Source organism: Rhinolophus sinicus, linkage group LG05, assembly GCF_036562045.2.
Source record: "Rhinolophus sinicus isolate RSC01 linkage group LG05, ASM3656204v1, whole genome shotgun sequence".
In the NCBI taxonomy this organism is placed as follows: Eukaryota; Metazoa; Chordata; class Mammalia; order Chiroptera; family Rhinolophidae; genus Rhinolophus; species Rhinolophus sinicus.
The window spans coordinates 151249645-151321733 of NC_133755.1; the positions used below are offsets into that span (position 1 = coordinate 151249645).

The 72089-nt window shown below is 37.4% G+C and overlaps 1 protein-coding gene across 1 annotated transcript; it reads left to right on the forward strand.

Annotated features, from left to right (window-relative positions):
• The first annotated feature begins 406 nt into the window (after positions 1 to 406).
• TRMT11 (tRNA methyltransferase 11 homolog) lies at positions 407 to 47767 on the forward strand. Its single transcript, XM_019729477.2, has 13 exons — positions 407 to 558; positions 7831 to 7896; positions 9666 to 9739; positions 13293 to 13374; positions 13462 to 13554; positions 13788 to 13922; positions 14659 to 14815; positions 23418 to 23498; positions 25850 to 26014; positions 27338 to 27410; positions 27536 to 27667; positions 31987 to 32107; positions 47216 to 47767. The coding sequence occupies exons 1-13, from the start codon at positions 487 to 489 to the stop codon at positions 47345 to 47347; spliced, it is 1383 nt and encodes a 460-aa protein (XP_019585036.2). The 5' UTR covers positions 407 to 486; the 3' UTR covers positions 47348 to 47767.
• Positions 47768 to 72089: the final 24322 nt, after the last annotated feature.

Genomic DNA, 72089 nt, shown 5'->3' on the forward strand with positions numbered 1-72089 from the left:
GGCTTACAAGGCATGTATCCTTGAGAAGTTATTTCTCATATCCTTGAGAAAAATATGAAAAGTATACTAAATGTTAAACGAGCGCACCAGGTATGTCAGTCCGCACAGAACTGGAGTGGTTAGAGGGGACTGTACAGAAAAGGTGAACTCAGTCCAGTTTTGACGAACTAGGGTTTGAAGAGCAGTGGAGCAAGTTGGAAGGACATCCGAGGACCACTGGGAACGACACTGTCTTACCCCAACCTGCTCCTGAACTCACCGCGGCCCCTCGCACGAGCTACTCGCACTTGGAGACCTGCACCAGAAAACGCATAGCCCAGGGACGCCGGCATCTAAGCCCGCACCGAGGACCCGCGGGACAGCGTCCGTCCCGCCGCGCTTCCGTTTCCGGCCCTTCAGGCCCCGCCTCCGCGGAAGCGGCCTGTTAGGGAGAGAAGGGGCAGGACACCGTGCGGGCCGCCGCGCAGGCGCACCTTGACGGCTACAATGGCGCTGCCGGGACCTTTGAACAGGTATCTGCTGCTCATGGCGCAAGAGCACCTGGAGTTCCGCTTGCCGGTGAGTCCGCAGCGTCCTCCACAGCTTCTGACGGGAGGGGACGGCGCGGTGGGGGCTGGTGTGCAGGTGTAGACGAGCCGCGCAGCCTGCGCGCCCGGGGATCCCGGGAGGTGTGATGGTCCGGGATATCACGCGGCCCCAGCCCCTCGGCCCCTGGGACAGGTATTAGCTCGGCGGAGGGTGTGTGAGAGACGAGTCCGAGACAGACTTTCTCAGCTTTACTTAGCGTTTTTATTCATTCCTCTCCCTGTGTGCCAGGCACCGGAGTAAGGCAGGTGAATATGACCGGTCCTCTCCCTCCAGGAGCTGTTCTCTAGCGGAGAATAGACAGCGGACAGACATGCTCAGTGCAGTGTTTTAAGTGTCAGATATGCGAGTCAAACTCCGTGGGGGAGGGTGGGGAGGTAGTGGTGGGTGGTAGGCCTTAAATGATGGAGAAGTTGGGAAAAGCGTTTTATTTATTCATTCAAGAAACATTTTCAGAGTACCTGTAATTGAATGTGCTGGACATTGGGGATATAACGGTGCCAAAGACAGTTTCTGTCTTCCAGGAGCTTACTGTTCAGGCAAAGGGCAGAGCAGATGCATGAACATAGCATTATGAAATAACGTTGGTAAGTGCACTGATAGATGCGCAGGGAAATATGAGAACCTATACAAGGAGGGAATCTAATCACCCAAGGGGTGTGGGATGTTGGCCTTTCGGTCGGATTCCATGAACTGTAACTAAAGGATGAGTATGAATTAGCCAGGCCAAGGAGAGAAATAAGTAAATTAGAATTACAAGTGTGGGGATAGAGCCAGGAGTGCAGTTTCCAGGTTCTCGGCCTCATGTGGAAAGGTGCTGGCTCAGGTAGTAAATGGCCATCAACTGTGATTGGATGGCCATCAGCTGTGGCTAGTTGGCAGTCAGCTGTAACCAGGGAGCCATTGGCCACTAATATAACTGCCTTGGCTACGCTAGCAGAAAATGGGGGCTAGAAAGAAGGTGGTGGCTGAGCTAGCAAGAGCGGATTGCAGCTAGCAAGTGAGGTTGGTTGGCAGAGACAAGTGGACAGCGGGTTGCGGATCGTGTGGCTCCTGTTTCCTGTGTCTCCAACCCAGCTGCCGGTGAGAGTCTAGTGGTATGACTCCCCTATCTATGGCTCCGTGGGCGTTCCTTTTTGGCCTCACCATGTCCTGTGTTCTTATGTGGGGAGCGGGACAGGAGACCCCACATGAGAACAAGCTACTCTTACTACTGGATTACGAAATATTTAGCAGAGAGTGACAAGAAGAGCAGGAAATGTAGATATGGGTCAGAAAATGCAAACCTTGAAATGAACATCCTGGAGCTTGGAAGGAGGAATTTATTGAAGAGTTTTAAGCAAGAAAGTGACAGAATCAGATTTTTCTTTTAAAAGTACTTTGGTAGCAATACAGAGGATAGATTTGAGAGGAATAAGTCAGAATCAGACTAGTTAGGTGTCTGTTGGAATAGTCTTGTTAATAGCTTAAAAAAAGCTGAACTAGGGCAAGGGGTAACAGGATGGCATAGACTGGGAAAATAGGTGATAAAATCATCAGGGCTTGATGATTGATTGAATGTGGGAGGAAGTGGGATGAGTCAAGGATGAGTCCTGGAGTGGATATGAGTGTCTCCATTTAAAAAGAGCACAGGCAGATGTAAGATTTAAATTTTGGTTATGCTGAATTTGATGTGCTTGTGTAACATTAAGTGGAGATGACCAGGAAGCAATGAATATGAGTGTGCATATAGCGTGATGGTCTGGTAATAAATATTTGGGAATTATCTGCATATGAACACCAGGAGAGAAAATGAAATTATCCAGAGAAAGCATAGCGTCAGAAGAGTAGTGCGCCAAATACAGGTACTTGGAATTATTGTTATTAAGGGGAAGTGAGAAAAAAGGAGGACATGAGGAAGATAGGCAAGTGTCAGAATAGGAAGGGTGTGAGGCCACAGAAATCGGGATGGTAAATTCGCTAGAGCTGTTGTGTAGAGTTTTAGGGCGGGGAAGCTTTGTTTAGTGGTCACTGAAGAGGAAGGGGAGCTAGAGTAGACTGCTCTCAACTAGAGCATAAGGATGGAAAGTAAGAGATTGGTTAACAGTTTGAGGGAGACCTAGGGTCAAGGGAGGACCCCTCCCCGCCTTGGAGAGATTGGTAAATTTATAGGCTGAAGAGAAGGGGTGAATGGATATAAAGGCACAGGGAGGGGAGGTGTTGGTTTTTCAATAGAAAGGGAGAGTGCGCAAAGGAGTTAGGATGGATGTGGGAGCTGGGTTTGCTGCCTAAGGGCCTGTTTTCTGAGTAATGAATGAGTCAAGTTTATTTCTTGACAGATGGGGACCAAGCAGTTTTATGGAGAAATTGAGAAAAACAGTAAAATTTGAAATAGTCTTTGAGAGCAGCAGAGGGAGCTGACCAGTTAAACAATTGAGTAGGGAAGAACACAGGTGTTAGAACAATGCTGAAAACCCAGCTGAGGGTGAAGCTCATGTATTTGTAATTGTGCTAATCGATTCTGTGATTTTCTTCAGTTGTGTTCAACTCACTGGCCTGAGGCCTTATGAAGGAAGATTGTGGGACAGATTGAGGATTAGTGTTTTGCTAGGCAGGTGCATTGGCAAGATAGGGCTGCAGAGACATAGAGTTTCATAGAGGAAATAATAGTTTAATTAGATCTTAATGGATAAAGAAGATGTTCTATGGGTGAAGAGAACTGGAAAACCCACTTCAGTGAGAAACAATAGCAAGTTTCTATTAGCAAGAGGCACAGGGAGATAGTTGATTATGGTGGTGTGGGGGTGGGGAGGGAGGATGAAGCTGTAGGCAGTGAGGGTAGAGATGTGGGTAGCATCCATAATTTGGAGTATTTTGAAACCATGGCAAGGAATTTGGATTTTATTTTAGATTTCATGGGGGAACCATTGACTCTATTTCCTTTTTAAGTGACAAAGTGGCAAGTGTTTTTTTCTTTTAAACCAGGAAGTGAGTAGTAATCATTTGTGTTATAGAAAGGTAACTGGAGTAGCAGAGAAAGGATGCCACTTAGAGGATGCTGGAGTGGAAGTAGAGGGAGGCCCAGGAGGGTGAGTGCCAATGGTTAGGAAGTGCAATGAGAAGGGCATAGTTAGGCTGCAGTCTTAAAAATAGCATCCGTGGTACTTGGTGATTTGACCTGTTTCTTCTGAAATTCTTCTTAGTCAATGTCTTACCCAGTTTAATGTCTTAAAAGCTCAGTTCTGTTTTATGTTCTTATTGTTCCGGGACTACAACCCCCTTAGTCTGGCATTCAAGGTCCATCATTGCATGGTTCTCTCCTCTGTCCTCATCTTCCCCACACCCCTCAATGCAGCCCACACTGATTCTCCATCATTCCTTGAATGATGCCCTCTGTTTTCCTGCTGAGGCTTGTACTCCCTTTTGTCTGGTTGGGTCTTTCCTATTTCACTCTTTAATCTACTGATTTTATTTGTTTAGATTTACCTACATAGTTGTTTATTTTATTTTCGGTTTATATATCTTATTTGATGATTTTTTCAAATCTGCAGTTTCCTTTTTTTATAGTTTTTCATCCTCTGTCAAAATTCTTGGTTTTGTCTATTCCCTTCAATATAGAAAGCATAGTTATGTTAAAGCATGTGACTGATGAAAGGGATTCTGTAGGTCTGTTTCTATTGTGTATTGTTTCTTTTGGTTCTTTTTCATATGTGTACTGGGTTATTTGTTAAATCAGTGCCAAATGTTGTATCTGAAATTTATTTGAAGAAGTAGGAGGCCCAGGATGATGTAAAACCTCTTGAAGACAGGAGCACACATGAGCTTTAACAATCACTTGAGCTCACTAAGATCACTTGAGCTCATTTTCTGGCATTAAATTCAGTTTCTGTTCTGATTCACACATACTCCTAGGATTTGTAGCTTTTTGGGATCCCAGTCTAAACTGGGTGGTTTATCAAGTCTCCTTTTCTCCCTATGGGTGGGTGGTCCTATACTCTTTTTGTCGCTCTAGCTTTATTAAGCCCTCAGAAGGGCTGTCTGCCCTCATAGCTGCTTTTGGAATTGGTAAATGTCCCTGTGAGCAAGTGGCTGCACCTTGGACTTTCTGTCCTTTCTTGGATCTTGATTTGGTAACTCTTGTAATCACTCCATGCCTTTAGCAGATGTCCGGTTTTTCTAGTTCTTCTCAGCAGGAGGCTTAATCTGAATTACCCAGTTTGCCATCCCTGGAAGTCAAAGTTCTCTCATCTATATAGATTCTCTCTGTGTTTCAGGGCTTAAGTCAGTTTCTATTGAAACTTTTCCTCTAAAACTGAAGTAATCTTTTCCTCCCTTGTACTCTAATATTATACTTTTTTGCTCTTGCTTCTTTAAGAGCACGGTGTTTTACATCTCTCATTTCAGTTACTAGGTTAAATGTTATGTTATTTCTACTAGACCTTAAGCTCCCTGAGGAGAAATATGAATTTATCTTTACCTAGCTCAGTGCCTTGCACATATTAGTTGTTTAATAAATACTGATTTGATTGAAATAGGATCCCTTTGGGGAAGGTGATCAAAAGGACATTCTACACTTCTAGCCCCATCAACTGTATTAGAACTGCTGCTCTGCAGGGAAGCTGTAATGAATAGCTAGCTGCCTTTATGATTTAAAATGAGAGATTAGGAATGCAAGTGTGGTCCAGTTTTACCTCTAGAGTTATACAGGGCCAGTTTTAGTTGGCAGCTGCCTTATTGTACTAAAGTAAATTTCAGACACCTGGGTTTTATTGCTGGTTCTGAAGCAAACTAAATGGATAAAAAGGTGGCGTAAAGAACTGAAAAGCTCATGTGAATTAATGCATCAGGAATGCTTTAGATCATGCCATATTTTTATAGCCAATGTCCTGTATAAATTTTTTTGTTCCTAATGTAGAAACATTCTCAACTGGAAAGTGAATTTGCCATAAGATGAATAAAAATTTTGTGTGTTGCTATTTCAATGTAGGTTGATGGAGTGGTTTAATACATGTTTTGCTTTCATATTTGAAACTTGGGTCATCACATTTATTCTCACTTTTAAGTCATTGCTTATGTTTTGTGTAGTAGAGCTTATACTGTGCCATAAGCTTCCAATAATTCTTCACTTTTTAAAAAATCTCTTAGAGCCTTTGTATTTTAGCCTCTTGCTGATTTTTGACAGTGTATTATACCAGAGCAGCAAACTGTTTTAAATGTAAAGTTGATTTCACAATATGCTTTAATATAGAACGAACAATAATCTATACTAGGTAGCTGAACCTATAATTTCAGTTTTTCTTTTAAGTACTATGACTCTGTCAGGCTTGCTCGATTTCTTGAGCCACTGGGCTTCAGGGACAGTGTTCTGGTTATCGTCATCTTGCTTCCTTTAATATCACCCCAGGTTCTGTGCTCCTCTCTACAATCCTACCTCACGAGGCAGCTATGATTCCTGTTTTACAGATGAGGGAATTGAGCGTCCAAGGAGTTAAGTTTCTTGTATAAAACCACATAGCTGTGATTTGGAAGAACTGGAAACCAAATTGCGGTCTGATGCCCAAGTCCAGTGATACCTCCTTTTCAAATTTGTGTCACCCATGTTGTGAAATGATTTGGGGATACCATCAGTGATTTACTGGTAGTCTAGGCTACACCTTGGTCCGGACATAAGATTCACCTGAATTCAGCTCCTTTTAATTCCGGGTATTAAAAGAAAAAGCTCTGTTTCATGGACAGAAGCAAAAACAGAAAAGGCACTAGTTGCTTAAACCTCCCATTCTTTTTGGTCTTGAGGTGGAGGACCTTCCTGGTCTGGGTATACTTTCTCTCATGGTGGTTGTGGCTCATGATGGGTTTGATGTTAAAGGCTCCTTCTCCTAGTTGAGAGGAAAGAAGATTGTAGGCACCCAGCAGTGGGGACACTTGTCTCTCATTAGGTTGCCTCTTCTGTAAGACCTACATGGAGGAGTGGGATTATACCTGCTTTGTATTATTTGAGGAGACAAAATTTGTGAGTAGTGCAAATCATAAAATTTGTATAGTCACCTTGCATTTATCAGTACAAAGTGATTACTTCATAGAATATACATACAACCTGAACACATTTCAACATTGGATATCTGATGTTTTTAAAGTAGCTCTTGTGTTCTGTTTCCAGTTCTGTAATTGATCTAGAAAGACGAGGAGGTTAACTTACCGTAACTTGTGCTTAATGAATTCACAGTGATGCTCCCTAGTTAATCACTTCTTTTTCTTTTTTTAATTCAACATATATTTATGTATCTAATTAACTGAACAAGACAGCAAAGTTAATTTCTAATGGGACTCTTCACTCTTGCCTGACATTTGGTAAAATTATTGGTCTTTTAATCATAAATTTATACATCACTAATGATTTTAGTTTCTAGAGCAAGAATGGTTCTAAATATGGCTTGTAAGTCAATATATTAAAAATACTGTGCTAGTAATAAAAAAATTTAAATAAATTTAAAGTACATTTTTTAAAATCAGTTGACAAAAACGGTACAACATCCATTTGAGCAGTAGTGAAGTGAAATTGATATTCTCTTGCATTAAAATTTAGGACAACCCTTTAAGAAAGTACTTTGGCCATATATACTGTAAGAAGCAATAAAAGTTTCATATCTCTGGATAAAGTAACCCTACTTATTGTGACTCTGTCCTAAAGAAATAATCCAAACTATGGAAAACAATATATTCATGAAATGTGTATTTTAGCCTTATTTGAAATTGATGAAATTGCAAACCACCTAAAATTTCAGCCTAAAGTATATTGTTTTCTATTGAAAATTTGCAATCCTGATGCCAAGGAGGAAAATGTTTATGATATTAAGATTCAGAGGGAGAAAAGAAAATCCTAAACGTGCTTTAAAAATGTTATTTCTTTTCTAAATATCCTCAAAATCATCTGTGTAATTATTCATTTTATTTTTATTGATCCGATATCAATCAGATTTACTAATCTATAGATTTTGTGATCTGTCTTTTTTTTTTTTTTTTTTTCCCCCCAAAATCAGGGCAATTTCTGGTCAAATCTTTTGGCAAATTTCTCAGAAATTATCATTTGTGACTGTAAAATTTTTTCAGAACCTGGAGTTGTAACCTGTCTGGCATTGAAATTTAAATGCCTTAGGTAGATCACCAACGCACTCTTTTTATTTTTTAATTGTATTACACCTGTATTTTTTACTAGACTTTGAGTGCTCTGTGTTAAAATGTATTCTCTCTATAATATTTTCAATATAGGAAATAAAGTCTTTGCTTTCACTTTTTGGAGGCCATTTCACCAGTAGTCAGGAAACTTATGGAAAGGTAAGTTAAAATTATTTTTCATTGGATTATATGTAATTCACTTATAAGTAAAACCTTGGATTTGAAGAGAAGGACTGAAAATCTTAAATTTATATTAGTACGGTTACTTGTAGCTGTTTCTAGGGGCAATTAAATAAAAAGCATATTTTGGAAAATGTTGTAGTTTTGGAAAATGTTATAGTTTTGGAAAGGAATTTAGATTTATTTCTAGTATTTACGTATTTTATTAGATTACAGACTTTAATACAACAGTTGTGCCAGAATTTGTATGTTTCTTCATTGAAAAAAGGGTGTCTTCCATTGATGAGGTATAATTAGAGTTAGAATTTAGAATTTAGCTAGATTTGAGGCTTATATTGGTATTCATTTTAAATTTGAAATTGTGCATGTGTAAGATTGTAAATTTATGAGCCTTATATTTTGTATTTGATAGTTTATCACTGTATTAGAAAAGTTTGGAAATGGGGGGAAAAATCATTCCCAATTCTTTCTTCTTGACATGACTTACCGTGTTGCCCTGAAAATAAGACCAGATTTTATATTAATTTTTGCTCCATAAGATGCATTAGGGCTTATTGACAGGGGATGTCATCCTGAAAAATCGCGCTAGGGCTTATTTTCCAGTTAGGTCTTATTTTTGGGGAAACATGGTGTTCCTTAGGGATACTACCTTCCAGTCTTTTTCCATAGACTTTCCCCCCCTCAGTTGTAATGCTACTTATAAACTTCTGCAGTCTCTTTTTCACTTGGTAATATTAATATAACCACATGTTGCTACATAACCTTCTATAACAGTATAATATTTTCCATTGATTAGCTTTACCATAATTTATCTAATGATTTCAATTAATTCAGGTTGCTTTAACTTTTTTTGAATAATAATACTAAGACGATCATCTTTTTTCCTATTTGCATTATTTTAAACTTTTTTGTAGGGTAGTGTAAATACTGGAAAAAGAAAGACTGGGTGTGGCAGGGAGGATTTTTTGGAAAAGATGAGAGGAAAGTTCCTGATGTTGAACTTGTACTCCTGAGGGACTTGCACTTACTGAGGACGGAGGAGAAGAGGGAGAGTGTGGGTATAATAGGGGGAGGATGATGAACTAAGATTAGGGTTCCTGCTGGGTTTTGCTGTGTTCTGGAAAAGTGCCTGTAATCTTGGGTGTTGAGACAGGGGATTGGGAAATCCCTCTGATACACCTGGAACTTTTTTTCTTTGATAAAAAAATACAAATTAATAATAATTTACCCTAAGATTTTCATCATAATTATTTCAGGGCTACCACCATCCCCCCTCAGGTGGCCACAACTACCTAGAAAAAGACGGATCATTCAAAGAACTACTTTACTTAGAAGTTAGAAATAAAATAACTGTATTATAAGGAATGATTAGCAACAATAAAAAAATTTCAAGATTATACTTTGGGGTATTATATGAATTAATTTTTTTGGTTAAACTACATAAGAGAGCAAATACAAAATTAATCTAAAGTTTTAATAACCTTAAGTTTGCTGATATTTTTCTTTATAGAATCACTTATAAGTATTCTGACATTATACTATATTATCCCAACAGGTTACCATTAATTGCTCTAATAGTAAGAAAGTAATTTACTTATTTACTATTAAAGCAATTTTAATTTTGGTTTGAATCAGATCATGTATTCTTACATAAAAGTAGGAAATAGGAATCTCTCCTTATTGACTTGAATAAAAGCATATGAGGTCATAAAACCGCTTAGAAGTAAGTTGTGTTTTGTTTCTTTCAGTCTCCTTTTTGGGTTCTTAATATTGCCTCTGAAGATATTGCCAGAAACTTAATGAAACGGACAGTGTGTGCCAAGTAAGAGAAACTTATGATATTCTCCTGCATGAGTATGTACCATACTTCTCATAACTACTCTCTCCTACTTTGTGCTATATTGGCACAAAGTAATAGAAGGGGTTGGTTGTTAGGGGGAGCTCAAGTTAGATTGCAATTACCTGCCTTTGCCACTGGATGGGGGTGGGGGAACAGAGGAAAGTTACCTGCTGAAACAGGGTAAGGGAATGTCATTGGTGAAATACAGAAACACTTCTTTTGGAATAATTTTTTAAAACTTCTATATTAACCAGCAGTATGGTGTAAGATGCTGATGTTATTACATAGGATAAATGGTCACATTTAATTATGACCAAAGTATTGAAAATCTAAAAATGTTTTTCTTATAAGTAGATGGTTTTTAGTTGAATGAGCAGAAAGGTGACAAAAACTGAGAACTGCCATCAAATATATTTTACTGTTTATGTAGAGGAATTCTGATTATCGTATCTTGGTATGGATTAATATAATGATGTTTCTCGTTTATCCTACTTGAGTGTTTTCTAGATTTTGTCATTGGCATATTCTCTTTTTTCCTTTCATTTCTTTTTTTGTGTGTTAATTATTGGAAAATTTTCTATCTTTGGGTTTGAAAATTAAACTAGTTTCAATCAGCATGTTAAAAAAATGAACAACTTATGCTATTTTTAGTTGCTTTTTTTCATGAACATTTTGGCAGATTGCTGAAAACCTTCCTTAGAAATCACAATATTTAATAATGCAGTACAAATAAGAGTTTACATGTGTCTAGTTTATTAACATGGTTAGCAATGCTTTATAGCATGGTATGTAATTGCTGTATTATAGAATAGACTATAATCCCACATTTAGTTAAATTCATCCTATTGAAAACTAGCCACAGTACTAAATCTAATCTCTTAAATTGAAGCTTGGTAATGGGTCTAAGTTATTCAATAAAAATGACTAGAAAAAGGAACATAATTAAAAAACACACCCTTGAGTAATTATTACTTTAGGTTAGAACATCAAAATTTATGGCCCTAAGAGGTGTTTGATTTCCAGAGATAAGGCTTATTAGGTTTAAATAGCTATTTGAGGACCCAGAACTTGTACACTTCCTTCAAAGCTCACATCTTCGGATGCATATGTTTGATGAATAGTACAATTAATAATTATGTAATGATTATATAATATATAATAATTTCTCACTGCTTTTTATTCTCTGTATATTTTGCATAACTGAAACTATACTTTAAGTGACAGCTAAGTAGGAATAGTATTACTGTAGAGGCCGTCTCTATAAATTTAATGGAAAGAAAAGGAGGAATTCATTTTCAAAGGATAACATTCACGATCCTAATTGTAGCATTAATTGTTCTGGAACTGAAATCGAATATTATAAGTGTAGATTCATAACTAACTTAAATTCGGTGTTGTTTTTTGTGTGTGTATGTGGTAGGATAAGGATTGAAAATTAATTTTGTTGACTTATTTTTAACGTGCAATAATTTGACCAGACCACAAGAAAAGTGAAAAATATAACAAACACTTAGTATCTACCTTGTTAGATCTCAACATTTTGAGTTATTTACCACAACCTTTTTTTCAAGAGAAAAAAAAAGTTTTCCAGAAACCTTTGATGCTCCCTGTGCACCTTTCCCAATTCCATGCCCTTCCTTCTCTCAAAGGATAGTTTCTTAAAGCATTTTTATTTGTCAGAAAGGTTTTATTATTACTGCTATAATCAGTGAAATACTTTCGATTATTGTTGATTTTATATTAATAAATTGACCATGCTTATTTATGTAACACCCGTGAGAAATGTGACAATCCGTGTAAACTTTATAATCTCTAAAATAGGGATCACAATAGTGCAATTTTATATATGAGAAGTGTTTATTCTGAAAATTTAAATCAGTAAAGCTATTACTATAAATTAATGTTCCTGTTATAACTGAAGCTTTTTATTTTGCCTAACTTTATTTTAAACATTTTAAATATAAATTTGTTAATATGTTATATAATTCTGTAAGAGGATATGAGTGTTATTTCATAAATTATTGGTTCTAGGTTGTTATTATAAACATTAGTTCCTATGTTATACTATGTAATAGTTCATTAGGGATAATTATGATCTGGAACTGTATGTACCTTTCCTGAATGGTCTGGGATTTCCAGTATTTTATTTTATTTTATTTATTTACTTATTTATTTATTTATTGCGTTTTTATTTTTAAGAAGCATTGTATGACAGTGGTAAGAGCATGGAGTCAGATGGATTGGATTTGAGTCCTAGTTTCAGTTGCTATATGACCTTCATTTTTCTGTGCGTCAGTTTCCTTATTGGTTAAATGGGTGATAAAACCAGCAGCTACCTCATAGAACTTCTTTGAGGAATAAGTGAGTTATTAATATTAAATGGCCGTAGAACAGTCCTTGTTCTTTGAGTTATATTAAGAGTTAGCTTTACTATTTTTCAGTATTTTTGCTTTTCAAGGTTTTTCCCTTTCCAGAAGTTGAGTTACCTATATATTCCCTCAGTTTATGCTTCCAGAAATCTTTCTTTTCCCTGAAGTTTCATGAAGACAGTGAACTTTGTTCTTTGTTGTGTCCTAGTGCATAGAACCATTCCTGTCATCCTTAATAAATACTTGTTGAATGAATGAATTGACCGAGCTTATTATAGTTTTTAAACATTAAGAAAAAAACTGAAAACTTAGACATCTGTTTTGAATAATTTTTTTTGTTCTTGTTTTTTATTCTCTGTGTGCTTTGTGTAGCTGAGGTCACTCCTTAAGTGATAGCTAAGTAAGAATAGAATTACTGTAGAGGCCCTCTTTCTATAAATTCAATACAAAGCAAAGGAGGAATTCATTTTCAAAGGAACATATTTTCAATTCTAATGGCAATTACAATAAATAAATTCAATTCTAATGTAATTAGTGTTAATTACAATAATAGTTTGAATTTAAATGCACAGAACTGCTAATATATAGATTGAGTTCCATTACAACCAATTCTAAGAACTATTTCACTAACTGCAATGAAATTTTACTTGTACTTATTTAAATGTTCCTTGAAATCAGTGGAAGCTTGAGAATATTTTTTATAGTAAGATTTTTTTTGTAATAGTTATAAAAGTAATTGTTTGTTACTAAATGTTACTAAATAATACCTAAATATTAATAGTAACATTTTTATCTGGTCATTTTTCTTTTGATTTTATGGAAAAACATTGGGAAAATTTGGATTTCCTGTAGCTTTTTACCTGTTTCAGTAAAATAACTTAAGTGATTTTACTGCATCATTTGTGTTGTAGTATAAAAATATAATGATGAAAACGGAAAAATTTGACTTATGTTAAATTTCCCCTTCTGTGTAAAGTTCAATCCTTATGTGTGATTCGGACTTATGATGTATTTGTTTCCGGGATACATGTTTCTCATTTATAGCTTAGAAAACATAGGCAATAATTGTTTTAGTGGCGTGCACATGAAGAATTAGTGAAATAATTGTTGCGTATTACTGTGTGAACAAATTTAACTGAGGTTAGTGCTAATCATTTATTTCCTAGGTCCATATTTGAACTATGGGGTCATGGAAAATCTCCAGAGGAGCTGTATAGTTCTCTTAAAAACTACCCTGTGGAGAAGATGGTACGTAGTGAAATGTGGTTTTATGTAGCATGTCTGTAGATATAGTAGAATTATTAAGCTTCAAGAATTTATCTGCTTTTCTTTTAGGTTCCATTTCTACATTCAGATTCTACGTATAAAATAAAGATTCACACATTTAATAAAACATTGACACAAGAAGAAAAAGTCAAACGAATAGATGTAAGTGAATTTAGCAAAAACCAAAAAACCTGTGCAATTAACGTAGTCTCTGTTGATATAGAATAATGCCCAGTGTCTGTTAAATGCTTATTTTGTAGCCCATTGTTGCTAAGTACTTTTCATGTTTTGTCTTATATAATGCGGATACCAAACTTAAAAGTGCATATTATTAGTTAAGCACTATTTTTCCTTTTAAATTTTTATAGGACATTAGAATCACTTTTATTTTTTAGGCCCTTGAGTTTCTGCCATTTGAAGGAAAAGTAAATTTAAAGAAGCCACAGCATATATTCTCTATTTTGGAGGATTATGGTTTGGACCCGAACTGTATCCCTGAGAATCCACATAATATTTATTTTGGTAGATGGGTAAGCAAGTGTTCTTTTTACCTATTTTATTTTGTTTTCTTTAAAAGTTAAATATTAGGCCTTTGTATTTGACTCTGTGTAGAACTTTGAAGGAGCTAAATAATCAGAACTGTACGAATTAAAGTCAGTGAAAAATATGGGGTTATGTGTTTTGTTAGTGTTTTCTATAAAGATTCCTATGAAGTGCAAGAGGTTTACTAGATAGAGGGCCTAGGTAGGAGGCGGTGTACATGGAAACATTAACAAGAGACTTGTCAGGAAGTCTGAACTGCATTTTTAATAAAGCAGAGAAAAGGCAGAGCTCTGTGATAGCTGAGGGATCTCATCTGTGGAGCTCTCAAGCCTAGGTCTCCATTCTGAAGAGAAATGAAATCACTGCGGCGCAGTCCTGCCCACTTCCTGCGGCTGTAAGTGGGTGAGTGGAAGCTGTGGCTTGTGTCACAAAATTGTTGTTTAGGAGAGAAAAGGTGAGGGAAGCTTACCCTTACCACCAACACCTGGAGGAATTGCATTCAAATTCAGTTCAGATTTGGTTTGAAAAGTTAAATGACAGCACACTAAGAAATAAAAGGTATTTGTTCATAACTTCCTCAATCACGTTTCTAAAGAACAAATTTTAGAGCACTAGTAAGTGGAAAGAAGTTCTCATCATCAAAATACTGTGGTTTCATTGGAAATGATTATCTTAAATCTGTTCTATAAAGTTACAATAACTTGAAAAATATCTCTGATCTAGATTGCAGATGGACAGAGAGAGCTTATTGAGTCATACAGTGTCAAAAAGAGGCACTTCATTGGAAATACAAGCATGGATGCTGGTTTGTCATTCATCATGGCCAACCATGGAAAAGTGAAAGAAAATGATATTGTCTTTGATCCATTTGTTGGAACAGGTATTTTTATTTAACTGTTAAGCTAGTGTAGAGATGTTGCTTGTTTATTTAAGTCAAGGTCATAATAATATTTTTGTTAAAAGATTAAATGAACAGAATAATTTTTAAATTATTAGTTAATGGCTAAGAGACAATGACGTGTTTGTGTAATAGCCAGTATTTTACACTTTTGGCACTTCAGAGATGATGCTGATAGGTATTTGTGGTTTTTTCCCCCCAAGTAAACAAACCACAGTGTGGCGCACACCGTACGTTGCAATACCATACATTGTGGAAATATTGTCAAGTTACATAGTTGATTTAAATAGGGAAACTCTTAGGGGGAAGAAAGACTTAGTGACAAAAATGTGTGTTCATCTTTTAGAATTGATAACCATATACTTAGATAGAGAAAAATAGTTAGTGTACCGTATTTTTAATTTGGTTTGTAGAGGTTTATAAGTATGTGTGAAAATAACAAAAGTGACTAAGTATCAATGGGCTAGAGTTTGGCTGCTGAGGCCACAGCCTAGGTTCTGTACACACTTGATTGGATGTCATCGTAATTAATTTTGTGTGGGAGTTCTACAATTCTAAGTTTACTTCATCTGACTCTGAAGATATGTTCTTGCCTCAACCCATTTTTGCTCAATCTTATTCGTAGGGAGTACTCATATTCAGGTTTGTCTGGCTAACCTCATTATGATTCAGGTTGTGTGGGAACAAATGCTTATGATTGGAGTTTCTCCCTGTAGCCATCTTGCCCCATCAGAAACTTTGTAAGCAGTAATGATGCAATTAGCTAACATTTGTTGAAGAGTAAAACATTAGGTACTAGACTCTACACTCTAATGTTATTATCTAATTTAATTCTTACAACAACTAACGTGAAGATATTTTTTTATATTTTCCTGAGGAGATTATTGCGCTGAGAGTTTAAATGACTTGGCTAGGGTTATACCATGTATAAATTTCATGAATTTCAAACTCAAGCAGTCTAAATCAAGAGCTCATGCTCTTAACTAGTGTCAGAGCTGCCTCTCTCTGCATTAGCATCTGTCAGCCAGCTATTAATTACACTGTAAATAACTTGAGAAATATGACCACAGGTGATTAGGAAGGAGGCATATCCAAGTCAAGAGGTATCTAACTGATGTAATGATTTGCTATATTTGTTGTTGAATTAATCCTCTAGTGAGTCTCTTCTCCCATTCCACCATTGTCTGCATATATCCCATCCCCAACATATTACCTGTTCCTTTCTTTCCTATCCTCATTATCCTAAGTGCTTCCCCCAACTTTTTGAACTTTTACTGGAAATAATACCAAACTTATAGAAAAGTTAGAAGAATAAAAATAGAACAAAGAACACCTACATATCCTTGACCCAGAATAAACTGTTGTTAATATTTGGCCTCATTTGCTTTATCATTTGTTGTTATGTTAATATACATAACTTCTTTTTTTCTGTACCATTTGAAAGTAAGTTGTATCCTCACACCCCTCAAATACTTCAGTATACATTTCTTAAGAATAAGGATGATCTCTTACATAACCACAATATAGTTTTCAATGTTGGTAAATGTACTATTAATACAATACTTTAATTTTTATATTCCATTTTTGTATAGCGTTTCTTTTTCTTTTATGAAATTTGCACTCTGAAGAATACCATCCGTCCTCCCTTTATTTTTTATCCAGAATGATCCTCCTTTTGAGTCATTTGATGGTTCCTCAATTTCAATTCAGGTTTTACATTCCTGGATAGACTACTAACTATATCAGTGATTTTGCGTCCTTCTCAGGCATCCACATGATGGCTGTCTGCCCCTCATTGGTAATGTTAGTTTCGATCAGCTGGTTAAGATGGTGTTTGATTGTTCCACTGTATGATTACTATATTTTCCCTCTTGCAGTTAATAGGAAATCTGTAGGGACACATTAAGACTATGTAAACCTGTTCTGCTTCTGAATTCCCCCTCACCTCTGTCAAGTTGTCAGATTTAACATCCACTGATGATTCTTGTCTGAACCAGCCTTGACTTCGATGGTTACAAAGGCAGGATTTTCCAACTCTATCACTTCCTTATTTACCTGGTGACACTGACTCTATTGTAAACACGAGCCCTTTCTTCTCTCCTATGTGTTTATTTATCTCTTACTAATATGAACTAGTGTATTACCTTTTTTCTCCCTTGTGGTCTATAATTTATTCCTTTATAAAATTGTTGCTCAAATTGTCTCAGATTTGCCTACTAAGAGCCCTTTTGCACTGGATTTGTCTTTGTGACATGTTTTTTGAGCACTTCCTTACTTTCTGGCTCATCTTCTACCTGCCCACACCCTGGAATCAGTCACTTCTCCAAGGAACCCTTGTTTCTTTTAGTGGGGAATGGTATTCGAAACCAAGATCTGGGTGCTAGGGATCTTTGTTTCTAGACTTTTTCATCAGAGAAGCTAGGAAATAGATGGGTGTATATACACACTATGCATGTAAATGCATATGTAAACATGCACATTCCTACATACATATTATCAGTGTGTATATATATGCATATATATGTGCATATATATATATATATATATGTGCAGACACATTTTAGAAATTGTGAATTTTCACATATACTTCAAATTCTTGTCCTCACAGATTTCTTTCTTGCCTATTCCCCATTGCATATGTACTTCTTCCACATAAGAATCCTGGTTCCTATCAACATCAACACATTTACTCTTTTGTTCATTCCTGTAATGCATCTGAAATAGTTTCAAAATTGCTTTGCCTGTACCACTAAAAACAATCTTACTAAAAAGGTAAGTTTTCAGGACACGTATTCAGTTCTTGGTACTCCACCTAAGTGTCAATAAAGTCAAATACGGTGCTTTCTTCTTTTCCCCTTCATTAAAATTCAGTTGACATCAGTTTTTCTAGTTTTCCCTCAGTTTAAAATTTGTACCCCTCCCACCTTTGTTGGTTTTCTTTTATTTTTAAATATATAGAAGATTAATTTGTTTCCAAAAGTCAGAATTACACAAGAAAGTATACTCTAAGAAATGTCACTCTCTTCCATTCTACTTCACCAATCCCTTGTAGGTAACCAACTTTTTTGTTTTCTAGTTGATTCCTTCTGTGTTTCTTTTTTTGTAATGATAAGTAGATATATATACATTTTGTTCCCACTTCTTTCTTACACAAAAGATAGCAGCATACTATGTATGTTGTTTTTAACTTTGCTGTTTTTTACTTAACTGTATTTTCTGGAAATCACTTCCTGCTCTTTCATAGAATTTTCTTCATTCTTTTTTCCCACCTTTTTCACCCACGCCCCCACCCCACTCCCCTCTGGCAACCATCAGTTTGTTCTCTGTGTCTTGTATTCTTTTTTTATAAATGTACTCCATGCGTGTATATACTATAATTTATTCAAACAATCTCCTATATTTGGATGTGGGTAGGTTCCAGTATTTTGCCATTATAAATAATGTTTGCAAAGAATAATCTCATTCATTTATACTTTCATAATGTTGGAGATACAGCTCTAGGGTAAACTAGAAGTAAGATTGCTGGATTGAAGAGTGCACACACGTATAGTTTTGTTAAATGTCAAATTGTTCTCCATCACACCATTGTATATTCTTGCCAGCGATATATGAGATTCCTTGTCCCCCCATAGCTTCACCAGCAGAGTATATTATGAATCTTTTAAAATTTTGCTAATCCATTGGGTGAAAATGTTATCTCAATATAGTGTTAATTTGTATTTCTCTTATTATGAGTGAAGGCCAATAAGTTTTTATATTTTAAGGGCCATTTTTATAACTTTTTAAAAATTATCTTTTATGTCTTTTGCCCATTTTTCTGTAGACTTTTTGGTCTCCTTATTTTTAAAAGTATTTTGTATGTTAGGGACATTAGCCACCTTCCCCCTCCTTGGTTTATACACACACACACAGACACACATACACGTGTGTGTCTGTGTGTGTGTGTGTATATCTATATATATAATTTGATATATACACATGCATATACAATTATGTATGTATATATGTACACACAATTTTATATTATATATATAATATAAAATATTTTCTCCCAGTTTGCCATTTATCTTTTGATTTAGCATGTAGCTGCTTTTTGCCATGCAAAAGTTTTTCCTACATTCAAGTTATACAGGAGTTAAGCTATGGTTATTTTTGTAATACTTTTGTAGTCTTAACTTTTTCCTTTTAGATCTCTGGTCCATTTGTGCTGTATTTTCTTGTACGCTGTGAGGAATGGATCTATTTAATCTTTTTCCAATGCTAAATCACTTATTAATCCTTAATCTTGTTCTTGGACCTTTAAAAACTTTTTCTGTGAAGTGAGAGGAATTCTTAAGATACAGATTTGTGTGTAATGCTTAATATGCACACATAGATGTAGACCAGACCATAAAGTTTAAAAACAGAGTTCCTAGTAGAGGTGAAATTTCCTTCATGCATATTAGGCTGGGTATATTATGAAATGCTAACTTCCACAGCAGTCAAGGTCTTTACTACTATTAGTGTGGTAAGGAGTGAAGAGACCTGCTCCTAAATTGCTTTAGGGCAGCTCCTGAGAGTGGGTAGCATATCTTGGTCATTTGACTGTTTATGTAGGAACATTAATTGTAATGTGTAGGACAGTTAATAGAAAATTACAAGAGGAAAATATTTACAAAGATGCTGCTAAAATAAATTTCATAATGTATGTTTGTAGTCTGTGTAGCTTTAGGCCATTAGCTAGTTTTTGTTTCGAAAATGGTAATAGCCAATAATTGTGAATAGACACAATTGTGAATAGTTTTTAAGCATGGTGTGTCCTTGTCCTCTTTCTTGGGCCTTTTGTCTCACTGATGGGTAGTACCTTCTGAAGGGTTGGAGAAATAAGTAGCTCAGTGCCCTCCTCCATGGCCATAGTTTTTCACAAAGCATTTGATGACATGTTTCTTCTGTTTCCTTTTTTAGTATTTATTTTAAATTCAAGTGCACCCAATTCCTTTTCCATTTTAAAGGTACAAAATTGACGTATATTGGTTTCCCAAATGCTTTACCACAGTCTATTTATGACCTGTGATTTTGTCAGGGTTATAGAGTAGGGTAGAAAACTTCTGGGAGATTGAAAGGAGAGAGAGAATGTTTCCCTGCCTTAAGTACCTTTCCTTTTTCTTTTTGATACTCGGCTACATTGTCTAGAATGACATTACGAGCTGCTGAAACACACTTTTCTTTTCATCTTACCAAATATGTCGGTTGTCATTTTAGTAAAGTTTTTTTTTTTTTTTTTTTTTTAAGTTGTTTATCTCTATTTTCCTGAGGAGGAAGATACATATTGGGTGAGCTCTCATTAATTAGGAAGTACTATTGTTCTAACACGTGCATGGCTGAAGGAATAATCGGCATGAATGTGCTGAGAATCTAGAATGCCACAGGCCTGCACATGATCTGTCACAGGACTTGTGAATGGTATATAACTCTTACTGAATGTTCAGCTTAATTTATTTTGTTTAATAATACATTTTACTTTTGCTTCCCTAATTGGTAAGCTAATGTATATTTACATTAGTTGCTGCTGACCCCAAAGGATTAGCATGGTATAGATTACCATAACAGCAAATAGAGTTCATTTTAAATCCTTATTCTATCAGTTACTATGTGACTTTGGGCAAGATTCTTAACCTGTCTGGACCTCACTTCCATCATTTGTAACATGGTAATAACTAATATATTGTGAGGATTAAGTGAGGTTTTATATATATATATGAAATTCTTAGGAAGTTGCTTGATGCATGGTAGACATTCAGTCAACTGTACTGGTTATTATTTTGAATTATTTTGTTGAGAACTTAAATGCCTTTTTAGTGAAAGATGTTAGATATAGCTAATATTGAGTGGTGATGATGAATAATTGGGCTATGCACTCACTTTCTAGTCCATTCTTTGGCTAATTTCCAAGATACTCATAATTTGCAACCATTGGCAAATTATGACAGCAGGCAAGGAAATTGAGAGTTAAAATGGTAAACATCTAATTCTTTGTTTATATTTGAAATAATTAGTACTAGTGTGTGTTGATGTAGGTAGGTAGCTGGGGCGTGATTTTATGATGGAGCTATGCAGCCATAGCCGATTCCTTTTCCCCTTCCCCTGTCTCAAGTGAGTCAGGTCCTATAGTAATTGAGAATAGACCCAGGAGACTACTGTGTTCTCCTTGGCCTCTTCTGCCTTCATATGGCCCAGAAGTGTAATGAAAGGAGTGGAGGCCCTGTTGAAATTTTATCGTTGCAAAATGATAGACACCAGAGCCAGGTGCTGGGAAACTGACTGGCCTTTTTCTAGGAGGAGCCTGTGGGGGGAAAAGAGAAAGTTAGGAGAGAGATTATTGATCTCTGTAGGTCTGCGTAACAGTCTCTGCTTCCCATTTTGTCCGCAACACTTTGTAGTCCTCTTTTCCTGAGTTTCATAGTTCATCTAGTAAAATTTCTACCTTCTAGCAATATCCTTTGGCTTAGGCTACTAGTTTAATTAATTTCAGCTCTTTTTTTTTTTTTTTAAGGATAAAATAGACGTAATAGTATCTCCAGTTTTCCTCCTTTTCTCTTTTTCTTTCAGCAAAACCAAGGCACAGTCTCTCATTTCCACAACTGTGAAGCTTTCCACTTAAATCTCTAAAGATGAAAATCATAAATTAACTTCTCTATCATAAATAAATTCTACTTAGTGTCCTTTTGTTTATAAGATATTACCCTAACCTTAACGTGGTTGCTATTTAAGTAATGAGAAATTAAAACACTGAGTTTGTGGTATTTTGACACTGATAGCATTTAGTAAGATACTGGGTGAGTCACATTACCTGCCGCCTCAACACTTCACCCCTCCTTTTTTTTATCACCCCTTCTTCCAGCAGAAAACTTCAGGGAAGCTCCAACTGAGGTATAACTCAATGAAAAATGCTTCAATTTAATGTAAAAAAACAACTAGATGATTGGCAGTATTTTCCCAGTGACCAGTTTAGAGAAGCTGATTTACAATGATTTTATTTAAAACTTGAAAAGCTTAAAGGGCGCAAAGTTAACTAACAGATGCGGTCTAACAGATTATTCATCTCCTTTCAGCAGTGTACTCTATATTGGGTCTTCTCAAAACTCACTCTAACCAAATGGATAAGGTTCTGTTTAAGGAAGCACAGGAAAGTTTTTCTGTTCCCCTTGACAACTAGTTCTTCTAGGTGAGTATCTGCCTTAATTGGCAGAATTGTAGTAATTCCTCGTAATTTCGGTGAAGTGATTTTGTGAGTATTCCAAGTCATCACATATAGTACCTTTCACAAATAGGGACTGTTCCATTTGTACAGTAAGAATTACGAGGTCTTACCTGTCACACAAAAATGGTTTTTATAGTTGGTATGAACGAATCTAGGTTTTGGTTTCTGCTGCACTTTTGGTCCTCCATTTCTCTTCTTCATGGAAGTAGTCAATTATAATATTTTTCATGAGAAAACTATTTGTAAGTACATTATTACCAGACTATGCTTTAAATGGCTATGGAGGGAACACCATTAATTGATAGATCTTGACCCTCTGGAGGCACTACCCATCTTTATTTTAGAGATTACATTTCAAAAGGATGAAAGGAGAAATAGCCCTAGTTATTCACCCTTGTTTGAGTCTGTGCTAGTCTAAGAATATGTTTCAGGTTTCAGTTTGACAGACCTTTCAATACAGCTATTAAGACTTGCCCAAACAGTAAGACCATTTTAATTTGGATGATTAAAAAAAAAAAGTGAAGTTCGATGAAAAGTACAGTTATTAAAATATTTAACTTTGATTTTTTTCTTAAACTATTTAAAATATTACTGCCTTTTATTTTAGAGGATTTCATTAACTTTTAAATCTTTATTAGGATTTTTCTTCTTATGTGAGCTGGTCACACCTACCAAATTACTTTGTACATTCAAATTGTATAGGGACCTTTATTCTTACTTTGATCATAGCACTAAGTAAACAGATGAATCATTGTATTAGTTATTTCTATGTATGTTTGATAATAGTTATTCAGAAATTCGTATTTACAGTTTAAAATGAGATACTTGCTTCACTAGTTATAGGCTAACTACTTTTGTCCTAATATTTTAATTTTTGTGAGGACTAATGTCTTACATATTAATTGTGCCCTCTGTAGTTATTTGAAACTGTGTCTTCAGTGAGAATTGAGCCCAGTTTCAGAATTTATTTATTGCCAGCTCTTTGTGAACAGCCTGATATGCTCATTTGTAAGAAAGGAGCAAGATGCTTTATGTAGACCTTTCAAAATAAGATGAAAATAATGTGTTAATATGCATTATTTTGACCAAAAAAAGATAATTTTTCATAAGTGGTGCTGTTTAAAGCCAAGACATACATTAATTACCTGCTTTGTGAATGATGTTGTGAGCATAGCTTAGGGTTTGTTTTCTCAGTTCTGAAGCTGCTAAATGTGGCCAGGACCAGTGATGTTCCAGGGTACTCTGCCGGCAGCTAGTTTGTAAGAAGCTGGGTCGAACTATATAGGGGAAGAAACAAGAGTCTGGGACTTCTGATTAACAGATGATAATTGTGTGGTTTTTCAGGTGGCCTTCTGGTAGCAGCTGCTCATTTTGGTGCATATGTGTATGGGACAGACATAGACTACAACACAGTTCATGGCTTGGGTGAGTAAAGGTTCCAGACAGCGTTACAGTCTTTGCTCTTGTACCAAATGTGCCTTTAGAATAATTAAATAGTTTTATGTGGCATTATACGTCTTTTTCAATGTTAAAATGGAGTTGTGGTATAATAGAGTTTTACTTATTTTTACAACAATAAGACTTAATTGGGTATCTGCTTTTTATGAAGTGACCAGTATGTGCAAAGTGATCTGGGGGAACACAATGATGGATAAGAAAAGGCCTCCTCCTCAGAGGTATTTGTGGCCGAATTAAGAGAGATTTTTTAAAAGTAGGCCAACTGTAAGGTTGTGAACTTTAGGGCTGGGAGAGAAGCAGGAGAGAGGAACTTACATTTTGTAATCAACATGTCCACGTTAATAAAACATACAGTTTGTATTTAAAGAATGCTTGCTTTTGATTCAATTTTGGAGAATAGTTTAAAGTTAGAAGCTTCACTAATGATGTGTGATTGGATGGAATTCAGTCAAACTGAAAAAATAATTATAACTGAATGGTGTTAAAAATGTCAGGTGTCATTGTTAATTTTGAAATTGTTTGTGTTTATGTTGGTATTCCATTATTGTAATTAGAATCAACCTTTAAAATGTTCTTTGCCTTTTTCTTACTCAGTGTAAGTTATTATAGAGGTAAGAATTTATTATACTTTATTTTATTTTGCTGAAGCAATCTGATATATTGTACTTGATGACCTTTTTTTCCTACCTTGACTATAAGGAATTTAGTAATACGAGTATTTATCAAAAGGAAAATGAATATATGTTATCAAGTTCACCTAAATAAGCTAACCAGAAAAGATATTCTTTGTCTGCAATATGTTATAGAAGACAAACTGCTGAGAAGAATTATTCCAGTTTGTTTTCAGTAGAAGCTGTATATTTGCTTTAATGAAATTGTCCTATATAATTTATTTGAATTCTTATTTATGAAAGTTGTGTTTAAAATTTATGTTACCACCTTTCAGTGTACTTGGATAGAATTCTGATGCACGTAAGAGTTTCCTCAGAGCTTATCCAAGATGCTGTTAGATAGGCCCTCTGTTTCCTATGCTTCTAATCTCTTACTATACTCAAATATTCTCGTTTCCCCTATTTTTAAAAATAGAAAACCTTTTCTATCAATCCCATAGGAGCCTTTTTGTTTTCCTCTTACTTTTGCCAAAGTACTTTTTTGAAAAATCAGTATTTACTTGGTGTCTCCTTTCCTTCATCTCTCATCTCTTATGCCCATTATTTGCCAGCTTTCATGCCTATTGAAACTCTTACTAAAGCCATAGATTTATGGTGTTTGGCCGTGTTGACCTTCATAGAGCCTCGCTTGGTTTCCTAGACCAGGAGTCTCATCGGGTACTTTTATTTCCTGGACTGTTCCGTCTCAGTCTCTTCAGGGCCCTGCAGTTTTCTTTGACCCGTGTTTACATGTTGCTTTCCCCCGGGCATCTCTCTCTCCCCTTCTCCTACATGTGTGTAATGTCATGTCATTCTTCGCCTTTTGATTTTTCAGTTTGTTTTTATTACGAAGTAGATCATAATACAGAAGAGTGTATAAAAATAGAATAATTATAGTACAAACACTTATGTAACTACCAGTAGGTTAATAATGTCATTCATCCTTATGATCTAACTTGTTTATATACTGCTGTCTCCCAAGTGTATATATTGTGGCCTCTAACTATCTGCTGAGTATCTTCTTTCTGAATGTTCTGTAGATCCCTCCCAAGCATGATTGATACATCTCAAATGAATCTCATCTTTTTTCCTAAGCTTGTTTTTCCTCTTAGTTTCTCCCATCTTAATTGATGGTGTCATCATCCACTTGGGTCTCCTAAACTAGAACTTTTGAACTTCTTCCTTTATCTCCTACTTTAACTGTTCATCTGTAATGTCTCCATTTTTGCCTCCCCTCTTCCTGGTCACAGCTCTTGCATTTCCCAAGTTAGCTCTCTTCTTTTTCTGTTTCCTTTATCTGATTCACCACTATTTCTACATGGGACTGTTTGCTGCTGGAGGAAAGGGACCATGTTCTATTCAACTCTGTATCTTATTGGTGTATGCTTTGAACTCAGTAAGGATTGAATGAGTGTTTTAAGGCAATTTTACTTGAAAGGCGACTGAACAATATCAGTTAAATGTCAGTACATTTTACTGTTCAAAATATATGTAATAAGTTGAAATAAAATATTTATTTGTAGAAATAAAATTAACATTTTAAATGAAAGCAAATTTTGAGTAAATGTAGGTCTAGATGAGTTAAGCGTTACTGTTAGCTAAGTAACAAGAAATAAGAATGCCTTGTTTAACTTAGTACGTCCTTTCTTCCTTTTTCTTTCTTTTCAGGAAAGGCTAGTAGGAAAAACCAGAAATGGAGAGGACCAGATGAAAACATTAGGGCAAATCTTCGTCAGTATGGTTTAGAGAAATATTACCTTGACGTCCTGGTTTCAGATGCATCTAAACCTTCCTGGAGGAAGGGCACATATTTTGATGCAATCATCACTGATCGTAAGTTTATTTTTAGATGAAAGTAGGAGTAGGATTAGTTTCCTAAAGTCGTTTACCTTTAAAGTACAGAATTTGTCAACACACACACGAAATGCCAACTTATACTAGTATTCCCCCTGCTTCCGACTTCTTCATAATGAGAAGGAAAAAATTATTAATATAGGGCAGGATACCAATTTAACTAAGTAATTAAGAATTTACTGTTTTGGTTTTTTAAACTATATATATTAACTTGTCATCCCTTTTTCTCTTCAGCTTATTTTTTGAGGCATATATTTGTTTTTATGTTTGTTTTATATTTGACTGTAATTGGTTATTAGTATACCCACTGGAGCCAAAATGTCATTTGCAATTATGGTATCAGATTTCAAACAAGAGAGTTTCAGATAACACATATTTCTTCACGTGTAAGCTTTTGTGTTTGTAGTGCCGGTTTTCACTGGCATCTCCTTTCTAGAGTTACAAGAAATTTGGGATTCTGTGAACCATTGGGCTTATGAACCCACTGAGATTCAGGAATGTGCATGAGAACTATTTTCTTATGCCTCGTGAGTTCTTGGGCCTTTTAGGCATCCTATCTAAGAACAGATCTGCCTTTTCTAAAGTATTTGGCAGTAAATCTGTAAATAGTGGCAAGTGTATCTGAACCTTTCCATCTCAGCCCACTTCAGTTCTTTGGTAACTTAGGTGGTTTCAAATATAACAAAAGAAAAATTGTCAAGGCATTGTAATGTCAGTGTGAATATACTTTATGAAAATTGGATGACTTTTTATTAACTACTTTATTATTTGCTCTCATTATATTTATATAAATTATGTAATTGTTTTTTCCCCTGATCGGTTGAGAGTAAATTGTATGGCCCTTTAGTCTTGTACTTCAACATGTATTCTTAAGAATTGGGGTAGTCTCTTTGATAGCCAAAGGACAGGTATCAATTTCAATAAATGAATACAATAGTTTGTCATCCAGTTTTGTCAATTGACCCAATAATATCTTTTAGAGCATATTTTCCTTTTTAATGTAGTATCCAGTCTAGTGTCAGGTTGCATTTAGTAATCATGTCTTTTAGGCATCTTTTAATTTGTAACACTTTCACAGTCTTTCTCCGTCTTTGACATTTTTGAAGAACACAATGGCCTGCCCACCCTTCCAATCTTTTAAATAAAACGTTCCTCGTGTTATGCATTCTCTGCTGGAATATTGCGTAGGTGACATGTATCTTTCTCAGAGTGTCACATCTGAAGGCACATGGTGTCCATCTGCCCCTCATTGGGGATTAGGTGACTTTTGACTATCTCTGTTACCTGTATTTTTCTGTCTAGCTCCATATGGTATCAGAGAATCTACAAGGAGGACTGGTTCACAGAAGGAAGTACCAAAGGGGATAGAAAAATGGTAAGTGAAAGTTAAATAGGATGTGTTACTGCTTTGAGAGGAAGCATGTTGCTTCTTTTTAATTAACTTAATTTAGCAGCCTTAAAGTTTTTCACTGATTTTGAAATTTTGTTTTCTTTGTCTAGTCCAGAAAGCCACGTTCCTGTTTCCTTGAGTTATCATTTGAGTGATATGTTTTTTGACCTACTAAACTTTGCAGCTGAGACCCTCGTATTAGGTGGAAGACTAGTCTATTGGCTACCAGTGTACACACCTGAGTATGTAATATTAAATACTTTTATTTTTAATTTCTTATGGTGTTTGTGTAGCTAGCATAATTTTTTCCCCATCTAATTATATTCAGGATAAATATCTTTGTATTTGATATTTATGATAGTCTTTGTTTACCTACATATGTGTATAAAAAAGACTCCCTTTCTCTGATTTACTGAATTGCTTTGACCTTTTTATTTTTCGTCAGAGGATGGTAAACTACTGCCTGTGGGCCAAATGTGGTTTTCAGCCTGTTTTTGTAAGGTGCTTGAGATAAGGAGGTTTTATATTTTTAAAGAGTTGTTAAAAAAAAAAAAAAGAATATGTGACAGAAACATACATGGCTCACTAAATCGAAAATATTTACTCTGGCCCTTTAGAGGAAAAATTTGCCAATCCCTGTTGTATGCCACACTTAGCTCAGTGACAAAGCTGTTCAGTGGGTGTTTCTCCAGGCACACACAGGTAATTTTTAACAACTTAACTGAGTGATTCATCTGTCTACTGCTAGCTAGCTTTAATATATATTGGCTATTATGATCACCTCAAATGCAATAAATCTTCCTTAAAAACTAACACCAAAATAAAAGCTATATATATATTTAAGTCCCTGATTCTGTTCAACATTATTGGTTTGGGTTTTATTATTCAGTAGTTATTATAAAGAGAGCTATGTACGTCAACACTGAAACACAGATGTCTTGAACCAGACTGAATCTTTAGATTGGAAAGATAGTATCAAGCTTAAAATTGAGCTATTTCTTCAATCTTTCATAGAAGTCTTTAAAAAAAATTTTAAGTTAGCTTGTCTAAGGCAAGACCCACTTTTACATAGAAATAAACAAATATGCTTTTCTCTGAAAATATTAATAAAACCCCACCTATCACTTTCCATACCAGCTACCTCAGATCTGGCAGGATGTTGAATTAAGTAAACATAGCACTGGAAATGAAGAAATCAATTAGCTAGCTATCTTTTTTTTTTAACTTTAGACAAGTTATTTCCCTTCTGGGGATTAATTTTCCTTATTTCTAAAATGAAGAGGTTAAATGAGATTGTCACTGGCAACAAAACATCACCCAGTGTTAAGGGATCTGGGCATGAATGTGTAGTCTTATCAGCTAATAAAACAAGTATGTGACTGAAGTTAGTCCAGGATGTTGTAATTTTCAATACATTGTGAAACAAACAAAACACAGCATAGCTTCCAGCTGTCATTATGAAAAGACAGACAACACTGTTCTAAAAGCTTTTTGTACAATTATGTATAGTGAATATAGGCTTTTAGTTCTAAAAATAAAAATTACATGTTATAATCAAGTTATTCTTTACACCCAAGATGTTTTGAGAAGTGTAAGACATAGTATATAGAAACAAAGTACTACCTAAAATCTTAGTCATTTGTGAAGAATTGTTAGAACTGATGATTGAAAAAGGATTTTCTCACTGTTTGGCAATTTAAACTGCAGTGAAGAAATTGGTACTCTACAAACTTCTACTGAGTGCAGCCGTTTGCCCAGGTTCCACACATCCACATAGTTGTTTTCTAATTGTCATTGCACACAGATCAGTTTCTTGAAGTGATTAGAGACTGTGTTGCTTTGTGAAAGATGTCCTTTAATAGAAATTCAACTGCTAGTACTCATAAAAATTATGACAAAGTGAAGAAGCTTAATAAAATGCCCCAAAGTAGATTTGGGGATAAAATCTAATTGTAATAAAATCAATTTGTGGTGGCATAGAGCAGTGAACAGAACATGTTTCTCATCTCTCATCTAGGTAAGAGTAAAAGTGATTCCTTAAACTGTTTTGAGTAAGTACTCCTATCAATGCAAAATCTGTTTCTTGAATTGGAGGTGAAACTCTAGGAACACTTCAAAATAGCCTGAGACATGATCATTCTCAGGAAAATAAGTTACTTTCAAAATTGATGCATGGAAAAGCTAGGGGGCCTAAATACACAGTTGGGTTTTTTTGTTTTTTTCCTGGCTTTCTAAAAAAAAAAAAAATAATTGAAATATAATTTGTATACCCTGAAAGTCACCCTTTTAAAGTGTACAACTCCATGGTTTTTAGTATATCCATAGAGTTATGCAACTATCACCAGTATTTAATTCCACAACATTTTTATCACTCCAAAAAGAAACCCTGTATGCATAAGCAATCATTACCACTCCTGTCCCTGGCAACCACTTACCTATCTCTGGATTTTCCTCTTCTGGCTGATTTAGGTTTTAAATAGATCCTTGGATTGTAAGGGATAGTTATAAAAATAGAATTAAGATAGGGTACTGTACTATCATAGTAGTCCAGGCATAGTACAGATTTATAGCTTCTATTTAACAATTTGCAAACAATCCATTGGTATGAAATGTATTAGTAAATATATAGCAGAGAATTTGTTAACTGCTATTTTTATTTTTTAGTATGGTATTTTGGGAGTATGCTGTTAAATTGATTGGCTCATTATTATAATAGAGTAGTGGTTAAAAACAAGTTTGTTAATGATACTGATGACCCAAATGATGTTTCTTCATGCTTAAATTCAAAGATCAAGTCAAACAAATAATCTAAAACATATAAATGTGTTTTCCTGCTGTTAAGCCAAATAAATGCTGGTGACTTAGTTTCAGCAGTTTAGCATCATTCATGTCACAAATGTTAATTAAAATTGTGTTGGTTTTGTACTTTTAGGTTTGGTTTATAAATTTGTTTTTCATTTTATATAAGGAATATAAGCGTAAGGAATTTATATCTAATTTATTTGTATATATTTAAGTAATATTTTAATAAAAATACTTTGTCAACTCCACCAGGAAAAGAAAGATTTTATTTTTTCCTTTAAAAAAGGGTGCATTACTGAGTTTGACAAATAGTTTCAGACACCTATAAACCCTGATATTTTGCAAGCTTAAGGTCAAGGCTCTATCTTCTCTCTTAGAACATTTTACTTTAATCTTTCAACCATCGTGTAGAATGTATTCCTTCATATCATAAATGCTTTGTATGAAGACTCCAAATTTGACTTCAACTAAATGTTACAGAACTATAACACATTCTGACACTATAGTAAACATTCGAGAATTATTAGATGAGGTGAGATTTGAAATGGTCATTCCTTGGAAAGCCCTAAGGAAGGAGCAGATGGCAGAGGATGATTTTAAGAGAATTCTCCCACTGATAGTAAAATGAAGTACATTATGAATGTGGCTTGGTAAGTGGGTGGTGAAGGTTTTGAGTGTGCGGTTGCGGCAATGACAGAGCGCTTGTGGGAGGTCAGAGAGACCTAGAGAAGTCAGTCAGAGAGCAGTGAAAACAATATTGATGCATTAGACCAGGCTGGCTGAGATGGAGTCTTGTACACCAAGTGCAGTCAGCATCTTTCCCATTCTGGGATCAGGGCTTTAACAGTTTCCATATAGTGTTTGACTGTCTAGAAAAGTATACAGATTTGCAAAGCAAAATAAAAAACTGGCAATCACAGTGTCCTAAATGGTACCCGTACCTAGTGAGCCCCGTCCCTACTGTTCTGCATTCTGCTCTATAGCTGTTTCCCCCATGTCTGTCATAGGATTTTTCTGCCACGATAGGTGCCGGCAACCTGTTAGATGTCAGGTTCTGAACCGCTGCAGCCTGACTGTGCAGTTCTAGGTGTCGTCCTCGCCATTCACACGGTACTTGTGCTGAACAGCAGCCGGTACCACTGCTCATCGTCCGGGCTTCATTGTAGTTCATGGTGAAGGTGACCAGAGGACTAATGTCATCTGTAGTATTCATTTTAGTGGTAGTTTATTTGAGTAATCTTAAACAATTTCAGCCCTGTATTTACAAAGATAATAGCGGTCTGAAGAGGCCAGTAAAATTTTGCAGGGGCACTTCATTTTGTAGGAGAAAGTATATGCTGTAGTGGATGTTACACTTTAGGAATTCATAAAAATCTCCAGATGAATCAGTCCCTCATGAATGTGAGGTTGTTGTAGGATGTATTCCTGTCTGTCTTATGTGCTCTTGTGGAATCCTCTAGTGTGGAATCGTCATCTTGTATTTTTGTGGTTTAAATGCTTGGCATTCTTCAATAAAACACACTGGTATTCTCTCCTTCTCATTGTATAGGTGAAAAACAAAATAAACGATTTTGGGGGGATGTGGTAATACTAAAATACTTTTTAAAAATCCAGACTGTTTATGGCTTATGTAAACAGCTAACATATATGAAAGAAAATGGTACAATATGTAGTGGGTGGCGGTCCCATAGCACCCTGGTTAAGCCCAAGGATGATTCTGGGTGGGTGTGTTCATGACAGTCCGTTGTTCTTTCTTTAGATACACTGAGGAGATGGTCCCCTGGCACCCTTGCCTGAAACTCATTAGCAACTGTGAGCAGAAGCTTTCCAGTCACACATCAAGGCGCTTGATAACAATGGAAAAGGTGAAGACATTTGAGGTAAATTATCCTAGTACTTTCAGATGAATTTTGGAAGGATCAGAAGTAGATTTTTCTAGTTTTCCTCTAATGGACTTTGGAACTGTTAATCCTTGATTTTTAAAAATGTATTGATGAATTCAGGAAGAGGCAGAAATTTAAGAGGTTTATGGCATTTGGTGGAGTTCAGAGGGTAGGAGTGGGATATAGATGTTGAATAAAAGAAGAGAAATAAAAGTTGACCAAACTTCTCAGACTTTATGTAACATACTTGTTGCTAACTCAGTTCTAAAACAGAACACTCTTAAATAACTGTTATCTAATTAGCAATCTACTAGTTACCATTTTTCTCCAAAAGCATAATCTATCTACTCGATTGCAACTTGAGTGCAGATTACACTGAAGAAAAAATGTGACTTCATATAAGGGAGAAAGTAATTTCTCCCCATCTGTCAGGGTCCAACACTTGTCTTTTCTCCTCTTGTCCTCCCGTCCTCTTGTCATCTCTCTCTCTCTCTCTCTCTCTCTCTCTCTCTCTCTCTCTCTCTTTCTTTTTCTCTCTCTTTCTTGTGCACATTTGTGCACACATACACATACACAATGCACTTAAGCTTGAGAAGAAAGAACAAAACAGTTATGTCAGGTCCAGATTAGAATCACTATGAATAATGACTCATAATGGAGCTTAATTAAGTACACAGAATGCTCTGTGGAGTCTGTATGTATCTGGATTGACAACCAAAGCCTTCCCAAATTCACTAGAAATTTGGGCGCGCGCCATCTTTGCTTTGGATCTGTAGGGTGAGCAGAAAAGGACAGGCTGTTACTACTGCCTGAGGATTTAGTGATGTGAGTGTCTTTTTCATGTGTCTTTTGGCTTTCTGTATGTGTTCTTTGGAAAAATATCTATTCATATCCTCTGCCCATTTTATAATCAGATTTTTTTTCTTTTGCTATTGAGTTGCATGTGTTCTTTATGTATTTTGGATATTAACTTCTTATCATATATACGTGACTTGGAAATAATTTTCTCTCGGTAGATGACCTTTTCATTTTGTCGATGATTTCCTTTGCTGTGCAGAAACTTTTTAGTTTAATATAGCCCCCTTTGTTTATTTTGCTTTTGTTGCTTTTGTTTTTGGAGTCAGATCCAAAAAATCATTGCCAAGACCTATGTCGTGAAGCTTACAGACTATGTTTTCTTCTAGGAGTTTTATGGCTGCAGGTCTTACATTTAAGTCTTTAATCCATTTTCAGTTAATTTTTGTGTATAGTATAAGATAGTAGTCTAGTTTCATTATTTTCATGTGGCCATGCAGTTTTCCCAACACCATTTATTGTGAAGATGCTGTCCTTTCCCCATTGTGTATCATTGCCCCCTTTGTTGTAAATTAATTGACCATGTTTGTGTGGGTTTATGTCTGGGCTCTCTATTCTGTTCAATTGATGTATTCGGATGTACCCGTTCTTATGCCAATACTGTACTGTTTTGATTAGCTATGTAATGTAGTAACATAGTTTGAAACCAGGGAGTCTGATGCCTCCAGCTTTGTTAAGATTGCTTTGCCCATTTGTGGTCTTTTTGGTTCCATACAAATTTTAGAATTGTGTGTTCTATTTCTGTGGAAAGTGCCATTGGAATTTTGATAGGGATTGTGCTGAATCTGTAGTATAGACATTTTAACGATATTAATTCTTCTAATCCATGAGCTTGGGATGGATCTCTTTTCATTATTTGTATCTTCTTCACTTTCATCAGTGTTTTATAATTTTGTGTACAGGTCTTGCACATTCTTGGTTAAATTCATTTCTCTGTATTTTATTCTTTTTGATGCAGTTGTAATTGGGATTGTTTTCTTAATTTCTCTTTCTGATGGTTCACTATTAGTGTATAGAAACACAACTGATTTTTTATTGATTTTGTATCCTGCAACTTTACTGAAATTTATTTATTAGTCCTAACAGTTTTTTGGTGGAGTCTTTAACGTTTTCTATGTATAATAAGTCATCTGCAAATAGTGACAGTTTTACTTCTTCCTTTCCAATTTGGATGCCTTTTATTTCTTGTTCTGGCATAATTGCTCTGCCTAGGACTTCCAATACAATGTTGGATAAAAGTGGCAAGAGTAGACATCCCTGCCTGTTCTTGATCTTAGAGGAAAAGCTTTTCAGCTATTCACCATTGAGTGCGATGTTATGATCCTTTGTATTTCTGTGGTATCAGTTATAATACTGATTTTATTTCACTGGCAAAATTAAGAGCCATTGTGGACAATTTCACATTTGCTTTCCCCTGAGTGTAATTTGTTTAAGAAAGTCGAGTATTTTTTTCCAGATTTATAATATTTATTTAAATAAACTTATTTGATACTCAGAAGAAGAAATAGAGAATTATCTAAAGATGCTTCTGAGAATTCTTCTACATAAAAATGGTAAAGGCACTCAACTTAGATATTTTTAAAGATATAAAGGTAGTATTCATTTTTGGTTGTCTTTTATCATATATTTGTCCTTTTAAATTGATTTAAAAAAACAAAACAGGAAAAAGTTTAATGCTCAAGTGATTTTTGAAATGGTCTTTATAAGATCAAATTTAATCAGTGAGTTTTAACTAGTATGGAGTTTACTATAACTGAAATTTCGGTCTTGTGAAATTCATGCTTGGTTTTTAATTAATTGCATCATTTCTACCTTCCTGTTTTTATGGAGGGAAGTATATTTAATTGCAGCAAGATCCCAGTCCTTTATAATGCAAGTGATGACATAAAATTGTCAAACAGTTCTCATACGTGTCTAACAAATTATCCTCAGGCTTGTTCAGCATTGTTGATTTTGGCAATAGAAGACTATTAATTTTAAATTTTTACATTTTTGTATACTGTATCTCTTCATTTCTGATTTGTCACTTGTTAGGTTTAACATCAATATAACTTTTGGCCCACTGGATAGGTTATTATAAAGTGTTCTCCCTTTCCTCGCTTTTTCTGTATCATGTTGCCTCTTTACCGAAACACATTTCTGCTTTTAAAATATACCAACATTAAAAGGCAAGTATTCTTGAGTGCCATACTACTAGTTTCTTTTTTTTTTTTTTTTTTAAGATTTTATTGGGGAAGGGGAACAGGACTTTATTGGGGAACAGTGTGTACTTCCAGGACTTTTTTCCAAGTCAAGTTGTTGTCCTTTTAATCTTAGTTGTGAAGGGCGCAGCTCAGCTCCAGGTCCAGTTGCCATTGCTAGTTGCAGGGGGCACAGCCCAAGGGAGTCGAACCGGCAACCTGGTGGTTGAGAGGATGTGCTCCAACCAACTGAGCCATCCGGGAGCTCAGTGGCAGCTCAGCTCAAGGTCCCGTGTTCAATTTTAGTTGCAGGGGGTGTTGCCCACCATCCCTTGCAGGGGTCGAGGAATTGAACTGGCAACCTTGTGGTTGAGAGGATGCGCTCCAACCAACTGAGCCATTTGGGAGGCAGCTCAGCTCAAGGTGCTGTGTTCAATCTTAGTTGCCGGGACTCCAGAAATTAAACTGGCAACCTTGTGGTTGAGAGCCCACTGGCCCATGTGGGAATCGAACCAGCAGCCTTCAGATTTAAGAGCACGGAGCTCTATCCGCCTGAGCCACCAGGCCGGTCACTACTAGTTTCTTGTTTCTTTTAAAGATAGTCTTTCCTCGTCACTTGTGGGTTCCATGGTAGAATGTGATTTGTTTCGCTCGAACTCATTTTTCCTATTGACACAACATGTAGCCGATGCTGCTGTATATAGTTATGGTCACAGTGGTTACTCCTTATGAAATTCATAGGAGAAAAATGCTGATGTCCAGAACAGATCAGAATTCTAGTGTAATAGTTATGTCTCTAGTGAAAGTCATCTAAAGCAATACTCTCAACCTTTTCTACCAATATACTTGGACAGACTAAAGAGTACCCAAAGTAGCCATTTTCAAGACTTCCTTGAAATCTCTTTTATACATTTATGCAACTTTTATTCTCTATCGTACTTGTTTAAACATAAAAAATTATTTTGAATTGCCACTGCACTAAACATGCCATCATGTGCCCTATTTATTTTGTGGTTGGTTTACCTGACATGTTACCTTATTCTCCTAGTGATTTGAGAAGTACTAAAATATAGGTAAGTTTAATTCTAGATATTACATGGACATTAATTTAGACTAAATTATAATATTGTGTAAATGAAGTTGTCGTTTTTTTATAGCTAGCAAGTATAGTTCAGATGATTTAAAATAGGGAATATTGGAAGGTCATAGTGGCAGGTGATGAAAGTTAATGTAATTTTTTATTTTGGACTGAATGAAAGAGTCTAGTAACATGAAGCTGATGAATGCTTCATTAATCGGAATGGAAGGTGGCCAAAACTAAGGAATTTGACTATAGTACTGAAAGATTTGAAGCTGTGGAGGGAGAAAGAACAATTAACATTATAACAACATGTTTTAAATGATGATGGGAGAGAAGAGACACTGAGGTCACTTGTTTGAGAAAATGACTTATTGGTGGCTTGAGGTGGAAGAAATTAGAAATTAGCCTTTGTGCTAAGTAGTTTATATGTTGGACTGATAGTAATGTTGCTAATCCTAAACTGGGGTGTTTGCTGACGTAATTGCTTGTACCTGCTTCCATTGTGCATTATCTTTTCTCAGAATTAAGGTTGGTAGTTGTTTTTTCCTTTGGCATCTATTTGAATTAAAGCTGGTTCCTTCTGGTTGACTTTTCTTTCTGAAATATTTTCGTTTTTTGCATATCCCTTTCAAGATGGTGGCTATTTTTCTCGTGATTACAGCTATGAAAGATTGGAGATTAGGTATGAAGTATTTCAATCATATAACATGCCTGATGGAAAACAGATGCTACTTCATTTATCAGTGAGAAAAATAAGACAGGGTGACACTAAGTAAGAACATGGTGATTGGCTATGAACTCAGTCTAGATCTTAATATAATACAGTATTCATTGCCATCAAAGTGTGTGTGTGTGTGTGTGTGTAGTAGAGAGAACCTTTTTAAAAATTATTTTGCAAGACAAATCAGAAGGAAACTACTTGCATTATCTAAATTATAAATTGAGGTGTTTCAAAAAGGCTTATGACAACATAGAAGCCTGGCGATGTTGCATGAATTCAGTTTTAGGGATCATATCATCTACTTCTGAATGAATTGATTTTGCGATTAATGTTACTTTTCCTTGAATTTAAATCTTAGAGGGTTATCATGTCGCTTTTTCTTTTATACTTCTGCAACTAAATGATTTTGCCAAAGTGGATTTTCTGTTAAGTTAATGTTATCATAATAATTTAAATTATTGCTTCTGGTAAACCAAGAAAAAACAATAGTCTACCCCTACCCACTCCAGGAAGGCAATCAGTTAAGATATCTATGTCCTTCTACTTGGTGCTATTTTGATATGACTCTTTTGTTTGTAGGAAAAAGCAGTTCTCTGAAGGCAGAGAGAGCATCTGTCTTTATGCTACAGCTCTGATGCTCGTATTTGCAAGCTACGACAGTATTAATATATTGATATCATAGACTCTCAGGCAGAGGTCAGTTGCAAAATATAAAGTATGATCCAGAGGTTCAGTGTATGAATGGTTTAGAGAAATAGGAAGTTTATGTGTAGAGTCAGCATAATCCTCTGGAGCTTCTTTTATGATTCTCGACTGACAAATTTTCCATTTTGTATTTTTTTGTATATTTTCTCATGTATCGTGGTTATTAAACTTAGAATTATCTTTTTAGTGTTTTTCAAATTCAAGTATGAACTTGTGTCTTCTTCCCACTCCATGACCCATCCAACCCTCAGATTTTAACAAGTATTTTTTTGTACAAAACGCAAGTGTACAGTTTAATGAATAATTATAAAGTGAACATCTATGTAACCACCACCAAGGTCAAGATTACAGAGTAATGCAGCACCCTAGAAGCACCCCCTTTTGTGGCTATTTCTGATCATAAACACTTCCCTTTGCAGGTATAACCACAAGTCTGACTTTTATGGTAATCACTTTCTTGCTTTCCTTTGTAACATTATCACTACTGAATTCATCCTAAGCAAAATGATTTTGTGTGTTTTTGATCTTGATGTAAATGTACGTGTATTTTATCATTTTTTCTTTTAATGGATTGTCACAGTTTACCTAGGACATGAATCGTCTCCAAGTTAAAGTGAGAGAGTATGTATGTGCATGCTGGTACATGCATGTTTTGGTCTATTACTCATCCTTTGTTACTTAGGGTAAGAACAATTCTTCTTAAATTGTAGATGTAGTAACTAATAAGTTGTCCTTGCATTTTTATTTGGTGTGCTGGCCCTCTATTCTTTTAATATTTGAGGTTAAGTTTTGAATTTTATAAATTACAGATTTTAGTGGAGAGCATGTAGAAAGTACTCAGTGCTCCATATTATCATGATAGCATGAATATCCATCATATTCTTTTTACAATTAGAAAGAAATTGTGCTGAGTGCCAGATGTCAAAGTTCAATTATTAAATGTCACTCATTTTCAGAACTCTAGACAAGATTTTAATATATATTAAAATATTTTCATAGGGTCTAGATAACTTAGTATCTTGCTGAGCAATGGAGTTTTTTTAAAAATACAGGCTATATGTAAATACTTAATTTAGAGATGAAGATTTTCAACCTTACTTTGTTCCCGTTAAGAATAATGCTGGGTTTTTCTTAATAGTGTTGGGTGCCAGACTTTTGACCTGCTTGTCCTTGGTTTGAAAGTGGCCTAGTGCTGTTTATAGTTGTATAACTTTAGCACAAGTGGTTTCTATAGCTACTGTCCAGTACCAGATGGAGAATAGTGGGAAGCTTTGATAAGGGGAGCAGGATTTTTAAACAAAAGCCGGACATAGGTAATTACCCTGAAGCTGAACTGCGGCCCATTATATTCACCATTCATTTACATTTCATTTCACTCTCTGCTGATTACAGGAAAGAAAATCTACCCAGTTTTTCTCTTCCATCTCTTTGCCTTCTTCCTCTCACCTTATTTAAGAATGTATATCATAGCTTTACTGTTTGATGAATCCAAAAGTCTTTGTTGACAAAATTAGATGAGCATCACCAGTTTGGCGGTTTTCACTGTGATGACAGCATCATTGGTTTTCACTTATCATAGAATAAGTTTCTTAAGCCATTTGTATTCAAGTGTTTGCAATGAAACTGCTATTTTATATAAACTACTGTCACTTTGAGAATATAAATGACTTAAGGTTAATACTAGTGAGGTAGAAGAAATCATTATCTCATTATCAGGAACTGTCAGTAAGTAAAAGGACAGCTGCAACCTGACCTATAATTAAAATAGAAGCCATTTGGTTTTCTTCTGAATGGTTTTCAACTTCATCCCTAAAGTAACACCTTTCTGGGGAAAGTTTTTTGTTGTTTTTAAACAGTAATTGTATAAATTGATGATTATCCTTAGATGTTTTCACTTAAGTTTTGGGGAATTTTATAAAAGTAACTCTTTTGGCACTAAAGGGACACTGAGAGAGCATTTTGGCCTTAGTCAAATTGTGGGTAGTGAGTGGTGGATCCAGTTTGTAGTACGTGATAGAGTGCGGGCAAGGATGTTGAGGAAATTCATACTTGATTACTCCTTTTTTCTCTGTAAAGGATGTAAGTTTTTGCTGAGAGAATAAACAAGTATTCATGTAAAGTCTTGAGGACAGGCACAATTTTGGACAAGGTGCTATGAGAAATGAGCTAGTCTTTTAATGATTCTTACATTCATGTATTTTTCATATTTTGGTATGTTTTCTTTCCCTGGCTTTGTTACATGTTCCCTGAGGGGAAAGCCATGGTTTTCATCACTCAGCATGTATTTGTGGGACTATTTGTGTGAGGTGTTGAGACTAAACAGACTAATAAGGTATAGTTCTTATGCTTAGAGAACTTGCACAGTGGAAGAAATGGTCGCCCGACCATTCCAACATACATATAGTGATCTGTGCAAGGTGCCACATGAACACCAGAGAACAACTGCCCAAGAAGATGGTGCTTGAGTCAAGAGAGGAAGCCAACATTTTAAGCAAAAGGTGCAGAAACTGAGCAGGGTTGTGGTCCATTCAGGGACTCTTAGACATTTTAGTGCGACTGAAATATGAAGTATTTGGGAGAGGAATGGTTGGGGATGAAGTGGAAAACCAAAGGGATGCCTGGTGTTGAAGGTCTTTACATTCCAGAGTTTCAAGTTTATCCTATTGGTGATGGCAAGCCCATGAGGGATGTTAGTTAGAAGAATGGTACACGTTTTGAGAAGGTCATCTGGGCTTTCATATACAGGCAGATTTGAGTCGTGGAAAGATAACCTGTGGTACCATGTTGAGGCCCCTGGCATAGTCATGCAAAGAAGATGAGGCTGTAAACTAAGAAAGGTAGGATTGGAGATTGTAGAGGAGATAATAGAATTGAAAGTTTTGGAGGGAGGTAGATGCGGCAGGACTTGATGACTGATGGAATAATTGGAGTGAGGGAGACAGGAGTTAAGGATAACTTTCAGAAATCTGGCTTGGGATAACTGAATGGATGGTAGTTTTGCATATATTATTACCCTCCCCCCGCCCGCTGAAGGACATGGTGCAGTGTTGCTATCCTGGGCTACTGCAGTCGTCTTCCAACTGGTTTCCTTGCTTCTCAATTTATCCTATCATTGTATTTCTATACAGTAGCCAAAGTACCTTTGAGAATGTAAATAAATAATGAAGCGCCTCTGCTTAAAAGTCATCAATGACTTTCTGCAGAATTTAGGATAAAATTCAAAATCCTTCAGATACCTTCAGACCAGCCTGACCTGCTCTTGGCCTGTCTCTCCAATTTCATTTTGTGCCATCTTCCCTTTTGTTTACCAAGCCTTGGCCACACTGGCCTACTTTCAATTCCCAGAATGATCTTACTTCTTTCTAAACTCAGAGTCTTCTCACATTGTGTTTCCTCTCTTCGTTTTCCTAGAATGTTTTCTTATCCTCTCTTTCTATGAGAAAGTTTAATCCATCCTTTAGGTCTCAGACAATTGTCACTTCCTTAGGGAAGCCTTTTTTGTCCATTCTCTTCACTCCATGTAACTGTCTTCATATATTTTTATGGTACCCCTTTCTTCCCAGTGTTTAGTCACATTTTGCAAGTATATGTTTGGGTATATATTGTTTAATGTCTGTCTCCCACTGGTATATAAGCTCTGAATTCACAGACCTTGACTGTTTTGCTCACCACTCAATAAATGTTTATGAAATGTTTATGTTCAATGATTATTTTGGGTCCTTCTAGAATAAAAACAATCACGTTGAACAGTATTGAAATCTTCCATTTGAAGGAAGAGTAGGAACAGATAGTTATGGTAAGCTAAAAGTTTTCTGTTTGAAAGTTCACTGAGTTTTTCTCATTATCCTGACATTGCTCTTCAAAAATCAGTGTTACAAAAACATTCTAATCCCATGGTGCCTAGGCCTCATCTCTTATGAGAAGCAAACCAAAAAAGCAGCTGAATCACTATACTGTGGAAAATTATAACACCTTTCGTCTGTTTAAGGAGAAGATCATAAAGCATGGCTAATTTCTGGGAAAAGGCAGTAGTTAGAAGGATAGTTTTACCTAAGTGGAGTTGTCAATGAAGAATTGTCTTGAGTGGTCCGTGATGCTCAGTTTGGGAAACACTCCTACATGTTTATTTCTTACGGTATAATCCAGAGTGTCATTAATTCCATTTAAAGTGTCAGTTTTGAAAATGTTACTACAAAACATATAGTTTTGTTTCTTGAGAGTTTTTCCCCTTTAGTTTAAAATTTATTGTTAAAAGTGACTGAAGTACTTTCTTTTTCATGTCTTTTTTTTTTTGATGCTCTATTGTGATGTAGAGTTAGTTGTAAAAGTAATTAAGGAATAACTTGAATAGGGTCTAGTTTATGTACTCGCTCGTTTTCTAGAGAATAATTTGGAATTCTAGGGTGGACATAGATGACAATGATATTTTTTAGAGTCACCAAAGTGAATATGTATTTGTATATTTTCACATCATTCTTTTAAAAAAATGAAATAGTGTGAATAAATGCTGATGCTCCCTGGAAAACAGCCATCCTGGTTGTGTTGGTGCTCTGTGACTCTAGATGTTTACAGCAATGAGGACTCACAAACAGTGAGGGAAGCAGAGTGCGTGCTCCTAACTATCAGTTGTATGGTCAGCTCTGTTTTAAACTATCTTTATCCACATCAGGAAACACTATAAGGAAGAATTTATCTGCTTCAGCCAGCAGAGGGCAGTGTACACATAAAAGTCCACTACAATTCATAAGGCTTCCTTTGGTTTCTTTGGCAAGTGTGTTAGAATTCCTCGACTGGTTTATGTTTAGAATTAGCAGTACTGATAGGACAGGAAATTGGCTGGGTGGGACAGTGGTTAAAGGGGTTCTGTCTAAAAGTTTAGCTCTGAAATATGTGCTACCATAATGTTGCTATTTGGTGAGGAATGAGCTCTGAATGTCAAACTCCATTTTGGATGACTCATCTATCACGTGGCAAGTTAACTCTTTAATCATTGTTTTGATGTAATTTTTACTAAAAAAAAAGTGTGATGGAAAAAGCATGAGCTTGGAAGTCTGATCTAGACTGCAATTCTGGCTATGCTACTTACTAGCTGTGTGACTGGTGGTAGATTATTTAAACTCCTTCAGACTCCCTTTCCTTATCTGCGAAATTTAGATAATAATCTGTGAAAATATGCAGAAAATTTAATAATGGACTTATATAAAACACACCGTTGTAAATATATCTTAGTTGCTTTCTTGAATCAGAACTTGTATATTACTTGTTATATTTACAATTTCTGTTTGTCTTACAAGGTTAAGTGATAGTTCCAAAAGCTGTATATTTCCATTATGTAGCCATCTGTAGCCAGCACACATTTTACTATAGAAACTCTTAATTTCTACTCATAAAAAAGATGATAAACAATAGACATTGTAACACTCAATATTTTATTCATATCTCTTTACTACCATGTTCCAAAATTTAACCAGTAGTTACAAAATTTGGGAAAGGTGGTCTGTAATCGTCCATTGCCATGGTTTTCTCTTGGCATTTTCTAATTCTTTGTGTGTTATTTTCCACGAAGTGTTTCTTGCTTACTGCCATATCCTGGTAGACAGATTTGGAAGTGTTAAAGAAACCAGAAGTCAAATACCAGGACAAGCTTGAGTTTGAGGAACCTCAAGGGTTGCGTCGCTTGAGGATAGTCTTGTGCTTTTAAGTAAACACTTTATCCTTCAAGATACTGAGTTGAAAAAAAAATCTGCAGATATTCTTGCTTGAGATGGGCACGGAATGCAAACAGAGAAAGAGGCATGAAAAGGTGATGAAAAATATGTAGAGTTGAATATCATCATCTCAAGTGTGAGCCCTGGTAAACTAAACTAAAGATAGGATGAAAGAGAAAGGAAAAAAATATTGAGTGTGTCACTTTCGTCAGCATTGAGGTAACATAAATTCTGAGTATTGCAAATAGTATATTTCATATGGACAAGTGTATATCTGAAGTTTGTGTCGTTATAGGTAGATGATATTTACATGTATGGTATATATGTAGTAATATGTGGTAGACCGTAGATATACTGTTTCCTGTGCAACATTTTATGAACTATTTCTTTTCCACTTAAATGAAAATGGTAACCAAAGTTCCTGGCGTGTCTGCTTACCCTGAAGCAGGACTTATGCTGCTAGGTAATAGAATGGCTCTTGCAGGATTTGGAGCTTTTGGGTTCTCCGGGAGTTTTTTTTTAAATAAATGTCTTATTTCACAATCGGGGCATTCAGTCTTATAGGAGGAGGTGTTCCAGCATAGGACTCAAATACATACCTCACACTGACTCTTCTCTACTCCATAAAAGATGCAGAAAATAGGATTTTCCCCCCCAAGAGGTTACATTTCTAAGGTTAATAGTCTTTCCAATTTTCCTAGTAAGCATGTATATTTCTCTGCCACTGGATCCCTGTAGCACTCAACACATAGTCTGTTAGGGGCTTATTTTGCTTTTTTTATTCTGAGGTCATCTTGAGGTCTAAACTAGTCAGGGAAAGACTGTCATAGGTAGTATATGTTTTCTAGATAACCATTAATTATTATAGATTTTAATCATTACTTTGGGTTTTCCAGGTCTCTGACTCTGATCTTTATATTCTCTGTTCTTTATCACCATTTGCACTATTTACATCCTCCTGGTCAAAGACAAGCTGTTTTGTTAAGCTCTCTCTTTGGTCCAAGAGGGAGCCTACCTCCTGTTGTGCTTCAGCTATTGTCTCTTGCTTCCTCCAGTGAGCTGCATATTCGGCAACTTAGGCTGCCTGGGCGCAGGAGCAGCTGAGCCTGGGCCAGCCCCCGGCAGCCCCGGCTCTCTTACCAGGCCTCTGCCTTCTAAGCTTGCACACTGCAGTCACGTATTTCTGTCCTGTTTTATCTTCCTCACCCTGCAGCTCCAGGACATTCCCTGAAGCAGTCTGTAGTACATTTATTTGCAGAGGTGATTTTGCATGGCCTAGAGGAGTCACGGGGTGAAGAGAGGACGGAGGGCAAAGCTGGGAAGGATCTCATTGCCTGGCCGTGTGCTGATCCCTCTTGGACAGGAGAGCAAAGTGAGAGGACATTCAGCAAACTGATGTGCGATTGAATCTAACTTCCAAACTTGCGGGGAAAGCCTCAGAATTAGGGAAAGTTTGAACCCATTTGGATTTTAGCCAGGAAAGCCTGCATATTCGACTTGCATTTTGATAGGTTGGGTTTGGTCTCAGTGTGGAGAATCGGCTGGAGAGGGAGCCACTGAAGGCAGGGCAACTGGTCATTTAGGGAAAAAGCAAGGAGTGCTGGGAAGACTTTAACTACGGGACTGGAGTTCTGTGTGAAGAGAAGTGGACTGAGGTATTTAGGACGCAGAATCTAAGATTTTAGGACTGACTGAAAGTGAAAAGGAAAGGGAGAGGGATTTGACCCAGGTCTCTGATTTTGATGACTAGGTGGAGAATGATGGAGAGAGCTGTGAGGAGAAGTAGCAGGAGAGATGCAGCATCTAAACCTAGCTTTTCAATATAACCAAGTGCAAACATTTCTTCCAGGATTAAATTAAGCTAATGCAGTTCAGGAAATGGACACATTTTCTAGTGATCTTATTCAATATAGGGAGATGGCATGACCCTTCCTTTCATATGATTCTTCAGTCAGACTTGATAAAAGTTGCACAATCTGAGGTTGCACGCTGAACACTGTTCTGTGTTGCTGCGGTCCCAGGTGCGGTCCTGAGACGTGGACCAGACTTCAGTCCTCTGCTGCAGTTGACTGTACTCCTAGGCTATTGGTATCCCTCAGGCATTCCTACGGCTCCTTAATCTCCTGGCATGAAAATTGTGTGTCATTAAAATATATCTTCTAGTTACTAGAACTAAGTTATTCGTACTGATCCACCTTGTTCCTTTCTGGGCAGGCAGTTCAGCAGTCAAAGCCCTGGTCCATCGCCTGTTTATTCCCAGAGATACTCCTGATTCTTGAGTTGGGGAAAAATTTAGTTCTTTTGGGGAAAACCTCATGTAGTTAAGCGTATAGTCTCCGGGGGTCAAGTATACTGGTGTTCAAATGCTAGCTGTGTAGCACTTACCAGCTGTTATTTTGGGCCTGTACTCTTAGAAAATTCATCATCTATAATTGGTGATAATAGTGTACTTACCTCTTACAGCTGATTTGTTTGTATTAGATAGTGCATACATAAAGCATTTAGTATAGTTTTTGATCCATAATAAATACCCAGTAAATAATGCCTTTCATTTGGTGTTCTTTAATTGTATAGCTTACAGATTGACCAGATAGAATTTATCTTTGATCTTTTGGGGATTAAATAGCCTGAAGTTAATAACCATTGGCATGTTTTCATGTGTTTGGAAGAAATTGGAGCTATAATATACTTAGTGCCATAAAATTTAAGTAGCCACCTATTTTTTTTTATTTTTTTTTTTTATGATTCAGGAAATCTGGGCATATTTAATAATTTGACTTTTGTGTGATTTAAAAAACATTCTATGGCAGATAGTTTCTGAATAAACAAGTCAGCCAACATAATGTTATTTTGGCTATACTTGGGCTTTTATTAATGTTAGACATGAGGGAAAGGATATACATCTCATAGGAATACAGAAAAATGTAAAAATATTTTGAGTGTTATTATGTTCCAGATATGTTTGTAGATACCATTTTGATACTGAAGCCAGGATAAAAAAATTAGGCTTCGTATTTTCTCATCGTGTCTCCACACTTATTCTCAAAATCACATTAATCCACATGCAATTGAATGTAAATTTAGAGACGTAAATGAGAAATAAGATATTATTTCTAATGAGATTCTTTTCCTTGGTTTGATATGGCTAGTGAAATTGAATGAGAGGTTGATGTTTCAATGTTTTTCTCTCAGTCTTCTAAGCTTGAAAATGTGATATTCTAAAGCGGATTGATATTTCCTCTTCCAAATGTCAGTCTGAGCACCGGTTTTTACCTGTCTCTGAAGTCTGAAAGTGGGGAAGTCATTTGTTTTGCCTGTACTCTCATCTGCTGAGGTAACTTTAAGTTACCAGGTATAGTCTATTTCTTCAACTGAATGTGGATATACCTGCAAACAGTTTGATTTATCTGTATGATATTATACAAATGCAATAATATGTTGTCATATACCTTTGAAGTAGAAGGTTTCTTATTGGATAATTATAGATGATTTCAGTTTGTGCTGAACTTGGAATCAGAAGATGCATGTAGTTGTCTTCACTTGTGTTGCCTGGGATGGTTCTCTTTGCCCTTTCTGGGCCTCTCTTTTCTCAGTAAAAGTATTTGTCCTCTCTGTCCAGAGGATTGTGTGAATCAAATGAGGTGAAGTAGGTGAAAACACTTTGGATGCTTAAGCAAGATACAGGTATAAAGTGGTGATATATTTTTAACTCAGGTAATAAAGAAAAAAAGATATGCACCAGAGAGTGACATTTTGCTTGAAGTAAATGAGTGCTTTGGTTGCATGCTATAAACTAAAGAAAATAACTCAAAACTCTTTCTTTCTTCTTTTTTTTGGTATTTTCCAACCAACCAGAACCGGGACCAGTATTCACATCTGCTAAGTGATCAATTTCTGCCATACCAAGGTCATAATTCCTTCCGTGAGAAATATTTCAGTGGGGTAACAAAAAGAATTGCCAAGGAAGAAAAATCTAGCCAGGAGTGAAAATTAAGATTTTGACAATGGAGAAAGAATAAAGATTTGATATAAAAGACATCTGGATGTAAACTTTCGTGTATGATACAGAAAACATGTACTGTTTTAAATAATTTTATATAACAAAATAAATGCTACAAAGCAAATTGAACAGTTCTTTTAAAATTAGCTTTGTTTTATAGACTACTTTTGAACCTTATTTAATTTATATTTGTACTTTCAAGTATCATGGAAATTAAAAACAGTTATATTTTTGGTAATTAATTACAAAGGGAACTAGCATTGTTGACTTTTTAAACAAATATCTACCGGATATATTATAGGCAGTTAATAGTGAATTTATTCCTTTAGGTAGATTTGTTTCCTTTGGTTTTTGATTGTAATTGATTTACATTGTCATTAATAAAGCTTACTCTGAGGATTCCTAAATTTGTGTAGTATTCAGTGCTTTTCAGGGGGAATGTGATTAGGGAAATGAATTTTTTATTTACAAATGCCAGACAAGTAAGTAATAACAATGATAATGGTGATGATGAGAAAGGCTAGGACCTGACAACCTAAAAAGCTTCCAAACTCCTTGAGGCCTGTCCACATCTGAAGCTCGTCTGTACCTTGGATTTGCTCCTGCATTCCTAAACCTTGACTGTTGGTCAAGTTAACTACCCACAATTTTTGGTTTAGAAAGTAACTGATAGTTAAAAGCAGTAACAACAACACAAATCCTTGATGGTTTCCTAATGGTATTAAGCCTAATCAGAGCTCTTTGAAATAGAAGCTATATTTTTCTTGACGGAGAAACTTTGCTGAGTCCACATTGTGTCCATCATGAAAATATCTTGTTTGAAAACCACCGCACCCATTACTTCAGGATGCTAATAGCTTTCCTGCTCTTGGTGGTCAAGTGTACCTCAGCAGGCGGCAATAAACGAATCCCCTCCCTCTAACCAGAGCCTATTTTTATTTATGTCATTATCATTATTTTGCTGTTACCACTGGCTTTTATTGACTCACAACTCGAATGCGCATGGTTTAGGACCTCCAAAAGACCGACACTACCCAAGCAGAGAGGCCATCTGCGTAGTTCTCTCTCCTTTTCTTGTCTTGCAGCTCTGAATTTCAGCAACATATCTCAAACATTTTAGTGATTGTTTGAGTTTCTGGATGTGATTTGTGCTGCAGTGGAGACAATCTAAAAGTATTCAAGGGTTATTTATTTTCAGTATTTCTGTTATAAACCATCTTATTTAAAATTGTTTTGAGGTTATATGGGGAATGAGTTTGAGCTGACTAAATTTGGAGTTAGAGATTTTAGCCTTGTGCCATTTTTCGGTTGTCACAAAAATTAGTCCAAGTAGTTCAGGAAACATTACAATATTAATTTTAGTCACTTTGTCCTTAAAAGTTATCCAACATTAAAAAAAATAATTCAAATTATTTCTTATTACCACTAAATGAGGTCTTCTAATTTTTGCTGCTTCGTTATTATGAGCCTTATTTTCATACTTATCAGTAAGCTTGGTCTCCCATGCCTGGAATGTCACCAGGCTCAGAATGTGAATTTGTGTAGTTATTTTAAAGTTGGTACTCAACCAATTTTGATTTTAGAGTAGAGGTCTCAAGTCCTCTTATTATAAAAAGAGAGACTTTATTTTCTGGCATCAGGATATTATTTCTGCATAAGTTACAGCACATCATTTCCAGGGTTGCTTTGGTTTTATGTGTATTCTTCATGCATTTACCAGCAAGAATATTACCTCGCACAGTGCCTGCATTCTGGATAGTCCTTGTAGGAGGAATTTACACTATCATCTGGGAGTGAACCCTAGGTGGTCTGTGGGCTGGCCTATTTAATGTTTATAGTATGACAAAATCTATAATTTTCTTTCTGGCATATATTAAATATCCATAAAATCCAGACGGTTACCTTGGTGGTGTTTCATCAGAAGCAACCTCCTTCCTGTCATTCTGGTGGGGATTTTTTTGCTGTAATAGCTGAGAGGGAAAAGTGGAGTAGGTGGTCTTTGGTGTGTTTAGCCAAAGTGGCCAGCAGATTAAAAAAAGTTTGAAATCTACAAATTTCTCAGCCACTTCCTGCCTTGAGTGACCCAGGTTTGGGCCAGCTCACCACTAGCTTCCTCTGAGTAATTCTTTAAATACAAAGATTGAGCAATAAAACATTTTCAAACTGTTTAAACTCTGGGAGGTAAGTCAGTGTTACCAATATTTCCTTGTGGAGAAAACTCACTTAAAATTTGAGATTCTCTGCATATTAAGGCACAATGGTATTACATCTAAAAAGAAAATTCATGTTTGGTAGGAGAAAATAGAGTGTGAGTTAACATGCCAGATGCATTGTAGTGAATGTGTTTATATTATTGGATGAAAAATGTGCCTTAAAAGTTTGAGACATAGAAACAGTTTTTGAGGTAATATGTTTTATACTCCTATTATAATTAAAGAAGCTGAGATTTGACTATTTTTTAACATCAGGAAATTAGATGTTAAGGTTGTGTTATCTAGATGCCAATATAAGCAAATCCAGATCTTGACTCAAAGGCTTTAGTCCTTTGGGTCAGAAGAACTGCTGACATCCTATGCTGGAAGTATTATCAAGTATTGCTAATCCAAAGAGATATGGAATAAAACATAATGTTTATGTGTTGAAAATTGAAGGTGACATTTTTTTGGGAAATGATCTTTCTACAGTATTTTAATAAATCTCCCTTGAAAAAACACAGTGGAACTAAGCTGATGTTAATGGTTCTGATAGAAAACAAAAGAAAACAAAACAAAAAAATCTTTGTAGATAAAGCAGGGCATAAATAAATTCATTAATGGAGCACAGAGGTAGAAATGGACATGAGTGTTGCTGAGAAAATTGATGACCTTATTGTTGATTTTCCTGTTTGACCAAAAGGGAATGTTATCCTAGAGTAAAGACCTTGGCTCTTTTTACAAGAGCATGGTTTTGCTCTATTATAAAGTTATTTAGAAAACTAAACACTTGTAAGAATCTTTTTTCTTAGAAGGATTGTATTCATAGAGTAAGTGAAGTCTACTTTCATTTCCAACTCACCCACTCCCATTTTCCTCTGATATTTATCAAGTAATGTGATTTGTAATCCAAACAAAAAAAAAAGTGCCTTAATCCAGAACATACACATGGACACAATAACAGTAGACTGATGATGTTTGTACTTTACTAAAACATTGAGGTCTTCTCTAAAACAGAGTGGTTTGAGAACATAAGGTCTAGAGTGTAAAGAATTGTAATGGAATGATAAACATATCTGTGATTCTCTCTAGCTCTAGAATCATAGCACATTTCTGTCTATCCTTTGGGGTGAAAAAGCTTACTAGGGGACCTGACCCTGTTCCCTTAAGAGAAGTCTGCCTCAGGAGGTTCACATGTTTCACTGTGTGGGATAAGCAAATTGACATTTAGGCATAACTGAGGCCAACCTGGAATTTGGCTCTTACCCTTCCTTCATAAGCCATTGTAGACAGGCTTTTTTGTGTGTGTGTGGGGTGGGGGTAGGGGTTGGAGGTTAAATTGTCATGGCAGTCCCTTAAGAAGCATGGGTCATGAAACAAAATGGGGCTTAATAGATGAATGGTAAGATAAGCCAGCTTCACTTTATGTAACTGCTAACCCGTTTTCTTGGGATATTAGGATGTGCTTAGTATATTTTTATTCTAGAATTTTACTGTTCTTTACTAAGATAATCGTATTGCAGTGATGCCAAACTGAATTGCCTAAAAAGGAATCTGCTTTGACCTCTCTGACTTTAAAATCTCTCCTTTAATCAAGCCTTCCTGACTCTCTCCTGAGGGCTTATTGGAAGAACTCTATTTTGTCTGACATCCAGGGGTGAAGATTAGTTAGGTTTATGTGTGAAGTTAGTCAAATTAGAAAACAAAAAAGGCTGAGAGAAAATGAAAATTGAAAATGTAAATGGTACTTGAGTTGGGCTTTGATGGACTGCCCAAGTATTTTTATCTAATGTGTTATAAGTTTGTGGAGTGGCTCAAGATGGTTAGAGCTGGTATTGGTGAGCTTTAGAAATCTTAAAAGCTCCTTAGTATTTGTTTATTTGTTTATAAATCATGGACTGGAATATCTCACCACAAATCTGAGTGCTTCCTGCACAAACAGAAAAACATTTCTTTTGCATTATTTCATGTTTTTCTACAGTTTATACTTGTTAGGAGACAATTCTCCATAGAGGTTTTGGAATTCTGTGTATCTTTCTAAGGAGGCACTAGCCCCCTGAATCCTAGACTGTCTTGGGGATGTGTGAGCACCCTTGAAAGATAGGGGTGGTGTCTCTACCTCCCCTCCCCTCTCCGTCTTCTGAAAAACAACTGTTAGCCAACTACTGGACTCTTGTCAAAACTGAACACCTGAGCCATCCGACCTGATACTTTTGTTGTGGAATGGGTCAGAAAGACTCATGATTGCCAAGGTGAGAAGGGCCCAGTAAGCCTCTCTTGTCACATGGACCTGGTGTATTCAAGAATTCAGCTGTCTTAGCCCGTGGCATTTTGGATTTACATGAAAAAATGGCAGCTATCCGGGAAAAACTTTATTCCCCCATCCACTGCCTGAATCAAAGGCACTGGATCAGTGGTGTCTTTGATTCATAAAGGTTACATTGAGGGGGTTTATAAGTACATTTAAGTTGCATTTAAGAGATTCCTCTAAATGCCTGCTGCCTCTTTCACTGTTGTGTTGGCTAAACTGAAACCCAGTAGTGGTCAGTGGGCTGCTCTGTCTCGCGCCAGGTATACAGAACGGAAAATGGATGTGGTTGGCCCGCTCAGTAGGCAGAACTCAAAGCCATTCTCAGCTCCAGCTACTACGCTCCTTGCTGAGCCTTGTTATATTTTTACTGACTCTTAGGCTGTTTCTAATGACCTATGGTTTTGTCTATCACTTGGAAAAATGAAAGATTGGCAGATTAAAGACACCCTCGTAGGGGCTACAGACAGTGGAAACAGCAGTGGAAACTGCTGACAGGACTGTCTGGGTTATTCTCTGAAGAAACAACTAGAATGAAGCTGTTGGTTGAGCTGGCACCACCCAGATTGACATCACTGTTGCCTGGATCCATCGCTGTCCCAGACATGGCAGCACATCCACCATTAGAGACAGGACACAAAGTAAAGGCCTGTGTTTTTGATGCAGAGCTACCATTAGGTGCCAGATTTGTGACTCCTGCCAGAAGTTGACCTGGTTGCCTTGTGGTGAAGGAGACCACATTCCATGAAGTGTCCAGCCTGCTCCTGGCAGAGTGATTACTTCGGATCTTTGCCCCCACTCTCAGAGCTCTTGGCTGTGCGTCACCACTGTTGACACTTTCTCAGGTTACAGTGTTGCTGTTCCAGTCTGGTCAGTTGACTCCAGCCACACCACTTTGGCCCTTGAAACTGATCTGTGTCACGTGTTTGACTTTCTGGACCACTTGGTATGACAATGGTATTATACCTTTTATTGCAAAAGCCACTCAGCCACGGGCTGATAGTCAAGGTATTTGATAGACTTTCCATGCTCCATACCATCCACAGGCATCTGGAATTTTTGAACTTTGGAAATTTTCTCTACATTTGTTCTTTGTTTTCTCTGGCAGTCCTTTACCAAACTTTCTCAGAAAGGCTCGATACATCACTCCAAAGTTAGCTCTGCATAGTGCAGTGTTTTGTCCTTTGTCAGACACCTAAGTCTTTAATTGGTGGGTTTCAGCTTACAGACAATTGTTGATTAATAGCTCGAGTGTGAAGCTGGGAGTATTTTCTAAAACCAGGCACCAATAAGGGTGCTGTGACAATCCAGTCCAAAAGGATACTTCTACCTGGTGTGCTTTATTATTAATCTTGAAGCAGGAAATTTTTTTGTTTTAAAGTTTAAAAAATTTAAACATATTTTAATGGTAACCGCTGTTCCCTGTACAAGTTGCATGTGTTACTCTTCAGGTCCTGTTATATCTGTTCCAGGCTTGCCTACTGGCGATTGGTTGAGGAAAAGGCATAGAAAGAGCATGCTGTGTCGGGGAACTGTATGCAGTTCTGAATCACAGAGGTGTGAACTGTGAGTCAACAAAGTAAGGCTAGAGAGCATGGGAGGAGGACGTTACCCCCCTTCTCCCCACCTTGAGCTATCTCAGAATTTTTGGTGAGTAGGTGGTATTATCAGGCCTGGTCTGACTATCACCAGCTGGAATGCTAGTCAGAAAGTTGATGTGGTTATCCATGTTAGAGATGTAAGGATCACAGCTAGAGTAGTGGTAGTAGAGATTGATTGGAGAATATTTAGAAGATGAAATGGGCAGGGGCGGGGGGGGTTCTGGGGGGTGAAAAAGAGAAAGGATTAAGAAGTACAAATTGTTTGTTACAAAGTAGTCATGGGGATGTAGGATATAGCATAAGGAATATAGTAAATAATATTGTAATAATTGCATGATGTCAGAGGAGTACTAGATTTGTTGGGAAGAGGGTTGGGGGACAGGGCAAAAAAGGTGATGGGATTAAGAAGTACAAATTGGTAGTTACAAAATAGTTGTGGGGATGTAAAGTAAAGCACAGGGAATACAGTCGATAATATGGTAATACCTATAGTGCCAGGTGGGTCCTAGACTAGTCAGGGGAATCACTTCTTAGATTATATAAATGTCTAACCACTATGCTGTATACCTGAAATTAGTATAAAATAATATTGAATGTCAACTGTAATTGAAAAAACAAAGGGCAGGGGAGGTGAAGGGGAATAAGAGGTACAAATTCCCAGGTATAAATGAAATAGGTCATGGGGATGTAATGTACAGCATGCAGAATATAGTCAACAATATTGTGATAGGATAGTATGGTGTCAGATGGTTGCTGGACTTACCATGGTGATCACTTCTTTAGATATGAAATGTTGAATAACTATGGTGTACACCTGAAACTAATATAATATTGTATGTTAGCTATATTTTCAATAAAAAATATTAAAAATAAAAAAAGAAATGAACAGGTCCTGGTAATTGATTGGGAGCAGGGATGAGGAGTAAGGTATGATGTCCAGGATTGCAATTGGTTGACTGGGTGGATGGCATGACACAAACTGGAACGGAAAACGGTGGGAAAAGGATGCCTTTAGGCTTGGACATTCTGAACACGAGGAGCCTGTGGAATGGGCATGGAGAACTGCAGAGCAGGCTGTTGAGTTTGAAAGATCAAAGCTGGATGGTGACTATGTATGTGAGAAGCAGAAGGTCTTGGTATGGGACAAATAGGCACTGAGTTAAGATATACTGTACAGGTTTGAGGTTCATTCTGCTGCTTTTCTCCCCTGCATGCTATGTGTGTTTAGCAAAGAGAATTGGCATGACCCAGTACTCCTGAGACTGGATCAGGCAATCCCAAGTTTATTATAAGAAATGTGTGCTCGAATTACTAATGAGACGGAGTTACCCTACTGCGCTACTTGAAGCTGCAGAGAACACACTGGCTTTGGGTGATGTGCTTCTGACTGCACTGGATGGGGGGATACACTGCATTTGCTGTATAAGCTAGTGTGTTACATCAGAGAGTTTGGACTTAGAGAAACTGATAGATAGACTGTTGTTAGTTGCCTCTAAGAAAAACCTGTTAAAGAAACACCAGGCCACCACTGTTTAGATGCAGGATGTAGAAAAAGAAAAACTCGATTTTTTTCTCTCTTTTCCTTACCCTTTAAAATAAAAAATACCTCCTCTTCCTTTCTCTTATTTAGGTACCTACGTAATAGCTTTTGGACAGCGACGTAAAAATTACAGGATAGGCCAGAATATGGGGAAAATTTTAATTAAATCGGGGAATCGGGGTTTCGTTTGTTTTTTCATTTATTAAAAAATGTTGGGCCAAAAATCCCATTTCTCCCTACCCCCTTTTTATATATCCTTATGCGTTTGGCAGAGTTTGTGACAAAACCTCTTTCCAGCTGTGGACCAGCCAAAGTCCTTTTCTGAAGCTCCTACTAATTTGGATTAAACTGGTTGAAAGCTTCATGCAGAAATTCTGCCAGGAAATGTCATAAGTTCCCTTGACATTTAACTCTACAGCCTTATCTTTGGGAGCAAAATAAATGATTAAAAATTTATTTTTTGACTTTGCCTTAGCTTGATTTCCTAGTTTTGAAGAAACAGATCAAGAACCTGAAAACAACTGAATTTTTTGCCTCCAGTCTGGCTTTCCGAACCCAAAGAGAGGAATTTCACAACGCTACGGGAGTTCCTAAGGAAAGAAGAAGGGCAAGATGGTGCTGTGTAGTGAATAAAGCTTTTGGGGGATGACATGACATATTTCCACTAGCTGTAAGTGGTCCGGGAGACTCGATCCTACAGGTGATGGCACGTAGTGTTATCTGAACCAAGGGCTAGAACTGGAAGCCAATCAAATTGATCTCTGTGGATCTCGTTGCCATTCTTCACAATGAAAAAGACACAGCCCTGTCCTCAGTGAGCTCATAGTCTGGGGACTTGGAGTGGTGGTAACAAAGAGGTAAGTGGTCAATTAAAATAGTGGTCAGTCTTTCCAGAGGGTGAGCTCGGTGTGAATGTCAAAGGGCACTTAACCACTTCTAACAGTGGTAGGGCTTATTAACCATGTATTTCTTATATTTTGATATTTGGGGCCTTGCTGACTCTGCAGAGACTGCTCCTCAGCCAATTCCTGGAGGTAGTAAAGGCCTTGCCTACAAATATGACTTCTGTAAGCAAACTAAGCAATCCAGAGCCCATTTACTCCGCCACCTCCTCTCTCCAGCTTTTATGCTCTGGGCCACTATTCCCCTGTCCTAATTGCTGCAGGGCCAGGTACCAGGCAAGTAGGGACCGATTCGGCTCACCAGAGCCCACTGCAACTATTCAAACTAGCGAATCCCAAGCCTACTTATCCTGCCTCAGTTGTTTCTTCCTGTTGGGACCCTGGTGAAGGCTCTTGCCCACATCCTTCTCTCACTCCCCTCTGCCTCCTGACCACCTCTGTGTGGCCTTGCAGGGCAAGGCATGCCCTGATCTCTTGGGAACTTCAAGGAACAAACTATCTTTTCAATGGCAATTGTCTTCTGGTCTATTGGTCTTACCATACCTGAATAATCATAAAATCTACATTTTAAAACATAGGGGTGGGAGACGATTGGGTCAAGGAAGACTTGTGAGAGATTCTGACATCTAAGTAGACTCCTGAAGAAGGAGTGGAAATTGCCAGATGATGTCAGGTAGTGAGGGTGGGAGGAAGATTCCACCAGTGATCAGCATCTGGATAACAATCCAAGCAGTTCCTATGCCTGGAGCTAAACTAAATGTGTTGGATGAAGAGAGAAAGTGAAGCTGGAGTAGAAATGGGGGCCAGGTCCTAAAGGACTTACACACCTCGCCACAGACTCTGGGCTTGATCCTGGGAGAAGCTCCCTCCTCTGATGTTCACTCCCTTATGGTGATGTCAGGCTCTTCAGCAAGTTTTAGCTTCTTACAAAATGGTGCCCTGTGGCCGAAGCGCTTGACTTCTTAGACAAAAGGATCCCGTGACAATGAGGTTTGTGGCTTTGCCACTGCTCTAGGGGCTATTTCTCCCTTGGTTTTGGGTCTCAGTTAATGACCTCTGTGTTGGGCCAGCCACATATTTAAGGCTGCCTGAAGCAAAGTGTTACCTCAGAGCCTCGGTTTTTTTACATAAAGCCATCTTAGGCCCCCAGTTACACTGTGTAAGAGATTTCCCAGATAAATAATAGCAGAAACCTCCCTGACCCCGACTGACAGATACTTGCTTCAGATCCAAGAAACAGTCTTGACTTGGCCTCCTGCAATGAGGGAGATGATTTTTATTGATTTTTCCCTTTACACAGTGCTGATGATATAGGCCCGCAGAAAAGCAAGCTGATGAAAATCAAGATGGTGGGTTGCCAGCTCATGTTTGTCCTTATTTCCAAGGACAAACACAAACCCTGTCTCCGGGAGCTGCTTCTCTATTCAAGACAAATGAGCTGTTGAAGTGTCATGATTTTGAAATCCTAGCAATATACATAAAGAATATTTTTCTGATCAACCTCAAGGAATCTGCCATAAATAAAAAATGGTTCGTGATTCAAACACTGTTGCTTATTTCAGAACTTTCCCTCGGGGGCCATTGTTCTGTTTTCTAACAGGCGGATTGTTCCCTGAAGGAAAGTGGCTCAGAACCCCCAGAACTTCTCTTTCTCATCTCCTTTAAGTAGCCTACCAAAAGCATCCGGTATTTTCTTTTTGTTTTGGGGTGTTTTTTGTGTGCGTGTATTTTTTGAATCACCATATTCTTTGAAAAACCTGGCAATAATGAGGATGAGAGGGAGAGCAGGATAGAATCTCCGTAGCCCTTGTTTGTCATGCTTTCCTGGCTGGCGCCCTCCCTCTGTCATTTCCTGCTTGTTTCTCTTTCTGCATTTACCTCCTGCCAGGTATATACCCACCACCAACGACCTTGGACACAAAGATGGTAAAAGGTGTGTTTCTTAGGCTAAAAAGCTATACATAGTCTTGGTTAAGCTAATTCTTGTTAAATTTTAAAACATTATATTTACTCTGAGTCCCAAACTCTGGTACTTGAAAAAAGATCAAGCGAAAATATCAAACAAAAAACAAGATTGTACCACTTTCAATATATTGTTCTCTGGGTGCGGTACTAGTGAGGTGGGGAATGGTGGGGAGGTAAGGGGGGTGGGGGGATATATTCAGTCTTAAAGGAATTGAACATTTGTCTCCTTTAGTGTATACTATTTCTTTTCATGCTTTAACCATTTCAATGTTCATGTTTCCTCCTATAAAGTTCTACAGCCATCTTTTTCATGCTTCCTCAGTGTTCTATAAAGTTCTACAGTCCTTTTTAAATTTTTCAATTTAAATTTTGTGACTAGGCCATAAATTTACATGGTTTAAAATTTAAAACAGTCCAAGAGGGTATACCCAGTAAAAAAGTTTCCTTCTCCCCTTTCCCTCTCAGTGGGTCCTTCAGCCACCCAGCTCCCTGCCCTGGAGACAACCGCTATCACAGATGGCTTAGCTCAATGTCAAACAACAAAAGATGTAATCCAAATGAAAAGCCATAATTGCAACACCCATGTGGAACGATGACAAGAACAAAGGAATGAGAGTTAGAGGGTCCATCCCAGCCCTATCAGGACAGCTCTGAATTCATCTGTGTCTATTTCTCACTGTTAACATAAAAATAATAATGTTTCCTTAGCTATCTCTCTTGGACTGAGAATTCATTGAGATGATGTGTATGAATGCATTTTGAAAAATTGTTCTATAAGGGAAGAGAATACCCAGAGCCTAAAGGTGAACCCATCAGTCATGTCTGTCATGGGAAGGATGGGTGACAGACCCACTATCCCAAATTGTCCAGGATTTTACCCAAGAAACTCTGTTTTCAAAGCTTCCAATGAAGAGATGTGGAAAGGCTATTGGGCCCACTAGGGAAGGATAACAGGTAGATTTATTTCCTGTCAGTTTTCAAATCTTCCCTTGAACTCTCCCATCACCTAGTAGAAAGGGTGGCCTCTGTTAGATGCATAACTAAGCAAAGAATGTGATTTCCTTTTGAAGCTGCTTGATCTGCCACCTTTAGGGCAGCCGAGACTTAATTCCTGGACTGCTTGATGTCTTCCTGGTTTGTAGAGTGGTTTCCATTCAAGGAAAGATATGGTCAAGGCTACTTTGAAAACTGTGTGAGTTGGGAGAAAATACAGACTGCTGTAGGGCTATTACTTCAGGGTTGATATCACCCTCCTCCCTGAGGCAAAGTTTGCCATCTACTTCAGAGGAAGTTGTACTTGGGATAGGAATGCAGACTGACGAGCAGTTAAATGTGCATGTGTGAAGGGGAACTGGCCTGATAGTCTGGGGCTGGAGCCCTTGTTTATCCACAGGAGATAGGAAGCAAGGAGCAGAGATAAGGCCGGCTTTCACTTGTGTGTCCCTGCACCTGGCCCTGAAAGCCCACGTCTAGTGCCTCAGATAGCTCTGCTGTGGCCCACTGAGTCTTGTGTGGTGCTAAATAGAGAGCCCTGCAGTAATGTGGAAGAGACCAGAGCCCTTTGGTCAGGGAACTCTGGTGCATTTTGATCAAAGGAACCCTAAGCTTATGCCCCCTGTAGGCTTCTTTCTGTTTTCAGAGACAATTATTAATTTGCAGACACTCAATAAATGCTAAGCTTGTTTTGAGCATTGCTTTTCTTTACAAAGTATCTTAGGCAAAGCCTAAGGGTGCCTGGGACAGGTCCAAAGATAGCAAGCCTTTGCTGCTTCCTCCTCTCCCATTTTCCTCTGCTCCATTCCTCTGTGGCCAGAAATAAAGATTACTCCTCATGTAACTGATAGTGGCTATGGTCGTCTTGACTTTCTGATGCTGGCAATTGAAGTCTTATGTCTTAGGTTATCTTTGAAATTACTTATTTCGCATGTATTAGGGAGAAATCAGATACTTTCAATGTGTTTCGGTAAATCATATTGGGATGTCTGGGTGCAGACGCTGGTTTTATTAGTTGCTGTATTAGGAGATCTCTGGAGAAGTTTGGAGTCCCGCACTGATTGGAAGGGATTGGCAGCTTTTTGTTCAGTGTTGAATATAAATTAGAGTTCTAAACACTGTAACTGTAGAAGAAATCATAGTGACCAATGAAGCAGATAGTCTTGGTGAAACAAGTTGCATAAAATGCAGACAGCAGGAGCTTTGTAATGGGTTTGGTAATAATTAAAATAGTTAAAATGCTTCTGCCTTGGCAGCAATTAATCTTCAAGAAAAACACAGAAAATGTGTCATTTACACCATTGCCTTCAGTCAGTCAAACCCACCTTCTGTATGCGAGATGGTTTTCGTTTTTTTGACAGCAACGGAACTGAAGGAACCTGGGTCAAGACCTAGCAGCCTAAGAGATTACGTCCGTATTGCCTTGGTTGTCTTCAAAATCTTTCTACTGGGGCATCTTTGCTAAAGGGCAGGTAAGGATTGAGAAGCTGAGTAACTCCCTCTTTCAGTGGTATTTCTAAAGGATAGGGCCAATGCAGATGACTGCACTGGCCAGATTTTGTTGTCCCCTCTCAGACAGGCCTAGGAGCCTGCCTGGGGTCTGGAAGTTACTCCCTTATACTCCACTGGATGTATCAGCTCATTGCACCCCTGCCCTCTATGGGTACCACTCTGTTCCTGTTGATGGCCAACGATGGGCCGATACCAGCTCTACTATAAGTTGGGTCAGTTACCAGATTTCTAATTTTCTGTTCACTGCTAAGATTCTGGACCCAGAAAGGTCCCAGAGGCGGTACAAGCTAAGAGTATGTCATGCTATTCAGGACGCTCCTCTGTACTCTCTCAGTATATTTTTGACTAGGCATCGCGTGACTAAAAAAGCGTACATAACAGCTCCTATAAACAGAACAACAACATGAACAGGAGGTAAGGCAATTAGTGGATACAAAGCAGAGAGGCTGGGAGTGAGGAGTTTCAGTGAGTTGCAGTACTGATGATAATTACTAGTATATACTAAATATTTAATAGGTTGATATTGTGATAAGTGCTTGTTATATAATATTTAATCTTCATAACCACTCTATGCCCTAGGAATGATATCCATTTTACAGATGAAGAAAGTGAAATTCACAGAAATTAAACAAAGTGAGCAGTTTCATGGTGAATAACGTTAGAGGTGGGGTTTGAACCTACATCTGACTAATGAGGTCTGTGTTTCTGACCATTATGCTCTGCTACCAATCACTATTAGCTCTTGTCTCCTATAGAGTAGGTTTCTCCAGGATAAGGCCTTCATCCCATTCTACTTGATGTTCCAATGCCTAATCACAGTGTCTTGTTACATGGAATTAAATTCTCTCACAAAACTGTAAGGCCTCCATTGACATGGAACTATATACAGTCAGGTCCAATGACAGCTCTAAGACAATATTCAGAAAATTGATCTGGAGGAATGGCAGGGAAAAAAAAATACATGGTCAATGGAAATATGGGTGAACACTCTCTCTGCTGATGTTTTGATGTGCTCTCTACCCACCAGTGTTCTATGAAAATGAACGGACAAGGATCTTCAAGAACCAGAGAAAGATTATATAAACCCTATGGATTTATTTCAAAAGCATCGTAACTTCTACTCTTCATGAGCAGATTCTGTTTTCTTCTTCCTTTCTTCATGCCATAGTCCCAACCTACACTTGATTGCAGGACTTTTACTATTATTTCTTAAATCCAGAACCTTAGGTCAAGAACTCAAATTTAAAAATTGAGAAATTGTTCCTCCTGAAATGTTAGCTACTCTATTGCCTACAGTCTCTATAAATAATGCTTCGCCTCAGGACTTGACGTCCGCTGTTTCTGTTTTACTTCTATCTTATCGCTGGCTCTCCAGCTCCAGCTGTCCACCAAGGGAAGTGAAATGCCAGAAGTGCCCCCACCTCTCCTTCAGGCAAGAAAGGCCAAGTGCTCTACTAGAACACTGTTGACTCTGCATCTCTAACAGAGAATAGGCCATTCACTCCATGCTTGTCACTCAGTGCATCAGTGACAAGGTACAGATAACAACACCTCACAGTACCCAGAGGGTCTGGGTTGGCCCTGCTCACAGGATGTGGCCAGTCACTGCCGGGGTTGAGGACAACGCCTGGGCTCTGTCCAGCAGGTGCACAATAGATTCGTTTCAAAGTTTCCCTTTTTTCTTTGGATTGAGAAATGAATCCCCCAACTCTGATGACAGACTCTGCCCTGTTTTAAGGGCTGGAGGTAAGTTGCTATATTAGATTTCTCAGTTGAGCAGTATTTTGAGAATGCAACATAGATCACTGGTTGTCTACTTTCAGATCAGAGGACAAATACGTTATTTGTATAGTTTCTGTGCTCAGGGAAATGGGATCACTTGGTGTCTTAGTCTGCTTGGGCTGCTATTACAGGATACCATAGACAGGGTGGCTTATAAACAACAGAAATTTATTTCTCATAGTTTTGGAGGCTGAGAAATTCAAGATCAAGGTGCTGGCAGGTTCAGTATGTGGTGAGAGCCTCCTTACTGGCTCACGGATAGCCATCTTTTCTCTCTGTGTCCTCACATGGCAGGAGAGGCAGGGGAGCTTTCTGGGGTCTATTTTATAGGGCACTCTACTAATCCCGTTCATGGTACTCCACCCTCTTGACTTAAGCATCTCCCAAAGGCCCCAACTCTTAATACCATCACATTAGGGGTTAGGGTTTCAACAGATGCATTTGGGGTACATGAACATTCTGTCCATTGCACTTGTATAAATGAAATCCACAAGACTCATTTTAGTGGGCAGTCTCAATCTCCTTCCCCACCAAATTCTTCTGAAAGTTGCCAAAAGGTAAGTGGCCTCTTGTTATTGGAAGTGCTGATGAGAAGTGCAGCGGCTGAATGAGGGACTGCGTGATGTGAGACAATCATGGCCACACAGGAGTCACAAGGGGGAGGCTCAGTCCTCCGGCAGTTTGCTATTCATCAACATCACCCCAGAGCTTGTTAGAAATGCTGGATCTCAGGCCCCACGCCACACATGCCAAATCAGAATCTGCCTCTTAACAAGATCCCTAAGTGATTTATATGGACATTAAAACTTGATAAACACTCCTCCAAACTCAAAACAAATTTCCATTAATACCACATATGTTACAACTATTATCTGCCAGCAGAGAAGTGAGATAACTAAGGTCATTAACATAGTTCTTAATCTTTTGTTATCAAGGTTAATCATTTGTTTATTTAAATGAAAATGGCCTGCTTTCTCTGAAACCGTTTATTGTGTATCAGTAAATCACAGGCTTCTTTTTTTTCCTACATGCTTCACGATTCTCAGAATGAACTAAGGATCAGTCAATTCTTTCAGCCACTGAGGCCTGGAACTAGTTCAGTCTGGCATTTGAATTTGTTGGTGTCCTCCCTTGCCACCAATAGCTAGTGCTAGCCATAACACTGTTAGAAGATAATGGCTTGTGGACAGCTGTGGGTTTTGCTTGCCTTATTTCCTTTCCATTTCATAATAGTACTTTCCCCATCAGAGACTAGCAGGTTGGTGGGGCTGTCAATCAAGGTCCTCCCCATCCAATGGCCAGGGGTTAGAATGTGGCCAAAGAGGGGCCAATCAGATGCTCGCTGATTGTGAGAGTTGAAGTTCATTTATTCTATAGTAATAATTGAAAAGAGCATTGCTACCTAGATCCCAGCGATTACCATCCTGCCTGAGGCATGGCAGTTCAGCTTTCTCTTCTGTTGCTATTTCATAGTCTTACAATACAGTCCATTTTTATTTGCTGAAGGTAGCCAGAGTTCCTTTCTGTTGTCTCAAACCGAAGAATCCCAGTTGACCAAAGGAATGTAAATATGTGTCATGTTTTGGAAAACCAATTTTGTTCTTCATGACTAGGGAAGGCCCTTACAGATTACCACAACTTTCTACTTTGTTTTATTGATGGCATTGTGTTCTACAGCCAGGGATAAAATATTTTAAGGTTGTTCAGATCTCATAATTTTTCTCCCTTACCTTGCTGTATTTTTTATATATGTGTATATCTGTGAAAAGGCTAATATTGATTAATAATCATTTCTTGTTTTAGAACTTATGACTTTGGTCTTCAGGTGCTCTATGGACATCATAAGTGAGTTAAAAATTAGTCCCAGGGCAAAAAAGAACACATGTATAACTTATCTATCATAGGAAAACCAATAATGTTAGTACAGGCCAATCCACTTACTGACCATCAAAGGATGTTACTTGGCTGACAGATTTCAGTTTTATCTATTCATAGAATTGCATAAAAATCCACACAACTTTCACACAAATATATTTCTTAATTTTATTAGTGAACACAAAAGACTGAAGCTAACCTGAAATTAAAGACTGAAATTAATCAAATGAAAAAATAATGCTGCTTTATAAAAAGTCAATTGAATCAAGCCCAAAGGATAACTAACATGTAGCTCTCATTGAAAATACCTCTGGAAAAAAAATGGAAATGGATCCTGATGAAACATTAGCTGATGTAATATCCTAAATAAATAATCAATACTACTCTTCAGCCAATAAAAATACTATAGATTAATATTTATGCGACATGTATTTATAATAGATAAATGAAAAAAGGGTATGTACATTTGATTGCATTTTATAATGTTATTTATAATAATGTTACCTATAAATGGAAGTAGTCCAAAGTCTTACAGTAGTTTTATTTTATTTTATGGATTTGTTTGATTTTCATTTCAATTATGTGTATTTTCTGATATTTCTATAAAAACATGTTTTACTTTTGTAACATGAAAAAAGGAAAAGGTTATTTTTAGTTAAAAATACAGACTCAGTGGACTTTGTGTATAAATTAATATGGGAAGATATGTCAAAGATTAGCTATCTAGGCTTAACCTTGTTATACTGTGGAGAAATTATATAGAAATATTACATCTCCCAGAGAATGTAGGAGACATCTCATTAGGTATTATTTTGAATTAAGCAAATTCAATAGAACTTAAATTAAGAAAATATTTCTCTAATAGTTCGGTTTAATTCTGTAAAAACGTCATACAGTTGGGGATTTTAAATAAAGAAAAAATTAAACTTTTGTATTATAACAGACATTTCTGTTTCTAGACCACAGCTTCTCAAATTTTAACGTGTAGTCGAATCCCATGGAGATCTTGTGGAAGTTCAGATGGGTCTGGGCTGAGGCCTGAGCTTCTAGAGTTTCCTCATGCTGGTGGAGGAATGGAGCCGGCTGCTGCTGGTCCATGGGCCACGCTTTGAGTGGCAAGCGTCTCGAGACAGAAGTTGTGACTCTTCATAGCGCTGGAAATCACTCAAGGTAAGGAAAAATAAACAATCAGTGAGCAAAAGCTTTTACAGTCCAGGGCAGAAAGCTGGAAGGATTTGAACCTTTTGGGTCGGGAACTTGAATGTTTCATCAGAGTGGAACTGAGGTCAGAGACCTAGGAGTAAGAGTGAGAATGGGATGTTGGATCAGAACATATGGAGGTGGCCCAAGAAGGGATGGAGGGAGAAGGGAGACCATACCAATGGCATCGCTGTTTCTTACAATATAGTTTGATAGAATATTCCTGAAGATGCCACTGCTGGCCCCCATCACTCAGTGGATGAGAATGAGATAGGTGTTGACAACTTCTGGAGAGGATACTTTGGAAGAAGTGGCAGCCTGTGAGCATGGAGGGAGGGAAGGGAGAAGGTTGTGGTGAGGTCTGAAGGTTGGTGCCGACTCCTATGTTAGGGCTTTGTTTTTGATTCTATTGATATAATTACATATGTTTGTGCCAATACCACATTGTCTCAATCACTATAACTTTAGAATGTGACTTGATATTTGATATCTGGAAAAGCAAGTCATCTTACCTTTTCTTCTCTTTCCTTTTCTTTTTTATTCAAAAGCATCTTGCCTATTCTTAACTCTTTGCATTCCCCTATAAGTTTTAAAATCACCTTGTCAAGTCCCACAAAAAAATTTTGTTAGAATTTTGACTAAAAGAGTTTCTTTATTCCCTCTTTTTTTAAAAAAACAAAATACATTTTTACTATGTTAACTCCAGAAAAAAAAAAATATTTCTTCTTACTTTGTGAGTGATAATAGTCCAGGTCTACCAAGTTCAGGTGCACTTCAATTATGATGGTCATATAGCAGTCTGACATTGGCTTCTGTAGGAATCAATCTTCAGACAGGCAGTTGTGGCGTTGTCCAGGCTTGAGGGCCATCCAAGTTCCTGATCTATGGGAAGAGCCAGGACTAATTTTGGAGATCAGTCAGCATATCTGGGGTTTCTTGGAAATCTGAGAAGGGAAATACAGGAAAAGACAGGAGTCTACTAATTTGGGGAAGGAAAACTTGGACTCGTAATTTAAGGTATCAAGGTGTACATCTGGATGCTGGTGAAATTCAATTATTCTGTTACCATGATGGCTGAAAGAGTGAAGTGTTTCTATTTGCCCCAAACAATGCCAAGTCACAGAAGATGCTCATGAGTTCCCTTCCCCCCTTCCCTTGCTTTGTCCTAGCTACCTGTAAGGCTATGCTTTACTGAGCACACAGTGGGACTAGGCTATAAATGTAGGCAGTGCACTAAAGCAGCAGTAGACCAATGGCTTGTTAGTTTGTGATCGGTGATAGGGAATTCCTTTTGAGTAAACATATTGTCCATGATGGCAGAGAGCCAGAGCTGTGAGCAACCACTAAAATGCTGAACTTGTATTGACTCTGCTTTGCTTTACCTTTACTGTTTCTGGGAGAATTCTGAATACATCCCCCAAACAGTATCATTGGGTTTCTCTGGTTTCTGCCTAGTTTTCTTTTTCTCAAGCAAACTTCTCAAAACAACAAAACCACAACATTGAATTATACACCTAGGTGCTCTTGCTGGTTTAGTTGCTTTGAACCCTTGTCCGAGCCTTGTAATTGGAGATGGCCATCAAGCCACGAAGATGCATGCTATCCTCATTTCCCTCTGTTAACAGCTTTATGCTGGGAACTGCCCATCTGCTGCTGCCAGCAGGGCATCTCTGTTTCCAGAACCTGTCATCCAGGATCTGCCAGCACTCTGAGGCATCGTCTTCTCTGGTTATTGGAGACTTCTAAGGAACAGTTTTTCTTTTGTTCATGAAGGCTGTGACTGTGGGAATAAGGAAGAGATTGACAATAGTGATACCTTTGGTTTCTGTCGATAGAGGTTTCTTCCCAGTTTCATTGAAACAAGGATCTGTCAGAAATGCCCCGTTAAAATGACCTTTATTTTTGAAGAGGCAAATAGAAAAGTTAAGATATAGCTGCTTCCCAGTTGGCAACTCTGGGAGGGTTTGGGGCAACTAGAGGGTCCTACAAAAGCAGAACCACATGAATCAAAATAAAACTAAATATACAGAAGACACATTAAGTAGTAGCCATGTACTCCCTTTCTTTTTCTGAGTTCTCTAGATAGAAGCTTAATCAAGAAAGAAAGACTGATCTCTGGAGACAGTGATCAAAATGTGCTTTCCACCAGAGAATGAAGAAACTCACATTTTTTGCTTTCTCTCTAGGATTCCCATATTAGAATCAAGAGACATACTGGATTCCAGAGTGGATTCCAGTTTGCTGCTAGTGGTGGGAGTCCAGAGAACATTAGAAGCATGTAAGGCTTGTCCTTCTTGCAGACACCTTCGTTTCTCGCTCTTTGCCTTTTCTCATGCATCTGGTACTCTCACATCTTCTCTTTCTCTAAAATTTGAATAAAAATGACTTTCAGATCTTGCATTCATCCTAAAGGAGAGATGTTTTCAAACCCAGATAGATTCATGAGATCAGAAACCTAAAACCAAAGAATGAGGCCCTGGTAGAATTCCAGGCATCAGCCACTTGGTGGAAGGCTTTGAATGATTTTCTCTCCTTCCCTCCCTTTCCCCCTCCTCTCTTCTTCCCTATGGAGGTCAGAGACCTAGTGCTTGTTTTCCAAGAACTTACATTCTAGTTGGTGACATCAGCACACAAACTAAATTTGAATAATGACCGTGTAACAGCACCACTTACTCGGCATTTACTTAGTGTGCTAAGTGTCGTGTGTGTTTTATCACATTTATTCCTTAAAACAGATCTGTGATGTTAGAACTATTACTCAGCACGTTTTTCCAGATGGAGAAGCTGAGGATTAGAGAGATTACAAGCTAGCCCAACACCACATCTACTACGCAGAAGAGTCAAGCTGGTCTGACTTCCAACTGCTTTAATAATTTAGCACTACACTGCCTTGCAGGCCGCAATAACGTGGACTGTAAGAGAAAGAAAGAAAATGCCAGCGAGGGAAGCTTTGGGGTGTTGATGGGACTTGAGTTAGTGAAAGATGAGTGGAAGAAGTGGGCGAGTGAGTGTCATTTATGGCCTCAGTATGCCCTCCACTCTGGTCAGTTCTTTGCCTTCAGAATCAGTCATCATTCTCATTGCCACATGAGTGTTTCGAGTGTAGTAGTTTTCCATTCTCAGTAGAAACTGGTTATCATTAATCACTGCATGCAGCCCTGTTTCCTCTGGGGGCTTCTTTTGGATGCTGATAAATCTTTCTAATTAGCTGTAAAAATCATGAAAAGTAGATGTCATGTTTTAATCATAAGCCACTCGGGCCCTTGGCATTTGTGTGATAGCTTGAATTTCTATTTTCCTTTACCAAATTGCTTTGAGTTTATGACGTTTTTAGTAGATCTCCTGTAAGTCCACAGAGCTCAGGATTGCAAAAGCCATGGATTGTTTTCAGTAACTCAATCACAGAAAAGCAAAGCAAAGAAGAAAAAAAAAGCATTGACACATTGTTAGTGGTTTATTTTCCCATGTGTTGGTGGGATATTAAAGATCTTTGAGATCTTTGCAGATAATTCAATGCAGGCCTGGTTCTAAGAATAAAAGCTGGCATCCTGATCAGTGAGGGAGAATTTTTTTTTTTTCCCCCCTCAGATGCTAAAGTGAACTCTTCCAAGAGTTGAGGAGAAGAATATAGGATTAAAAGTCAGACTATGATTGGCCTTTAGTATTAAACTGGAACATCAGAACAGGTTCAGGACATAAGGGCCACAGCTGGAAAAATCGAGTCTCAGCTAGTTTTCTCCATGTCTTGGCATATCAGTCATTCTTGAACTTCAGCATGTATCAGAATCATCTGGAGGGTTTGTCACAACACAGACTGCTGGGCCTCAGGCCAGAGTTTCTGACTCAGTAGGTTTTGGATGGGGCCAGACATTTGCATTGCTGACAAGTTCTAAGGTGATGCTGATGCTGCTGGGGCAGGTACCAAATCTTAACAGTCTGACTTCCAGTCCCTTCTCAATGCTAACCAGCTGTGTGACCTGAACCACTATTAGTGTCATTTTTCTTAAATCACCTGCACCTAGTCTAGCGAAGGTTTAGAAACCACTTTAGGAACGGCTGTGATATATGTAATAGCTGCTGCTGGGATCCCAGTTGATAAAAATATTTATTTCATTGTTCCTTCCAGTTTGACTGGGATCAGCTATCTTCCAGAGGATATGGTTTCTAAGTGGTGTGTGTTTTCATGAGAGTGACAGATCTCTACCATATGTAGGTATAGACAGAGCTGAGCTAACGGTCCACTCCCCAGTCAGAGATCGGCAGGAAGCTCACGGAACCCCATAGGGTGGAGGCCCTGTTTTGTTTGTATTAGTTGCATGTTAACCGCTGAGCCAAACAACTCAGCCTGTGGGTCACCGCCTACTTTCTGGATGGGTCTCTTGGCATTCCTGAGAGCCCTTGCAGGGGTATCAGTGTGAAATGCCAAATGCTTCTTAGGATGAATTTGTGGGCAGCAAGAGTTCTCAAACCAAGGATTCAAGCAACACCCTGTGAATGGTCCTTCTGGGAGATAAGGTACAACTTATTTGTTGTAAAAACAAGTCTTTTGAAAAGATGCCCATGGCTCCAATTGGATGCCTGAATATTCTATGGCCGATTACACTGAGTTAAACCAGCCAATGCTACTTGCTCTCCTTGCCTTGCTGTTTGCCTGGAATGACTTTACTTTGCGTTTTTACCTGGCTGGTAGTCCTGGAGCATGAAGCTCAGGTATCTTTTCCTCTGGAAGGTCTTCTTCACACTCCTGCTGCATGTAATCCTGTGCTTATGGATTACTTACATAGCACTTAGTAGTATTACACCAGACTTACTTCTTGTGCCCCATTGGACGGTAAGCATCTTAAGCAAAGGGCACGGGTTTCCATTCTTTAATATAGGAGCATACTATTTGTTGAATGAATAAAAGTATATCTAGATTTCTGTCATCAAAGTAGACTCCTTGGGGTGGGGACACATAAGCTAAAATACTTTGAATAGCTGAAAAAAGAGAAAAAAAAGTTATTAGGAGGGCCATTACAATGGAGAGAAAAAAAAACTAGGACCTAGGAGTTGTCACTTACTTTTTTTGCTATTAGGCAAAAATAGCAATGTCTGTTTTTCTACACTGCTAGTGTGAAATGTCCTTTCTCGATTTTTTTTCTTAAGAAGTAACTTTGTAATGCTCTTTGCCTCAATCATAATCATAGAGACAATTGCCTTCAAAATGACTTCTCAATTTCTAATTTCCATGACACCTATATAAGTAGGAACTTAATTAGGCAGAATCCTTAATTAACTGGCTCCTACCTGAATCAGACATTGGGGGAAAAAGCAAATAAAGACAGCAAATAATTAAAGAGCTATTTTCAAGACTGGCTGCCAGACAAAGTCTGAAGGTCAATACTCATTCAATCCATTTCTTCATTTATTAAAGTATATACAAATAATCGGTTTTCATGGTGATATTCCAGGATCAAAAACTTCTTAATTTTTTAAAAAAAATAATGGCTGATAACAGGAATAATACATTTTAGAAAGGTTCTTAAAAACTCGAAAAATAATTTTAACATCAACAGAACATACTATTTAGGGAATGAAAGTTCCTAAATTAAGTCCCGAATGCCAATAAAATGCTCTGTATAAAGAAAACAATCGTTGTCAACAAATTAATCATGGAGACATATGCAGGACACCTTGAAACAACTGCTTTTCACTTTCTTATTAAAGGAAACTTCCAAATTTCCATGTTAAAGAAAGTAAATGACCATGTGAGGCTTTAAACAAAGTAAGGCTATATTTAACTGCTACCCTTCTCATCTCTCTATGGGGGCTGCTGAGAAATAGTACTGTGTCAGTTGGGTTAATGACCCCTAGCTGCTGCGACAGGCAAATCCCCACATCTTAGTAACTTTATGTTATAAAGTTTGTTTCTTTCTCACATGGAGTCCAGGTTGGGTTGGGAGAATCCTCCTCCATCCGGTAGCTATCCTACCTGGACCACAGAGAGCCCAAAGTCACTGTTGCAAAGGAAGAGGAAGATGGCGAAGGCACAATACCCCTACTTGTCTTGGCCTAGAAGTGACACATGTCACTCTGGTTCAGAGTCTGTTTGGTCAGATCTAGTCTCAGGGCCCCAGATAACTGCAAGGGAGGCTGAGATATGTATGTGAGCATCTGAATAGTTGCTGAGCATTAACTGCTTCTGTCACAATATCCTTTTTCACCCACCCCCTTTTTCTGACTGCCTCGTATGCTACTAAAGGTGATGAGATGGTGACTAAGAGGTGGGGAGAAACTGAGGACAATGAGACATATGGAGTGGATATCTACTATCTCCTCTGGTAGCAGAACCCTATTTTCTTATGAGAACCATCTGTCTCCCAATTTCAGTTCATATGGTTCTGGCTTAACCTTTCCTTTTCCTCCAGGGCTGGCCATGTGTCCTCCACCTGACCAAGTAAAAATGGCCATGACACAGGAGGACACTTCTCCCTAGCTTTAAAAAGGCTGTAAATGCCTTTAGTGCTGACAGCTATGTCAACATAGTTCCACCAGTGGGGGTGTCTGCTTGAAAATGAAGCCAAACAAAGAGTGCAGAGCCAAGGGAACAGGTACAGAGTTTGGATGGCATCGATAGAACCCCTGGAACAAACAGTGCCAGTTCATGCCTCGACTTCCCCAGTTACGTAAGCCATGTCTTTCCTCTGTGTGAGCTGGGATGACCTTGGGTTTTTATAACTTGCACTAAGAGAGAAGAGCTAGCAGTTACCACTCTACAAAACTTCAAAGCGGCATCTGTACACCTCTTTATCTTTAACCCCAAAAAACTCACAGTTGCCTAAGAAAGTACTAATAATTATAACCTTTACATTTATATTAT

Bases quoted from the DNA above. Each gene is read 5' to 3' on its own strand.
- TRMT11 (XM_019729477.2), top strand. From the start codon at position 487: ATGGCGCTGCCGGGACCTTTGAACAGGTATCTGCTGCTCATGGCGCAA. The intron at 13,923-14,658 runs GTAAGCAAGTGT...TCTCTGATCTAG, and splicing joins ATATTTATTTTGGTAGATGG to ATTGCAGATGGACAGAGAGA. The intron at 26,015-27,337 runs GTAAGTTTATTT...TTTTCTGTCTAG, and splicing joins TGATGCAATCATCACTGATC to CTCCATATGGTATCAGAGAA.